Source organism: Cibotium barometz, chromosome 9, assembly GCF_041138505.1.
Source record: "Cibotium barometz isolate CiBa-2024 chromosome 9, ASM4113850v1, whole genome shotgun sequence".
NCBI classification, from domain to species: domain Eukaryota; kingdom Viridiplantae; phylum Streptophyta; class Polypodiopsida; order Cyatheales; family Cibotiaceae; genus Cibotium; species Cibotium barometz.
The window spans coordinates 42,860,868-42,932,956 of NC_141054.1; the positions used below are offsets into that span (position 1 = coordinate 42,860,868).

Genomic DNA, 72,089 nt, shown 5'->3' on the forward strand with positions numbered 1-72,089 from the left:
CATAAAGAATGGCCCTAGGGCTATTATACCATCCATGGTGTGCTTTAGAATGGCCCTTAGGCCATTTTCCACTCGCCTTGTGTCAACTACCTAGAATGGCCCTTAGGCCATTTTCCACTCGCCTTGTGTCGACTACCTAGGGCCATTCTTTCAATCTGCATTCAAAATACATCAAGGTTGTCCATAGAAGAATGACCCTAGGCCCATTCTTGTAAGCATAATGTGATTCAAAGAACGGCCCTAGGGATAATCTAACGTACATTGTGAGAAATGTCGTAGGGCCATTCTCCACTCCCTTCTATGAACTACTATTGGTGAACTTTAGAATGGCTTTAGGGCCATTCTACCATCCATGGACAATCTTGTTGTATTTTTCATCCATGGTGTGCTTGAGAGAATGACCCTAGGATCATTCAACCATCCATGGGGTGCTCGAAAGAATGACCCTAGGTCCATTCTACCATCCATGGTGTGCTTCATAGAATGGCCCTAGGGATAATCTCCACTCCCTTTTGTCAACTCCCTAGGGCAAATCTCTACACGTGCATTAAAAATACTTCTAGATTGTCTACGTAAGAATGGCCCTAGGGATATCCTTGTAAGCACAATGTTCTTGAAAGAACAGCCCTAGTGCCATTCTAAAGAACATTGTGAAATGTCCTAGGGCCATTATCCACTCCCTTCTTGTCTCAACTAGTAGTGAACTTTAGAATGGCCCTTAGACCATTATACCATCCATGGACAATCTTGTTGTATTTTGCATTTATGGTGTGCTTAAATAATAGCCATAGGTATGTTCTACCATCCATGGTGTGCTTTATAATGACCCTACATTCTATCAAGATTGTCCATGAAAGAATGGTCATAGGGCCATTCTTGTAAGTGCAATGTTCTTGAAAGAATGCCCCCCGGGCCATTCTAAAGCACACCATCCATGATGTGCTTAACAATGGCCCTAGGTCTGTTCTCTACTCCCTTGTGTCAACTCCCTAGGGCAAATCTCAACATATGCATGCAAAATATATCAGGATTGCCAATGCAAGAATGTCCCTATGGCCATCCTTGTAAGCACAATGTGATTTAAATAAAATGAACCTAGTGCCATTCTAAAGCTCATTTTGAGAATGGTCCTAGGGCCATTCTCCACTCCCTTGTGTCAACTACTACTAGTGAATTTTAGAATGGTCATATGGCCAATCTATAATCCATGGACAATCTTGTTGTATTTTGCATCCATGGTGTGCATAAATGCCCCTAGGGCCATTATACCATCCATGGTGTGATTAAAAATGGCTCTAGGGCCATTCTCCAATCTCTTGCATATCAGCTACCTAGAGCTATTCTTTCAATATGCATTCAAAATACATCAAACTCGTCCATGGAAGAATGACCCTAGGGAAACTCTTGGAAGCACAATGTGATTGAAAGAATGGCCCTAGGACTAATGTAAAGCACACCATTCATGGTGTGATTTAGAATGGCCCTAGGACCATTATCCCGTCCCTTGTGAAAAATCTATACATATGAATGCAAAATACATCAAGATTCTCAATGGAAGAATGGCCCTAGGGCCATCGTTATAAGCACAATGTGCCTGAAAGAATGGCCCTAGGGCCATCATTGCAAGCACAATGTGCCTGAAAGAATGACCCTATTTCCATTCTAAAACACATTGTCAAATTAGTCCTAGGGCCATTCTCAACTCCCTTGTGTCATCTACTAGTGAATTTTAAAAAGAGCCTAGGATTGATTTTCCATCCACCATGGACAATCATGTTGTATCTTGAATCAATGGTTAGTGTTGAGATACCGAGCTCAACTAGTGCTACGGCAGACATTGATGACCCGCCTAGGTGATAGCTTCAACACTTATTTCACTGGCACGGTTGGTGCTATTATGGTTGATATGTTGCCACTAGATGACGGACTGTATGACAACCACTTTGGAGTACTAGAGTTATGGCATAGTTATAGTGCTAGCTCATATAGTCAGATTCACACTATAGACTGACTACTTTGCATGTTGTTTTAGGAGAGTATTTTTCCTTTATGTATGTACTCTTATCTTTTAGTTATATGTTTGTAGAGAAGAGAAGAAAAAAGAAGAAAATTTAGCCATCCATCTCTCTTATGTCTTGCACTCTCTTGTGTGTCTGTGTGTGTCTGTGTGTGTTTGCTCTTGCAAGAAACTCAAGCTCTCTCTGTCTCCCCCACATTCTCTTTATGGTATCAAAGCTCCAGCTTGTGTGAGAGCTAAGGAGGCCAGCAAGAGTAAATAACAAGCTATCCAAGGAAGTAGTACATGGCTAAAAGCATCATCATCTCTTTCCCTTCTTGGTTTAGGTACAACACCCCTTGGTAGCTCCGAGAGCTATACATCTCTGATTGAGGCGTTATCTTTGCAAGTTTGGAAGTTCCTATTGTGTTGTATTTTGCGACCAGAATCGCATTTTGGATGTGTCTCGGTCTCCGTCCAGTCACTGCAAGGCATTTTTGATAGTTTGAGAAGTTCTGGTTGAGAATTGTCTCTGGTCAAAATTTGGTTATTGTAGTGTAGCAGTGCATTTTAGGAGTGTAGACAATGTTTGCACATGTATTGTTGACATTGGGTGTATGTACATGTACTTTGGTCAGATATGGTGACCTACAGGTTGTGTTAAAGTACTGCTGCACAGTAGTCAAAGAAGACACTGTTGTGTCAGAGGTTCTGTGCTGAAGTACCGTTGTGCAGTACTCACAGAAGATAATGTTGTGTTACAGGTTGCATACAAAAATTGTATGTTGCAGTTTTGTGATTGTTGCAGGAAAACATGTCTGGTGACGTGAGGTCCCTATCCCCACCGTGCAACGAATTCAGTGGTGCTAGCAGCAGAAGTAGCACTTCTTATGCGGGGCAGGGTCCCACACTCGGGGCCTTGCCCACGGATATCCGGACAAGAGACTAATCCATCAGTTCTTCCAAAACCGAACCCGGAAAAAAACTTCCCTTGCCCGGAAAGCACAGGCAATTCCTCTAGGATAACTTTTCTCTAACGTAGTCAAAAGCCTTAACTAACTGAATTGATGTGACCGAACCCGTAAGTCCCATAGTAAGATCAGCGAAAAGATTGTACTTGGATCATAGAGACCAACGCTTTTTTTCTCATTGAGAGGCATAGCCCTTGATTCTTTTCTATATAACAATCTTTGTCCAGGATTTACTTCATCTATCGAACTAGAACAAAATTGAGTCTCAATTTAGGGATCCATCAGTATTCATCATCTGGATAGTATTAATGCTTATAATTTCAAGTCTTTGATTTACTCGTATATACAGCCAATAAAGAGCTGCAGTTATACCCTCGATGTATACGGGTAGTCACGGTCCTTGGAATTATAAGGTAAATACCATCATGTCTAGGCCTTAAGCAAGTCAGGGATTCCATACAATTGCGGTACTTCCATCTGAAGACCCAATTACCAATCTAGGAATTTCAGTTTGAATATCAAATTGTATGAATTTTATCACACAATTACAACCTTTTACTGCTTCTTTATAAATTTTTAACATTTTTGGCTTCTCGGTTGATCCTCATTAGCCAATTCGCTCTGATACCAGCTGTGAGGTCCCTATCCCCACGGCGCAATGAATTCAAGGGTGCCAACGGAAGTAGCACTTCTTGCACGGGGCAGGGTCCCACACTCGGGGCCTCGTCCACACGGATATCCGCACAAGAGTCTAATCCATCGGTTCTTCCAAAACCGAACCTGAAAAAAAACTTCCCTTGCCCAGAAAGCAGGGGCGATTCCTCTAGGATAACTTTTCTCTAACGTAGTCAAAAGCCTTAACTAACTGAACTGATCTGACTGAACCCATAAGTCCCATAGTCAGATCAGGGAAAAGATTGTACTTGGATCATAGAGACCAACACTTTTTTCCTCATTGAGAGGCACAGCCATTGATTCTTTTCCTCCATAGAACAATTTTTGTCCGGGATTTACTTCATTTATCAAAACAGAATAGAATTGAGTCTCAATTTAGGGATCCATTAGTCCAGCCTTACTCCATCCAGTCCCATGGGTTAGCCAGCCGCCCAACCACTGTAGTGATGGGATCCAATTAGGAATTTGGTTAGGTTTTATCTTGGGTACCAGGGAAACAGTTCCGAGGCCTCTTAGCAAGAGACTCATGCAAACTTAAAACTGGTCACACTACTTACACACCCAATATGAAATTGTCTTTTTTCATAGAATCAGTATCTTCTAAAAAACAATCTTTTAATGAAACCATTGTGTTATTGATCGTAATCGTCAAAATCTCCGGTTGAATCCTTATTTCCAATCATTCCTTCATCGGTGTACCTATGGCATCATTGGCAACCAGAACGTTCACCACCTATCCACTCATGGGCCTTTTCGATAGTTCCTAGCTTATAGTAACCGACAATATATTCACCTGTCCACTTAGGGGCCTTTTTGATAGTTCCTAGCTCATAGTAACCGGCAATATATTCACATATCAAAATAGAATCTCTGTTGAAGATCGGCAAGATCAATCAAGGGATCCATATAAAAGAGCCATGGACTCATCCGTTGAGGACCAGCAAGGTCTCGGGGGGGTCACTAACATGTAAAAGTGTCTATCACGTGCAATCAACATAAGGCATTATTTATTAGGATGGACTCACAGAATTTTATTTACAGAGGGAGGCTGATTTCTCCTAGGCATTCTATTTACAGAAGAGTATTTTATATTTATATATGCTGTCAATCACCTAGAATGACACAAGTAGAATGTAGGAAGAGTGGCATAGATGATAAAGGTAAAAATTTTAGCATGCCAAATGTTGTGAATTCAAATCCTTGAGGCCCACCCTCAATAAAAGCTCAGCTTCTTCTTATTTTTAATTTTAACGTGAGCTTCTTATTTGGCCTTGTTTTTGAATCATTGGGTCTTTTAATGGGCGATTCCATCTCGTCAGGCCATCGCTTCTTCATTATCATCATTGACCCCATTTTCTGAAGGGAAGGTAAAGTTGGTGCGGCATGAGCGGCCACTTTCTCTGAGTTTCTCTCCGCCGCTTGCCGCATGTTTCAAGCGGCGCCACCACAAGGCGTCGCTGTTGTTGGCACAGTATAGCGCAGGATAGGTCTCGGTTTCCATAGAGGAGGAAGCAGAGGGCGGCAGTTGGGTGCCTGTGATCCCTTTGGCCGCACTTCCCAGAGGGGAGCGGAGGCTTGTATGGCAGGACGGCGAGGACGTGCTTCTTATGTGGTACAAGAACGAGGTCATCGCCATCAAGAACAGCTCGCCCCCGCTGAAGGTGCCTACAGCGAAGGCTTTGTCAATGCCAAGCTGACACAGGTGCATATTTTGTAGGTCTTTGCTCTGTCAATGCCAAACTCACATAGGTGAAGCCTCTCTAATACTCAATATGAGGCTTCTTATAAGAAAATAAGATTAGGCTGAGGTTTCAATGCCAAACTCACACAGGTGCACATGGTAGTTATTTTGATTTAGCCTTTTCTCTTCCTTAAATATGCTGTAAGAAAATATTAAGATTAGGCTAAGGTTTCATGTAAATTTCAAAGCCTCTCTAATACTCAATATGAGGCTCCTTGTAAGGAAATAAGATTAGGCTGAGGTTTCATGTAATTTTCAAAGCCTCTCTACTAATACTCAATATGATATAAGGCTTCTTTCAAGCTGTTATGAAGAAGAATCAATTTTTATTAATTTTTATTAGATGTAGCTTTAACTAATATGTATATTATGCTGTTTTGGGCTTTTTTCATCTACTAATCCTGCTAATCATGAATCACAGGAGTTAACCTTGTGGGCTTATTAAAGTGGCATTGGAAGTGAAGTGGATTGAATATATTGCTAATCCTCAGAGATTCTTCTATTTTCTTGTAAGTTTATTTTCCTTGTACAATGCAATGCCATTTCTTTTTAGATTTATAAGTAAGCATAGTGTGGGTTTTCAAAGGATGGGAGCTACTTGTTTGTAGGAGAGTGATAGATGTCTACATATAACCAAAAAAGCATAGCTCATTAGATAGTCCTGTGATAAGAAGTGTTTTTGAACTTTGCTATGGGGTTCACCTTTGCTTAGATAAAATCCATTTTAGAGAGGGTGTGAGATTTTGGTGACATGTGAGCTCATATGACATGGAGTAGGTTGGTAAGTGCCTACATGCATGCCTAGTTTCTTCTCTAATGATTCTTTAGAGAGTCAATTCTTAATAAAGCTTTACAAGTTCTCTAATGATTCTTTAGAGAGTCAATTCTAAAATAAAGCTTTACAAGTCTTCTTATGTCAAGAAGCTTCTACCTACAAAATGCACTTTGATGAGGGGTTGTGGAAGGTTCATGGAGAGAGGGAAATGTATTTCCATGTGGTGAGAGAGAAAATCATAGAAGCTCAAAATTATTCAAATATTCTTTCTCAGTGTATGATTGGAGTATGAATAATATTTGATAGGGACAATGTTAGAATGTATGTCCTTGCAAGATGATCATAATGATATCTCTTCTTTTGCTATGATAAATTGGTTTTATGCATGGACCAAGTAATCCTCTTATTTGATCAATTTTTGTGCTATGTAGGTATTAAGTGCGATCTTATTTGAATACACTTTGGGCGCCATGGGATCTTCCTACAAGATTCAAGTGATCAACGATGATAATGAGGAGCAACTAGGATTTGTGAGGGTGAGACAAGATACACTTAGGCCCACTTTTTCTCAAGCTGGAGAAGAGATAATTTGAGGGTGATGAGATTTTGTGTGGAGTCTTTGAGTTCATAGATGATGATAAGTATATCTGGAACAAGAGACAAGAAGAGCATTGGACACTAGATGATAGACTTCTAGTCCGGATCAAGAGGAGTGCCACTAATGTAGAAGGGACATCTTCTCCGAGTAAGAGACAATGCATTCAAGCAAACGTTGAAGAAAATCATGATACTCAAAGCAACCCATGTTCAAGGATTTCTAGTACATTATTGAGCGCAAGTGTTCTAGAGCATTGGCAACAAGAATGCGATAGAACAAGATCAAAGCTGAAAGTAATGAATATCCCAAGGGATGATAGGTTTGAGTTGCATACAGAAGACTTTGATGGGTAGCCCCGTGTACGAATATGGTGTCATGAATGTGGTTCTTTATATGGAAAAGTCTCGGTAGAAGGGAAAAAAGGTGCTTATAATTGCTTCGCTAACTTCATGAGGACCCACATATTGGAGAGCAAAAAACATGAGAAGAATTACATGGCTTTTCGTGGGCTTCGAAAAGAAGCTATGGACCATGGAGTCACTGAGCATGAAGAGGGTGATAGACAAGTCATAGAGGCTTCAATAGAGAAATTGCATTCTTATATGGCAACAAATGAAGGTATTACTGTTAAGTTCTGTTCATAAGTTCAATATGTCTTTAGAATAGAGTTTCAATTTTATAACTTTTTTTAATCATGTCTTGTGTGTACATAGGCTAGGATTTTGAGGTCGTAGAAGTGACACTACATGATTTGAAAGACAAGAGCTTTGTTCGAGTGAGATGAAAGTACGATGATGCATGGTTGCCCTTATGTCCTCCAAAATCTGATTTGCATACAGTTCTTACCGAGCACACAAAGTCCAATACCCATAACAAGGCAGTTGCAAAAGAGAAGGAAAGGTCCAAGCCATTGTTCATGGGATTACGCGGGCATCCTTGAAAGGAGAAGAAACACGATCCAAAGCAAATATCACTTAGTAATTTTGTGGTTTCTTCAAAAATTGCAAGCTCAACTACTATGGGTGGCTCCTCTTCTCTCAATAACCATGAAGAAGGTGAAACTTCTTTAACAAGTCTAAATTTATTATGTTGGGGTTTGTGGAATCATGAGATTAAAGTGAACAACAAGAATGTTTGCATAAAGCCCTTGTTGGATGACAATGTGCTGGTAAGTTTTGGTTTACAGAGCCTTATAGTAAGGCATGATGGAACTTCTACCTTTCACATAGATCGATGCTTTCGTCACATTAGTTGTCTACGTGCTTCTAGTAATGGACAACCATTTGAAGCCTTTTCATTTAGCCACTGCAAAGGGATATCAAAGCTCCATGATTTTAGGATGAGATTGTACAGAGAGAAGACTGTCGATAAGAAGAGAGGCAATAGGGGAGCTGATGGTGGAAGAAGATTAGATTTTCTCACTAGAACAGAGCTTAGACAAACAGCTATAATGGCCAAAAAACATGCAAGAGATCTCACTGTCGAACTATGGTGGGCCAAATCTCAAATTGCAGTGCTTTCAGTGAGGATACGAACTTTAAGAGAAGCAAGCATGGAGTCTCTTAACCGAAAGGATTTACAGAGATTTTGTAGCAATATAGTAGAATCCCATAGACTAGGAAAGTTTGGTGGTAAACCTGCCTCTTATGGGACTTCTTACAGGATGTAGCTACAAATTTATTGAGGTCAAATAGAGGACGAAGATACAGTGAAAACACCAAGGCTATGTTTGAGGTTGCAAAGATGTGGGGTGGACCAAGGTTGCACGATTTCCTAAGTGTCAATCTTAACGGCCCTTCATTGTCAACTACAAAGAGAGGGCAAAGACTTGCCACACAGTTTATCTCAGGCATACATGGCTATGTTTTTGATGCAATCGCTGAAATTTATCAGAAGGAGAAAGAAAAACACGGGATTGCATCACAGATTCCCTTCATCTTAGTGGAAGATGAGACTGCCATAAAAAAGCGTATCAGGTAAACATAACAAACTCTAAGTTTCTGTTTTGACTTGCACAAGGCTTACAATCATCAGCTCATGCATCTCCTATACATTGTTCTTTTGGTTGTAGGTGGAATCCGAAGGATGATACGCTTGTTGGATTTGATGGGCTCAAATTAGGGAACCATGAGTGTTGCATGACTGCTTGCACGATCAAAGTTGGAGAAGGAAAGGAAGGTTATAATGTGATTGTTGATGCATTTGAGACTCGTATCATTGGTGGTTACGCAAGAGTTTTTGTTGCAAATTCGTTGCATGAAGCGTTACCATGCTTGGTTATGGCAGCCCACTGTACTTGCAATCGCTTTGATGCATGTTTTGTACAGAGACAATGGACTGAAATTTTGAGCTTATGGGATGAAAAGCTTAAGGCTACAGTGGGTCCAATTATTGGGCATGCCTCAGATGGAGATAGCCGTCGAAGAAAGTTGATGCTTGCTGATTATGTTGACAAGAAGGGCGTGAGATATGGAATTGGATGGGATGGATGGGTTCTTTCAGCCAAAGTGTCAAATGGGGATGTCTCAGGCATACATGATCAAGACTTTGTACACAATGGAAAGAAGCTAGTCAATGTTCTCGATAAACCAAAGCGTCAATTGGCTCTTGGTGATGTTTGGGTGACTTTGAACCATGTTATCATTGTGTATGATTCTTTTTCTGTTGACAAGCACATGCTTAGAGAAGGAGACATTAGACGAGATGATCGGCAAAATTGGGCTGCAACTCAAAGAATATGTAGTAGACAAGTACAATGGTGTTTGGGAGAGCTTTCAAATAATGGGTTGCAGAGAAAAGAGTGGAGTATGCCAAGGACACAAGCCTATCTTGAAGTTGCTGGAGACTACATTGATATTTTCTTGTCTCCGCACTTGAGCTTGTTAGAGAGAGTTCATTTAGCAGCCAAAGTGGCTTTCTTCTTCCAAATTTGGAGATCTTGGATTGTACAGCACAACACATATACTCTAAGCACCAACTTTATCACCAAGGAGGCATTCTTGGATGTGCAAATCTCATGCCACTTTGTAGTGTTGTTAATCAAATATTTCAGAGATTTTCACCCAGGCTTGAAGTGTCCTTTACATCTCACCGGTACAGATGTAGCTGAAATCTTCTTTAGTAAAATTGGGAGCATGGTTGGGCAAGAGCGCACTTATGACTTGATGGACATGCTGCACAGTATTGGGATTTTGAATAGGATAGCACATTTCGAATGCAAGGAAGAGGGTTTGTCATTTACAAGAGCTCACAAGAAGCAAGAGCATGTATGGAGGGAGTTAAATCTCAAAGAGGATGTGCAGGAAGCCAATCTAGGTGACTATGATTGTGTTTCTACCAATGAGATGATCATTAGTGCCTTACAGAGGGGATTACATAGTGCTCAACAGATTTATGAACGCCTACATATGAAGCCAAAAGGTACACAAGACATGAGATGGTGGTCGCAACCCTGGTTCGATGGATTTTTTGATGCCTATGCAAACTCAGATTTCCAAGACTCTCATACAGATGAAGAGGCTCCTACAACAGATCAAGAAGCAGATGAGGATGAGGATGTCTCTATTAGTGAGATATGACATGCCGTGGATTTTGTTTTGGATGAAAAAGAAGAAGTTAGCCCGGTTGTAGAGTTTGAGAACAAGTTAATTTTCAAGTCCACATCGGTAAGTCAATTGAATGGCAATCCCACATTGTCAAAAGATAGGCTGACAAGGGTTCGACAAGGAGTGTACTACTCTAAGGAAGAAAAATGTCATAAAGGGACAAATGAAAATTTGTTTGGCATTGGTTGCGATTGTGCGGTATACTTCCAAGAAGAGAACACCAATGGGAAGATCACGCGGTCATGCAAGCCAAGCTCCTCAAAAAGTAAGAAGAAAACAAAAAGCGTATGGTACTTAGGTCGAGTTCAAAAGATGAGAAGAAAGGTTGGTGGTGCATATGTGGAGTACAAGAGGGTTGTTGTAAGATCAGGGTGTCCAGTTTTATCCAGTTTATGCTGGACTGGGACAATGCTTGGAGAGCAAATTTTGGGGGGCAAGGTACTTAAAATGAGATCAAGCAAATAATAGAAAATACGCTTGTCCTTAAATTAACCCAATATAACTTAAATTAATATAAATTAGTCTAATTAATCAAAATTAATCAAAAATATGATGAAATGATAAACAAATGATCTTTCCATACTTAGAGTGATCCAATTTATTTTTCCATAGATGCACCATTACAAGTACACTAGTCCCTATAGGTTTTAGTTGATTCACATAAAAATGTAATTTTACTAGTTAGATTATTAATATTTGCAGGCCTTCTGATAGTCTGGAAGAATCTTGAAAAAGAGATCATTAAAAATCCAACCATTGGATTTGTAATTTTTACTAACCACCACATTCTACTAATGTCTCAGTATCTACCCACTCTTTTGATCTATAAGATTGAGGATTTTAAGTGGTAGCTATTGTGGGTACAAAAAGTGGCGTATATTATAACACTTTGAAGACCTTGAAATATTTAAAGAAAATAGACAAATATCTTAAAATTTTCTCGAAAAATCAAGTTAAGCTCCATATTATGTGAAGATCTAAGGTACAAAGTGGAAATCTCATATGAGTTTATATGTAAAAGATATTAGCATTTTATGGAATCAGTTCAAATTTGGGACAGGATGTATACATTGACTTTGTACCTAAGAAAATGAGGACTTTTGACTATCTAATGCTTAATCAAACTATGCAACTATATTTCCAACTTTGAATATGATGTTCCAACAAAAGAACTTGAAACAAAATTCCTTCATTTACTAGGAGAGATTAGCCACTAAAGGTAAACAAATGCTTGTTTTTTTACTGTCTACAGGGTGCCTGAGTGGACAAAACTGGGCACCCTGATCTTGCAACCACCCAAGAGAGGGTTCAGCCTCTCTGATAGGCCTTCAGGAGTGGAGGTTCAACTAGGATGGTATCAAAAAGCAAAAGGAACCAGATGCTTTACATATGATTTGATTGACCTTGAAATGATAAATATAGAAAGCGTCATTGCTCTAGCAAATCTCACATATGATTGTAACAAGAATAAGTACGAACTTGACGAAAACGGTTGGAAGGTTTTCACTGAGTTTGTGAAGGACCATTAGGAGCATTTAGCAGGTACATCATGTCTTCTTTACTAAATCCTACTATGTAAAAGCAAAAGAGTTTGTGTTTTTTAGCTACATTTACAACATATTTCTTGTTTGATGTAACCTGTTGGTCTCTTATGGTTTTTTTGCAGGAACATAACTTTTTGTTGTTACATGGCTGTCTAAACCAAGATTAGAGTTTTTTGATGAGGTTTTGTGCAAACTACAAAGTTGGATTGAATATTAAGTTTTTGATATATGCATCAGCGTGTGGATTGTAGCGAAAACTACCTTAAACATGAGAAGTGAAGGTGCTTAAGGCATTGGCATTATCAATGCTAGAAACACATTTTGTATCTACGTTTTGTAGCTACATTCAGTTAATAGGTTGTAGCTACATTTTGTATCTACGTTTTGTAGCTACATTCAGTTAATAGGTTGTAGAAAAACGTTTTGTATATACATTTTTTGTAGCTATCCTTTCGATCTCATAATTTAGTACGGTAGAAGAGAAAGTAGTGTCGATGAGGTTTATGTCCAAAATCTGAAATGGACTGTAACAGAGTATTTTTGAACAACCTTTTTGTGTATCTACCTTATGGAGTTAAATGTATCTTGTCTCACCTACGTTGTTTATGTATCTACCTTTGTGGACTACAAATGAAGTTGGATGTATCATGTCTCATCTATGTTGTTTATGTATCTCACCTCTGTTGGCAATGCTCTCGTAGACATGTATGCCAAGTGCGGTCATGTATGCCAAGTGCGGTCATGTTTCAAAGGCGCGACAAGTGTTCAACCGGCTACCTTCTCTGGATGTTGTCTCTTGGAGGGCACGGATTGCAGGATATGCACAAGAGGGTCATGCCGAGCAAGCATTTGACTGTTCTGAAGAGATGCAACCTTCCAAATGAAATGACCTTCACATGCATGTTGAAAGCATGAGCCACAATCGGACTAGTTGACAAGCATGTGCATCTAGACATTGTGCCATGATCAAGCAACTGACAAGTGAAAACAAATCCATGACGAGATTTCAAGGCAGGGGTTGCTGCAAAACAACATTGTGCTCTGCAATCTAGTGGATATGTATGCCAAATGCGGTGCGCGATTACTCTTTGGCAGGCTACCTTCTTGGAATGTTATCTCTTGGAGTGCACTGGTTTCAAGATATGTACAAGAAAGTCATGCGGAGCAAGCAAAAACAAATCCAGGGCGAGAAAGTAGTGTCGATGAGTTTTATGTCCAAAATCTGAAATGGATTGTAACAGAGTATTTTTGAACCACCTTTTTGTGTATCTACCTTATGGAGTTAAATGTATCTTGTCTCACCTACGTTGTTTCACCTACGTTGTTTATGTATCTACCTTTGTGGACTACAAATGAAGTTGGATGTATCGTGTCTCATCTATGTTGTTTATGTATCTCACCTCTGTTGGCAATGCTCTCATAGACATGTATGCCAAGTGTGGTCATGTTTCAAAGGTGCGACAAGTGTTCAACCGGCTACCTTCTCTGGATGTTGTCTCTTGGAGGGCACGGATTGCAGGATATGCACAAGAGGGTCATGCCAAGCAAGCACTTGACTGTTCTGAAGAGATGCAACCTTCCAAATGAAATGACCTTCACATGCATGTTGAAAGCATGAGCCACAATCGGACCAGTTGATAAGCATGTGCATCCAGACATTGTGCCATGATCAAGCAATTGACAAGTGAAAACAAATCCATGATGAGATTTCAAGGAAGGGCTTGCTGCAGAATGACATTGTGCTCTGCAATCTAGTGGACATGTATGCCAAATGCGGTGCGCGATTACTGTTTGCAGGCTGCCTTCTTGGAATGTTATCTCTTGGAGTGCACTGGTTGCAAGATATGTACAAGAAGGTCATGCGGAGCAAGCAAAAACAAATCTAGGGCGAGAAATGTGCAACTGCCATGGAGAGAAGTTCTCCTGTTTGTCTCCTCTATGTGTGTGCTTCTCACAAAAGAGGTGTTATTCTTGATCTAGGAGAAGCTAAGCAGCTCGGCAGTAGCTTCAGTGCATCTCAACTACAAAAGTCAGGATGACATTCTTGACGATCCCTCATGCAGAAACAGTACCTCTACAGAGACCCTACCCACTTCACCATCCCTACTACTCTAGCCAAAGTGTGGGAATCGTGCACAAGGCCTACTCTTATCACAATTGGACTCAGATTTTTTAAAGCAGAGATCAGTTCACATCGATGAGCCAGTGCAAATATGCATATGCCTGTACATTGAAAGAAGAGAGGGTTGGGCAAAGGCCTCCTTTCTCTTGTGCCCGACTAATGTTGCTCATCAATAGTAGAAAGAACATCGCCACACTTCTCTCTGAGCCACACATCAATAGTAGAAAGGTGCCCACGAAAGGGACAAATATGGTCAGGGTGCACTCTGTGACGCATCAATGCTCTGAGAATAAGGGTTTTCAGCAAGCTCAGCTAGCGTTTGTGGAGATGTGGTTGCTAAGCTGCAGTCATAACCTGGCTACTATTGAATATTCGACATTTTAGTACATTGCGCAAGGGCTGGGTGATTTGCACCCGTACATTCTAGGGTTAAGAAAGGGGATCATGATTCCCCTTGTTGTGGGGTGGGCTGGGCCAGTCAGTGGAGCCTTGCACACTATCTTGAAAGCATGTGCCATGATCAAAGACAAGGGGAACCAAATCCATGATGAGATTGCAAGGCCTATGCAACTGCAGAGGAGAGAGAGACGTTGAGCTAGCAACGGCTTTGAGGTAACAACTCTGAAACTCTCTTCACAAAAATTTTGAACTTCGTATTTTTTTTCTCTATCCCTTTCTCCTGCTGCTTTTCTTCGATCTCATCAGGGTCATAAGTGCTACATCTTCCACCACCTAAGGTCTGCACCACATCCTTGGTCTCCACAAAAAACTGCACATCCTTGGTCTTCTTGTTCCCAATCATGATAAAATTATGCAAGTGAAAGTGCAGCAGGGTAATCATTTCCTTCTCTACAGGTTGAAAAAAAGCATGCTTGATGTTCCTGTACGTAACATCAACTTTCTCGTCAGCTATCATGGTTGAATACCTAAAACCATTGGTGTGTGCCTCTAATGTACCACTCAACTTGCGCCCCTTGCCTAATCCATAAATCTGATAGTCTTATAGGTTTTGCTTTCATAAGTTATAGTTTTTCTTGTGTCACTAGCATGGCCCTCTCTACCTTCTCTGATTCCCTCAAAGCAACTTGGCGACGCAACGTCTTAATCAGCTGGACTACTTGGTTAGTGTGTCTCACATCACTGGATCGGAAGGAAACTTCCTTCCAGTAAATTGCACCGAGTAACTTCTGTGATGCCAAGTCAATTGGTAGAATAACCAGCACCAGGCACATTGAAAATCATTCGAATGAAGGAGTGGCCTCCATCCTATTGGCTGGTAACACTCTTTACAGTAGCTATGTGAAAGGGATCCATTAAACCATAAATTGGCAGCAAAATTGACTTGTTCTTTTGATCTATCTGAATCATTAGTTCTTTTGAGAAAGGAATATCATCTAGATTCCGATAGGCCACTAAATCTCCAGTGGTCCCTGACCACACCCTGCTCGTCTCCTTGGCCCAGACCCCCAGAAGCCAGCAGCCTCCTAACAGTCTCTTCATTCTTTTGTTGAGCAAGCTCCGCTTGATGCTGCTTGCACACCTCTTCCTTTGTCATTTGTTGATTGTCAGGGTGCAAAGTTGCTTTCAAAAATTGGGCATTAGCTCCATTACTCGATGGCAGATTTAGCTTTGATTTTGGCTTCTCCTGCTCCTCCTCTTTCTCATCTTTGAAAGAAGACACAATATCATCGTAAGATTTTGAACAATTTGAAGTTGCACTCTCAAGACCTTTCTCTTTTATGACTATAGTATCTGTCAGCAGGCAAAAAAAAGTTCTGTCTTGGGGTCCTATGAGCTCTATGTCTGTAAATTTTGCATTTTTAAACTAACATTGAATACCATAGCTGCCTTTAGAATCCTATCATTCTTGGAATTCAGGCTTAGGCCAGATTCCCTGAATTCAATGCCAATACCTGTGCTGCCAGAGATTTTAGTTAATGGGGCAAGAACTCCCGCCCTTCCCTTTCCATAACATATAATGCTGCTTTGTAAGTAGATGAAGCAGGATTTCCACATTTTAAAGCATTCATGGCAGCTTTGTGGGCTTTCTGAAGTGCCTTCTAAGCCTTTGATTGAACTGGGTCTCCATCAATCAAATATGTTCTTGCAACATTTGCACAATAACTATTGTATTTCGCACCAATAGCACAAATAATGACACCCAATGTGTAAGATTCCTCCCCAGCCTTTGAAGTATACAGGCAGGGATTTCATATTCATGTGATCACAGCCTTTTTTCTTGTGATCACAGCTATTGTTCACAAATCTCAATGTTCACAAAATTCACAGTTCTCAAATCCTAGAGGGTGGGATGACCTGGTAACCCACAATTGGCCCACCGGGCTACAAGTCTGGACCGCCGGGCCCGCCGGGCGCGCAGAAGCCCGTCGGGCCCGCCTCCCGACCCGGCGGGCTATATTGTAGTATAAAAGGGTGGTCCAGGGGGTCACTGTTCACAGAATCTTCCTTGTACTTGGTGTCAGTGGTGCTAGTGTGATCAATTTGAGGTAATTTTTAAGTTGAAAGTGTTGGTGTCATTTAATTTTTTGCATACGCTTAAGTTTAACGTTGTTTGTGATGCATGTGCATGTGTCGTTAAATGTTAAGAGGCCCGCTGCAGATGGCCGAGCGATTGGCTAGGTCTGCTGATGTGCACTCTTAATATTTAACTTATGTAGAAGTTTTCGTTGTGGCACGGTATCTGCAAATGGTCGGTTTACTGACTAGGTTTGCAGTTACCAAGTTACAATGCGGCTTTGTTTTTGTTAAATGCTTTGAGAGCCCGCTGCAGATGGCCGGTTTACTGGCTAGGTCTGCTGATGTGCGCTCGTAGCATTTGACATGTGTGATGCTTTGCTACTTAGTACGGTATCTGCAGATGGTCGGTTTACTGACTAGGTCTGCTGACACCAAGCTATGTGGTGAAGTTTGTTTTTGTTATTTGGTTTGATAGTCATCTGCAGATGGTCGGTATACTGACTAGGTCTGCTGACGATGTGTCAAAGCATTTAACTTGTGCCATAGTTTTCATCTTAATGCGATATCTGCAGATGGTCGGTATACTGACTAGGTCTACTGACGTCAAGTTAAGTCGTAAACTTGTGTTTTGTGTTTTTTTTTGACGATGAATGTGATTATTTAGTTTGCATGACATGAGTCATAAGTGTGTTGGATGTAGAAATCTCTTAGTTAGCTTACAAATAGCATTTTTTGTGGTTATAAATGTTGCAACTATTTGTCAATTATATTGTGCAGATTGATGGCGACGCTTGCACTTACTCCTGAAATCAAGAAATCAATTCGTATCAAACTCGTTACCTTCATTAGTTGCTTGTCACCTAATCACATCGAGGGTATTGTGTCTGATAGGAATCGATTTGAGCAAATATTAGGTGAGGTTGTCCGCGCAGTGAAAAATATCCATGTGAGTGCTGATGGAGCAGCCATCAAGCATTTTGTTACTAGCATTGTGGGCAACATGCCTAGATGCGCTGTTGACCTAGGTGACGACAGACCAGCGGAAACAAATGAATCCAAGCTGGAGCACTTCCACACAAAATGGAAGGTAGAGAAAGAGAGGTCCAAGCGTGCAAAGGCCATAGACACCCAAGCTATCCTGAGCAAGAGAGCTCGCAAAGAGCTGGACCGGCCTGCTGATGAACAAGAAGATTTATCATCTGGTGCACGTGAGGTCTCTAAAGGCACCCACTTGCAGCGCACAAAGCATAATACTAACTGCAGCATGACAATTGGGTTGCCTGCAGAGGCCATCATCACAGAAAAGAAGATGGGCTCTGGATCGTACGGCGTTGTACATAAATGCCATATTCAAGGTGTCTCCTGGTTTCCAGAAGGCATTTCTTATTGTGCAAAGCAATTCCTTGGTAGTCGAAGGGCTCAATTGAAGTCTTTTGCTCAGGAGGCTTCAATCGACCTAACCCACAGGGGCATAGTGCGCGCCATTGGGCACACAAGGAAGGAGCCATGGATACTGCTCTTCCCCCTCTTTAATGGGGGAAGTCTTGGAGATATAATGGAGTGTGTTCCGCCTCCTAAGGGGACCCTCAGTTCCATGCTTGCTGCAGGCAAAGGCAACAGATACAAGAAAAAACAAGTGGCTCCTCATGAAATGGAGCGATACAAGTCTTTTATTTTTCATGCTCCCGAGCTTATCTGTGCCCTTGTGAATACCATGGCCTTTGCACATGCTGAAGGGATCATCCACAATGATTGCCACCCCTGGAATATAATGATAGATTTCACCAAAGAAGGGGTGCCACGGGTAGGCATCATTGACTGGGGTCTTGCATTGAGGGATGGGATTGAGTTCAAACCCACAAATATCGCCAACAAAGCAGAGCACGATCAACGTCCCTGGAGAGCCCCTGAGCTCGCAGATGTAAGGTCCCCTTGTCCATGGAGCAATGCATCAGATGTCTTCTGCTTGGCTTGGGTGATTGAAAAGTTTACATTATTTTGTGCTGAGTTTGCAGAAATGACCAAAGTGCCGTGGGTGGGTAAAACTGCCATCCACACAAATTTGATTAAGGAATGGACGGCTGCCTATATGACGCCATCAAAGGAAGATAGGAAGACCATGGCAGATTTTGAGGAGCAATTGAAGAATTTGGAAGTGTCACCTGCTGCATGCTTACGTCCACTATCTGAGATGACACCACACTTATTTTAAAGCCTCTTGTAAATGATATGTTTTGGTTGGCTATCTATTCCATGACCTGCCTTTAATCGACTGACACTATTTTGGTCCCAATTGTTAAATATTATTTTGATCCCAATTCTCTCTCTCTCTCTCTCTCTCTCTCTCTCTCTCTCTCTCTCTCTCTCTCTCAGTATTTGAAAATAACAAGTTTGCAGTAAATAAACATTGATTTTATAAACTTATACCTAACATCTGAAAATAACTTTAAAGCTATTCCTAAATTAACATTGATTCTATAAACTTAAAGTGTATACATACTTTTTCTCAGATGGCTGATAATAATGAAGCCGCAAAGAAGGCATTTGAACGCTTAAAGCAAATCTCGGGCACTGGCACTGTGAATGATGCGGCACGTATTGCCGGACGCACCTCCAAATGGGCACCGGCCCATGGATTACAGTATGCCCAAGTAAATAAGAATGTGTCCAAAGAGATGGTCAAGAGCATCTGGCCTGATGTCTCCAATGATGCCATAAAAAAAGGGCGCTTGAAGCTAACACAATGTAGTGTTCCTTTAATTATCGAGCATGCGGAGCGCATTTTTGTGGATGTCATGGCCCAACCCATGCATCACGGTGACTGTCCCCTCTGGTTTGCTAAAATGCTATATGCACAATTTGTGCAGAATTCAGTTGTAGACTTTAGCTCTCAACCTCCTCATCTACATGTGGAAGACATTCGGAGTGAGTCAATCACTATGCCTCGAGATGAGTTGCAACTGGCCATTCTTGGAGCCTCAATGGAAGTTCATCACACGGTTGATGAGCTTCAAACTCAAATCAACCAAATTAGAGGCACCCAAGGCCCTCAACAGACGGAAGCAGCACCAGAGCGCGGGCAAGCACCTGAAAGTTCAAGCGCTAGAGATATACTAAGAGAGAACAAGCTCTTGAAGAGACGCATAACGCAAATGGAGGAGCAAGGCCATGCAAACTCTCCTATGACGGCATTTGAACACCCGAATAGTTTGGAGCAACCACCTCTACATGGGCACGAAAGTGGCGGACCATGCCCTATTTGTTATAGTTTCTTTCACTCATGGTCTGGCCACTACACTGTCCCATGTGGGCACATGTACCACTTGACCTGTCTTTTGCAACACATGGTCAACAGTACTACGTGTGCTTTGTGCGGCAAAGAATTTCACAAAAATTTGTATATATGTTTTAAATTGGGTGCCGACTATGATCGGTTGACCAATGCACGACACATGGACGAGTTAGAGCCGCATTTAAACTTATCTCTCTCTTAAATGCAACCCTGGAATTTAACAAGATTCGGCAACTTTGTTCAAAAGATTTCCAATGCTCTCTCTCTATCTCTCTCTCTCTCTCTCTCTCTCGCACACACACAAACACATGCACACAGATTACTTTGGAGTGTGTCAAAACTAACATGATTTCGTATTCTAAGTTTAACATGACATGACTAAAAACCATACTCTCTAAATTGACACTAACATGTTTGATATCCAGTTGTTGCAAGACAGATTACTTTGGAGTGTCTCAAAACTAACATGATTTCGTATTCTAAGTTTAACATGACATGACTAAAAACCATACTCTCTAAATTGATCACCAACATGTTTGATATCCAGTTGTTGCAAGACGGATTACATTGGAGTGTGTCAAAACTAACATGATTTCGTATTCTAAGTTTAACATGACATGACTAAAAACCATTCTCTCTAAATTGACACTAACATGTTTGATATCCAGTTGTTGCAAGACGGATTACTTTGGAGTGTCTCAAAACTAACATGATTTCGTATTCTAAGTTTAACATGACATGACTAAAAACCATACTCTCTAAATTGATCACCAACATGTTTGATATCCAGTTGTTGCAAGACGGATTACATTGGAGTGTGTCAAAACTAACATGATTTCGTATTCTAAGTTTAACATGACATGACTAAAAACCATTCTCTCTAAAATGTTCACCAACATGTTTGATATCCAGTTGTTGCAAGACGGATTACATTGGAGTGTATCAAAACTAACATGATTTCGTATTCTAAGTTTAACATGACATGACTAAAAACCATTCTCTCTAAAATGTTCACCAACATGTTTGATATCCAGTTGTTGCAAGACGGATTACATTGGAGTGTGTCAAAACTAACATGATTTCGTATTCTAAGTTTAACATGACATGACTAAAAACCATTCTCTCTAAAATGTTCACCAACATGTTTGATATCCAGTTGTTGCAAGACGGATTACATTGGAGTGTGTCAAAACTAACATGATTACATCAAACGTGAGGAGCGTCTGCGGGTGGCTCTACTAACACCAAAATCGGGTTGCAAGTTTTCTTCTATCTCTTCAATAAAGCACAAGTTATCGCTCGTATGTGGGACATTAGGCTCTACATCTCCATTCTCTTCTGCATCATACTCATCCTGAGTAATGTCATATGTCCACTTAGGCATCTCTTCGTTGTAATCATCTGACTCAATTGACTTCACCAATTTATCATTACAATACATATACACCAACTTCTCAGCTCTATCACTCAATAAACGATTTCTGCTAATAGAATGCACATACTTGTAACTGCTCCAATTACGTTCAGAACTAGAATTTGAAGCACATTGCGCAAGCACTCTCACAGCTAAGCGTCGCAAAGTTGGAACACTTCCCCCATTCAACATCCACCATTTCCAAGCAGGCTGTTCCTTAGCAAGATTTTGCACAAACTCCAAGGCAAATCTACCTTCTTTCAATTTATACTTGGTTAGCTCAATTACCGCTGTTGCTTGCTCATATGGATCTTCATAAAATTGCTCCACAACATCATAGAAATCATCGATTACCTCCTCATCTAGGGCATTCACGTCCATATGCCAGTATTCTGGGTCAAGACAATATGCAACACTATGCAATGGACTATGTGCTCCTACCCACCGAGCGCTTACATACTTGGCCAAGATATTTCTCCTTGCTCTGGTGAATGGAGGACTCCAATGCTTGACAACAGTTTTAGTGGGCTCCTCTGGGTTTGCGAGGCTTTCTTGAATGGACCACCACGCCATCCAAACCTTCCCGATATTTGGCAATCTAGAATCCAACTGGCGCAAAGCAAGCATAACTGGCATCATAACATGATAACAATCTGCTGCTTCCTCCCATAAACTACGATCCGATATCAAAGATCGCATGTACCTCACCTTTTCTTTAACCTTTTCGGACTGGTCAGCCTCCCACTCAGAGAAGCCAGCACACACAAAGGTTTCCATGACTGCATTCCTATTTCTTAGGAGAGATTGAAGCATATAAAAATTAGTGCAAAATCTGGTTTCACAAGGCAACTTTAGCATAGTTTCCATGCGTTGACGATACATATCTAAAACACGTTGCCGTTTGAGCACAAATTTGACAATCTTACTTGCACTATCGATAATCTCCTTGAACCACTCTGTATCAGCATTTTTGTACCAATCTTGTAACACCAAGTTAAGGCTATGAGTGTTACAACCAAATGTATAGATATTGGAAAATCGAGATTCCAACATACGACCTGCTGCTCGACAATTAGCTGCATTATCCATAATCACTTGAAGCACATTTTCAGACCCAACTTGGTCGATAGCATCACCAATGATATCGGCGATAAATTGACCAGATTTAATTTCCCCGGAGCTATCAACAGCTTTGATAAAGCATTCCCCACGAGGACATACCAACATTACATTTATCAATGGACGTCTTTGGGCATTCGACCAACCATCACTGACAATTGTGCATCCAGACTGATTTGTGGTGTCAATTATGAGTCTTTGAACGCTTTCCCGTGTGTTGTCATAGCACTTGTCAAGTAATTGATTTCGCATGTGGTGATAAGTTGGTGGACAAAACCCAGGTCCATATTCTCCAATCTTCTTCCAAGCCATCTTCCATGAATCTTTCGTGACCATAGACAATGAAGAACCAGTAAAGAAGATCGCTTTCGCTAAAGCAAGTTGAGCATCCTCTAAAGCAGTGGCACGAAAGCTGTCAACTAGATTAGTTTGTCTGGTATGAGACATACCCACCTGAAACTCAGGAGATGCATCCATCGGTATTGAGACATCTGGACCTTGGGTGTCATTTTGGCAAGTAGTATGTGTTGGAGTCACTCCTTGGTTGGAGATCCCTCCACTTGATGCTGCCAAATTCGGCGATTGGTGATTTCTTGCACAGAGATTGGGCCTCTTGTTTTGTGATGCTTGTTTACTTATCAAAGCTCTAAGGCACTTTGCAGCATCATCAGCTCCTGCACCCTTGCATTTACCTCCGGGATTTTTTGTGCTAGTGCCAAGCAAATGCTCCCTTATTCTGGGAGCACCCCCAGATTTTACCAAGCCACAAAAATTACACTTCCATTCGACAAATCTAGAAAGATTGGAAGCAAATTGCCATTCAGGTCCCAGTGATTTTCCTCCGCTCCTCCTCTTGCCACTTTGAGATGCAACATTCAAAGTTTGTGCTGTCATATCTCGTTGCAAGGAAACTCCACTAGTTTCTAATGGTCTGTTGCTTCGTTGGGTTGATGTGCCGCAATTAGAAGCAACCATTGTAACACCTAAACAACAATCATGCAAGATTTGAGATCCAAAACAGCCTGAGTAAAACTAAAATATGCAATTATAAAGTCTAAAACCCACTTCTTGCCAATGCAACCGAACGTTTGGTGAGATGCATTTGAGGCAATCCATCCCTAAATAGAGATGATGTCCCGAACATCTCACCACCTATATCCTCCTCTAGAGAAGCTCCTACCCAGACCAAATGGCACTCGAGTAGACCACCCAAGAGGAGGTATTGCTAGTCGACCTAAAGAAACCAAACGTTTGGTGAGATGCATTTGAGACAATCCATCCCTAAATAGAGATGATGTCCCGAACATCTCACCACCTATATCCTCCTCTAGAGAAGCTTCTACCCAGACCAAATGGCACTCGAGTAGACCACCCAAGAGGAGGTATTGCTAGTCGACCTAAAGAAACCAAACGTTTGGTGAGATGCATTTGAGGCAATCCATCCCTAGATAGAGATGATGTCCCGAACATCTCACCACCTATACCCTCCTCTAGGGAAGCTCCTACCCAGACCAATTGGCACTCGAGTAGACCACCCAAGAGGAGACATTGCTAGTCCACGTAACAAATACGATAAACCATTTACAATCAAAATCTTATAAAATACAAAATATAATTAACAAGCTTCAAACAAAAATCCAGAATATTTATACTCACCTCTTGTGTCTTTTAGCCTGAGGTGAGCCACCCAAGTGCTTTGGTAAAGCACATTTGGAAGTGAGGGGAAACCCTTTATATAGGTCCCTCCAAAACAGCCAAGTTTTTGGCGCAAAAAAAAAGGCCCCGGGGCCCGCCGGGCTAGATAAGTAACCCGCCGGGCCAAGCTAGTAGCCCGCCGGGAAAACCGGGATAGCAAGTTTCTCCCGGTTGTGTGAATATCTATGATATTAACAAGTGTGTGAGAGTGTTATTAACTAGTGTTATTACCACTTCGCGGTTAACGTGATCACGTGAATGAAATCCCTGTATACAGGAGTAAGAATCTCCCTTTTGATCTTATAATTATTCCCTCTCTAAAATAAAAGAAAGATTCTGTTTTAAAAAAAAAGGAAGATCCTTTCCCTAGAATACTTCTCAGGAGTCCCAACTATTTTAAGGATTCAGAACAATGAGTTCAGAAGTGAAAATCGGTGTTTTGGATACCACGATTTTGGTTTTCATTCGAGTACGGCCCAAAAAGAAGTTCTTTATCTCTTGGGGAGTATAAGAAGTTATCCCCCAGATATTGTGAACCTTATCTGAATTCAATGAAAGTAGGTGACTTAGCCTACAAGCTTCTTTTATCTCCTCATCTCAAAGTTCTTAATGCCTTCTATAGAAAAATGTGCCAAACCCAAATCATGGAAAGACGGTAAAACTTCAGTGGCAAGTTACCGTTGGCTTCTAGGTTACGCTAGCTCCTTCCTTTATATAAGTGGTAACTTTTACTTGTCGCTCACAGTAATCTTACTTCCATCGATCTCCCTTCTTCTTAATCTCCTTCATAGCTTGGCAACAGGAATTAGTTTTATCCATGATGATTTCTCACCTTCAAGACGCAAGCGAGTCTGTGAAGAAAGATTTTATAGAACAGTATGAGCGCTCACTTTTCCCTCACTTGGGAACTTCTGTAGCTCAGACCAAATGGCGGACCTATCAAAACATAACTAGGGTAACACCCTGAGGTCAGCAGCACTTTCGTACCAATGCCGGCTTGGCCATGGTTATTGAAGCTTTGGGTTTGGGTCCCCGATACTACTGCGTCATGAGATCAAGACATCTTGGGTTTTCTGAGCGGGTCTTCTTACTGGCGTGTTTTCTTCCTCATGAGAAGATATGCCTTTACTCTATTTTTGGCTTACCTCTCAGAGGTCCTTTTGTTAGATCACCTCATACCACTGAGATAGGTGCGGCAATAACCAACAGAATTATTCCCATAGATGAGTTACCTTATACATGCGCAGCTTGTGAGTGCTGCTTTTGTGATCATATGATGGACGGGCTTATGGAAGTGTAAAGAGTTCTTCTATCTTTACTGTATATGTTCCAAGAATGAATAAAGTTTAAATCTTGTTCTTGTCTTGAATCTTACTCTCTTTGAGACTTTTCTTGGTGGTTAATCTTTATTCGTGCATCTTGCGAAATTATCCCAAGTTGCGAGATGAGGACATCTCGCGTTCTTTAAGTGGGGTAGAATGTAAGATTCCTCCCCCAACCCCCTTTTAATGTAAGATTCTTCCCCCAACCCCCTTTTGATGTCTAGTATCTTCCCCTGTAATCAATCCCTCTTCAGAAATATAAAGACCTTGTTTCTAACTGTTTTAACCTAGAGAGAGAAAATATTCTAGAGAGAGAATATTCAGATTTTTAATATTTTTGAATAGAAAATTATCTCATCTTATTAAAATAAGTTCCCCTGAAACAGAAATTCAAAAAGAACTTTCCAATGTGCAATTAGAATTTATTGGAAATGGGTATAAAGGACCTTAGCCTAAGGGTCTAGATTTTCAGAAATTTTTGGATTATGGTCCAATTAAGGTTCCTATGGGCCAATAGCATCAATCCATGTGTAGAGAGGAGATAAATCCAATTTGTAAAAGAAGATACCCAAAAATGAGTAAATGCTCACATAAGATGAAGAGTTGAAAATGTACAAGGTTTATTAGTAAAAAACTATGACCAATATTAAAAATATGAGATATTTTGGGTATCCAAAAATGAGTAAATGCTCACATAAGATGAAGAGTTGAAAATGTACAAGGTTTATTAGTAAAAAACTATGAGCAATATTAAAAATATGAGATATTTTGGGTATAATGATTCCATTTTGACACATATGTAAGGAAGGGGAGTTCTTTAAAGGAGGTGCATATTTCACATGCTTGAATGAGTTTTAAACTCATAAAAATTGAGATATTTCATCTCTCCTCTCTCCTCATTCAAGTCTAGTTCCAAAAAGTTAGCTTAACTGACCTAAAAATGGTCAAAAAGTGACCAAACTGACTTGGAAAATTCTAGAATCAGTTTGTTTGGTTAGGAGCTCAATTTTTCCTATAAATAGAAGCCTCCCCTTGTTGAAAAAAATATACTGTTTATGCATCGTTACTCTACTCCACCTAAGCCAAGAACTGTGAATTCATTAATAATTCACTAGTTTTTGGAGCTTCCCTCTTTCTTCAATCCCCATTAGTGGCTCCATCAACATACTTAACCAATTGATTGGTTGGGGGCCTCTACCGTGAACAAAGAATCAAGCAAATTGTAAGGTAATTAGTGAATTTTGATCATTTTCTATAATTTCTCAATGTTTCTCTCTTCTCAACCCCTCTCAAGCTTGAGAAGCTTAGTTGGAATGGTTTTTGAATGCTATTCAAGTTAATTGATGAATGTTAGTGAAGAGTTACATAATTTGATGAATGCTATTGAAGTTAATTGATTAATGATAGTTAAGAATTACATAAATTTTCATTTATGCTTAATTCTAATGGTTTTTATGTAATTTCTCTCTCTCACTCAAGAAATGGTCATACTCATGATCCATTCTCAATCCAAATGAAGCTTTTCATAAAGCTTTTCCTTAATCCAAGATTAAGCTATGCTTGAGGCCAAATTAATGGCTTTTTTCTATGCTTTTAGTTTATGTATATTGATGATTCAATCCATTATGGATTGATGATCCAATTAGAGACCATTCTAATTATTTCCTTAATGATAAGCTTTATCCCTTAGAAAAATTGAGATTTATCAGTCATAGCAGCGGAGCTATGGCAAAATTTTTATAAAAATTACGCATAAAATAATTTCATTCAAAGCATAAAAAGAGGACTTCCTACCATATTCTAGGAATTATCATCCTAGATTAATTGAAAGAATTTCATTGTAATCATGGAGAAATTAAATTTTTATATTATGCATAAAGGATAAGTTTTTATATCAAAAGTGTTACTTTTATCACAATTGAATTTCATGCATAGAGGTATGCATAAAAGTTGATTATTTTATTATAAAAGTGTTACTTATATCACAATTGAATTTCATGCATAGAAGTATGCATAAGAGTTGATTATTTTATTATAAAAGTGTTACTTTTATCATATTTGGATTTCATGCATAGAAGTATGCATAAAAGATATTCTTTTTATACTAAAAGTGTGATTTTCATCATAAAGGGATTTTATGCATAACTTAGATGCATAAGAGAAATTCTTTTATTCTAAAAGTGTAATTCCTACCAAATTGAATTTATGCATAGGAAGATGCATAAAAGATTGATTCAAAAGTGTCATTCTCATCTAAATTGAATTCATGCATAGGAAGATGCATAAAAGATTGAATTTTAATTCAAAAGTGTCATTTTCATTTAAAATGAATTTATGCATAGGAAGATGCATAAAAGATTGATTTTTACTTCGAAAGTATTAATCTCCTTAAATGAAATTTATGCATAAATAAATGTGTAAAGAAATCTTATATCAAATATAAGAATTCTCAGGTATTCTATAAATAGAAATGAGATGTGATAGGATGTGATAAGAGGTGTATAAGATATGATAAGAGGTGATGAGATGCTTATGAAATAAGTTAGGAGGTGATAAGATGAATTAAGATGTGTATGGGATGAGGTAAGAAGTGTATGTGATAGGATAAGATGTATATGGGTTGTGATAGGGCGAGAATGGATGTGATGTAAAAGATTAGATGTGAAGGCATATGGGGTTATATGAATGGGAATGTGGAAATGGATGTATGTATGTGGATGTGTGGATGTGGAGATGGGAGTGTGGATGTATGAATGTGAAAATGGATGTATGCATGAAGATGTATATGCATAGACGTGAATATGGATGTAGATGTATGCATGAAGATGTATATGCATAGATGTGAATGTGGATGTAGATGTGGATGTATAGATGTGAATGGGAATGTGGATGTGGATGTATGTGAATGTGGATGTAGATGTGGATGCATAGATGTGAATGTGGAATGTGGATGTGGATGTATGTATGTATGTGGATGTAGATGTGGATGTATAGATGTGAATGGGAATGTGGATGTGGATGTATGTGAATGTGGATGTAGATGTGGATGTATAGATGTGAATGTGGAATGTGGATGTGGATGTATGTATGTATGTGGATGTAGATGTGGATGTATAGATGTGAATGGGAATGTGGATGTGGATGTATGTATGTATGTGGATGTGGATGTATGAATGAGGACGTGATAGTGGATGTATGCATGTGGGTGTGGATGTATGGATGTGGATATGGATGTGTATGTATGAATGTGGATACGGGATGTGGATGTATAAATGAGGATGTGAAAATGGAGGTAAGCATGTAGATGTGGATGTATGGATGTGAATGTGGATGTGGATGTGGATTTATGGATGTGGATATGGATGTGAATATATGATATGTGATGTGAAGGAATCTGAAGTGAAGAGATGGAAAATAGTGTGATTGGATGAGTACATATATAAATGGAATGTGGAATAAGTAATGTGGATTAATGAGGGATAATGTGGAAAAATGAGAGTTAATATAGAAACTGTATTTGTAAACTGTTGTAAATGCTGTTTTATGTCAAGAATGCTGGGGAAGCATTTTGACCGTCTTGTGATTAAGGTCGTGGAGACCTAACTGTTAAAGTTGCAACTACTGACGGAGAGTCAATGGAGGACGTCTCGCGTAGCAAGGTCGGCTGAGGTCTTGACTAGCCTCGGCTCGATTAAAAATGGTGAGCTTCCGGTACGGTGGATGAGACGTACATCCACATCCACATTTAAATGAATTTTGTGTAAAATGATTTTCCTGAATACATATCATTTAACTTTATGAGGAAAATCACACTTTTAGTATAAAAAGAATATCTTCCGATGTGATCTTCCTGAATACATATATGAGAAGCTAGTGGAAGGAAATCTGAAGAACTCAGACAAAAATAAAAAGTACATGAATGCGGGGCCCATGCTCATCACAAGGATAGCCTACCATGCCCTCGAGATGGTAGATGAACTTCCGCCGGCACTTGCTCAAGTGGAGCTCATTCAGCAGGTAAATCATCAGGTGAAAACGGTCAAAGGGCTTGCTCCACCCCCAATTATAAAAAGGTCTACAAGAGGGCCTGACCCAAAAGAGCAATCTCCAAAAATTGACCCAAAAGAGCAATCTTCAGAGACCAGTGAGAAGAAAGAATCAGAGGAAGTACCCTCTGAATATGTTGAGTCGTCAGATGAAGAGGAAGCGGATCCCAAAGGCAAAAAGAAAGCGGAGAGCAATATCCCTAAAACTCCAACTCAATAGGGATACGAAGCAGCAGCACAGAGAGCGGAATTGCGAACAAAAAGACTTCAATAGCCAAGTTCCGACGTGTGCATACCTTTCACTGCTTGTGGTGGTGCGGACTTCAGACTTGCGTGGCCATGACACCCGTTTGTGATTTCATGTAACCCCAAGCGCTATGTGTTTCAGGTTGAGACGCCATCCACAGATGCAACGACCCCTTCTGTCAGCACCTCTTGACGTCGCGCCAAGCACATGGGGAGGAGTTCATGATGCACCGAACGGCCAGGGGAACGCCTGATCGGGAGGGAGGGAGGGAGAAAGGCAGAGCGAGGGCAAGGGAGGCAGAGCGGGAGGGAGGGAGGGAGGGAGCAGGAGCGAGGGAGGGAGAGCGGGAGGCAGAGAGGGGGAGGCAAAGCAGGAGCGAGCGAGGGCGAGGGAGGCAAAGCAGGAGCGAGCGAGGGAGGGAGCGGGAGGTAGAGCGGGAGCGAGGGAGGTAGAGCAGGAGCGAGGGAGAGCGAGCGAGCGAGGTAGAGGGAGAGCAAGGTAGAGCGAGAGGGAGAGCGAGGTAGAGCGAGGGAGAGCGAGGTAGAGCGAGAGGGATAGCGAGAGGGAGATAGGGAGAGCGAGCGAGGTAGAGCAGGAGCGAGGGAGAGCAAGAGGGAGAGTGGGAGGCAGAGCGAGATAGCGAGAGGCAGAGCGAGATAGCGAGAGAGAGCGGGAGGCCAAAAGTTGATGATTGAAAACGAAAGGCCAAAATATTTGAAGATTGAAAACGAAAGGCCAAAATACCCCTTTCGTCGACGAAAGGGGTATTTTGGCCTTTCATTTTCATGAGGAAAAAGGGGCCTTTCGTCGACGAAAGGGGTATTTTGGCCTTTCATTTTCTTAAGAAAATTTAAAGGCCCCTTTTTTCTCATGAAAATGAAAGGCCAAAATACCCCTTTAGTCGACGAAAGGGGTATTTTGGCTTTTCATTTTCACGAGCCCTTAAGAAAATAAATGGCCAATAGACCCCTTTCGTCGACGAAAGGGGTCTATTGGCCATTTATTTTCATGAGAGCCTAGAGTAGAGAGAGACACGAGGGCGCGGGAAAGGGGGGCGGCGTGCGGGTGGGTCGCGAGTCACGAGGGCGAGGGCGGCGTGCCGCAGAGCTCGAGAGGCGGCGATGGCCGATCCAATCCATAATTCATCCAAGGGCTCTCATGAAAATGAATGGCCAATAGACCCCTTTCGTCGACGAGACAGGGGTCTATTGGCTTTAATTTTAGACACCTTTCGTTGTCGTTTTTATTATTTTAAATCATTACAATCAATGCGTTTATTTTATTCACCATGACGGGACGACATACTGGCTATAGAAATGCTACCAAACTATGATGTTAATATGAACCATGACTTATAATGATTATCATACGAATTCGATTGCTAATGAGAATGCAGCAATGATGAGTGATCATTTTAATTAAACATCATTACTGTGTGAGGTTGATAATTTTTCATAATTGTGAGGTTGATAATTTTACTGTGTGAGGTCGACATATAATTAAATATCTTTTTGATTAATATTCAATTAATGATAGAGGCCAATAGACCCCTTTTGGAGAGAATAATTAAATATAGAGGCCAATAGACCCCTTTCGTCAACGAAAGGGGTCTATTAACCTCTATATTTAATTAATGGTTCATGAAAGATAGAGGCCCATAGACCCCTTTCGTCGACGAAAGGTGTCTATTGGCCTCTACCTTTCATTAATAATTGATGAAAGATAGAGTCCAATAGACCCCTTTAATCGATGAAACAGTCTTTCGGCATATTTTTAACATCATAATTTATATTCAAAAGGTTAGAGATGTGCTAACCAACCATTTCTTGTTCGCCACAATTATAATTTATATCTATCTATCAACTTTAAAATACTTATATCAAATTGTCGGAATGAATATGTAGCAATAATGAAATGTCATTGCTAGCGAGAATGGCTTGCAATAACTCCCATACATGTCAAAGAAAGGTTGGGGATTAAAAGGTCTAAGACTCCATGGTATTATAGTATTGTTGTTACCAAATGATGGCTAAAATTTACATCATGGTTCAGTACCATTGTCACACTTGTGCCGACTTTCACAAGACCTATCTTACAAAGTTGTGAGTATAAACAATGGGCAGTGTGTGCAAAGCATTTGTGAGCATTTTTTCTTGCGGCAGACTCTTGTTTCAAATGAGTTCTTGAAACGAACACTCTGCTCTTGATCTCACCCTTTGGACTTCATCTCATTGAGTTGCAGAGCTCAACCATTCCGTTCTTATGGAATCTGTCACAATTCAGAATGAGGATAGATCTTTGCATATGTTTGTTCGCACTTCCATATGTAGAGGAGTGTTGTCAGAGATGGTGCTTGCTAGCCATTTTCAATTCACACTTGGGTCCATATCTGTCCATCAGCACTTTGGTGATAATGGGTCTGATTTGACAATGGAGCTTCAATACGAAGTCCATGACAATGGATACAAAATGTTTCACCTTGATGCGCAGTTTGGTGATATTTTCACCGTGAAGGGAGAAAGATTCAAGCTTGATGACAATGAACTTTAGAAGACTCTAGTGCACGAAAACAAAAAAGATTTCTACTCTGTTTGCAACAAAAATGATGAGGCAAGGAAACATGATTCAGCTAGCAACATTGAGAATGACAAACAACATAGTGTCATTGAGATTATTATGCAACTACCTATAAAGAACAGATTGCGTGAGGCCTATGAGAAGGTTGGAATGCACGTCACTGTGGATGAGTTGCCTTCTACTTATGATGGTGATGTTTTCTTTGAGCTACCAGCTACTTCAATGAAACATCGCACAAAAGGTACGAAGTCAAAATTTGATGGTCATGTTTGGAGTGATCCTATTACAACAAATATAGTATTTCCTGGTGTGGTTCGTAGAAAGGAATGTGGAGGTCACCTCTGTTGTATAAATGCAACTTGTGGTTATAAAAAAAGAATTGGGATAGAGAATGAGACACAATGGGATGGGAGATTGATTAGAGTGGCCCCAGCAAATGTGTCAATTGAATCATATGGCTCCTTATCATGTATACATTGTGGTCGTCCACCAATTTGCTTGGAGAGATGTTACTGTGAAATGTTACTCTGCATGCCAGAATGTAGAGATGGTGTGAATCTTACTCGTGCAGTCATACACCATGGCCATCATAATCATCCCGTTGGAGATGGTTTGACTAGAAGAACAAAGGATGCCATTAAAACCAAAGTTTCTGAAATGGTGAGGGCTGGTGGTGCTGTATGCCCTAAAGGGATACAAAATATAATTGTCCAAGACATTATTCTGGAAACTTTATTGTCTAAAAATGTGCAAGATGGGATTAAGATGTCGGATGTTGAGCTACAAGATTTGCTAAAACAATGTGAACCTTTGCTCGACAAAAGAAGGTAATTACCATAACATTTGTTATTGCATTGGTTTATTAAATTATGTTATCACAATGAATATTGATCAACTTTATGTCTGTGTATAGATTATCAAGATGGATTGAGGAGGGTCGACGTGACTCTCGCTAGATGGAATTTTATACTTGAAAAGACATTGTAGATATAATTATTTCCAAAGTATAGTGTTTCCTGGACAATTGCAATATAGTTCATTCAGCAGGTGTCATGTATTTAAAATGTCTACCCAAGGTTTTGGTTCAGGGGTTGATTTGGTAAATAAAATGAGACCTGGAGGAGAACTGGATCATTGTTGGGTGTTGTTTGACTTTGTGAAGCGAATGAAAGATTGGACTACCATGGCTTGCCATGTGTATAATCCTTTTATCCAAGAGTTGCAAACAATTGCAACTTGTGACTTCAAGGTGGAAGATACTGACGCACAAATTCTATTTTGGGATACTCTCAACAAAGTAATGGTTTCAGAAGGGTTTGACAATGCTGAATTCAAAGGGTTCATGGCAGATGAGGCCCAAGCCAACTGGAGAGCTATACGTGCCACTTTCAATGGTGGCCCTGACAATATAATGGAAGGGAAAGAGCGTTCTTGCCTTTTCCATTGGGAGCAAAGTCTTCATTCCCATGCAAAGGCATGTATAAAAGTTGGCAGCCAAGAGGAATTTAAAATCCGATGTAGACGTTGGAAGGATTCCTCTACAAAGCAAGCTTCAGAAGTCGAAATGAGAAGCCTAAGGGCATGGTGGAATGCAGGCCATGCAAGTGATTCAGACTTGCCACGGCTTGAAACTTTGTTTGCATGGTGGCATGCTAGGATTTCCCATTGGGGCCACTACATTATAGAGGTTGGTTTTGTATTTCTCTTGAATTTTTTTTATCATGTTAATAATGTAATTTTGCCATTACAATATCTCTGTAGAGTATGTTAGATAACGAGAAGTACTTGATACCTCGAACAAATCTAGCAGAGTCTATTCATGGTAGTTGGAGGGCTGGATTGAACCATGTCAAATATGTTGGTCTCTACAATGCCTCTATTAGTGACCTCTCAAATGCAATTTTACAAAGCGCTAGATACACATCTTTTTTGAAGGTCCAGTTTATCGGAAGTGGGCCGAGTCTGGAGACCTTAAAAAAAAGATCTTCAAAATCTCTGATTGACATTAGTGCCAAAACAGTTGTTGATCTAGCAAGTGATGTTGCAAAGGAAATGGGTGTTGCATCTGAAGTATGTTTTAATGATGGAGATGACAAGACTGTGCGAAGGAAAAGGCCAAAGTCAATGCCTTCAAATATATGTGAGGATGATAGTCACCGCCCTGAGTACAGTTATGCAAATAAGAAAAGATACTCCATGTCTTCAAAATCTAGTACTAAATTTGCAACAGAGAGTTTTGAGGATGATGATTCCAAGAGTACAAGAATATGAAGTGCATGATGCAAATTGGGCATTACGAAGAGTTCCTGTAACAAGCCAAGTCCGTTGCCAGGCTTGGCTTGGACAAGGAGTAAAATTTAACAAGCTTGTCAATATAAAGGATCGTGAAAATCGACGTAGAGTTGTTGCACCATCATTCTTTGGGAGGATTCAAACACCAATTGGAGTACGCTCCCAAATGATTTGGTTTTGTGGAAATGATGTAACCCACACGTGGAAGCCATCAACTAGCATTACAGGTATTCCAGGACCATCACCAGGAAGGTGGAAGGTTCAATCAGGAACATCCTTGACAAGTGTAGAGATTGCCAGGTTGACAAGCTCGGGGTTTGTCATATTAGGAGTGTCAACTCTGATGGTGGGTGCAAGTTGTGCTTCACCAATTCAAGCCCATGATGAAACAATAGTATTGCATGAAGATCGACCTCGGCGTCGAGATGGCAAAGCAATCAGATGGCGAAACAAAATCTCCAAAGAAATGGAAGATAGAATTCAGAGGTCATTGGTCATGAAATGCATTGTTAAGGACGCAACAGTCGTGAAGGCCATGGAGCATGCTGAGTTCATTGTTTCTACAGAAGGATCAATGCAAAAAGGTATTGAATACAAGATTGACATTTCTCCATTTCCTTCTTGCAATTGTGAAGACTTCATTGGACGATTCCGTAAATTGGATGCCTATATTCCATGCAAACATATTTATTACATCTTCCTTTCATACCTTGGATTGGATAGCAGAAATAATATGTTTGTTCACCAAGCCACCTTGAGTAAAAAAGAGATATTCCAGGCATTGTCCCGCATGCCTTGAGGTTTAGTTTTTGGAGACTGTACTTTCATGATGGTCAACAAAAAATGGAAGGGCTATTATAATAATCCTTTTTCCATAAGGTTTTTGAACCACAAAAATGGTATTTTTTTGAAGACTGAACCTTCATGATGTTGAATACAAAATGAAAAGATATCTATAATAATCCTTTTTTCCATGAAGATTTTGAACTACAAGAACAATGTTTTTGGAGCCTTTTGCATTTCTCCTTGTGTAAATTTTTGGTTTGTTTCTCTACTTGTTGATAATTGTGGCAAGACGCTTTGTAGGAAACTCATTTGAAATAACATGAACTCAACACATCTAGTAGCAAAATACCAAACTATGAGTGTAAAATATTGACTTTAAATTTGGCTATATTTGTTACATTTCCTTTTGTACCTTGGATTGGATATAAGAAATCCTTTTTTCCATGAGTAATTTGAACCACAAGGATAGTGTGCTAATTATTCTCCACTTGATAATTGTGGTAGGACATTTTGAAGGATGATTTTACATCACAAAAGTTTGAACATGTCTTCTATGTGATAAATCATGTCTTCATTTTCATTTGCATAGGTAGAAAACTTATTTGAAATAATGTGAGCATGTATTGGAATATACAACAAATAGCAAAATAGAAAATATTGTGAGTGTATTTGACTTAAAATTGGGCTATATTATTTACATATTAACTTATATGGATAGAAAAGATAATATTTTTGGTCACCAAGCTAACTTGAGTACAAAAGAGATCTTCACAGCATTATCTTGCATGCCTCAAGGCCTGGTTTTTGCAGATTGCAAACCTTCATGATGTTGAACAAAATTTGAAAGGACTATTATAATAATACTTTTTGCAGATTGCACACCTTCATGATGGGACGCCTTGTAGGATGATTTTACAATCACAAAACTGGTTGTTGTGGTTTATTAGTTTACAAGGATAACCACTTCTTTTTATTGAGCAATATGGACCCTTCATTTACAAAACGGTTTCATAATCATGGCCTCATTTCATGAACTTCAAGAGTTAGAAAACTTGTTTAGTCAGAAATGAGGATATCCATTTCTTTTCTTAAGTAATATGACCCCTTTATTCACAAAAGGGGTCCATACACTTGGATTGTTTTCATAAACTTTGACACAAAAAAACTACATTCTGATCCAATTTGCTCAAATGCTCAAATGGTTTTGCTCAAAAATTAGAAATTCCCGTGGTGTGACTAGTTTTAAGTTTGCAAGAATCTCCACCTAGGGGGCCTGGGAACTCTTTCACTAGTACACGGGACAAAACCTAACCAAATTCCTAATTGGATCCCATCACTACAGTGGTTGGGCAGTTGGTTAACCCATGGGACAGGCTGGACTGATGGATCCCTAAATTGACACTCAATTCTGTTTTGGTTCGATAGATGAAGTAAATCCCGAACAAAAATTGTTCTATGGAAAAGAATCAACGGCTGTGCCTCTCAATGAGGAAAAAAGCGTTGGTCTATATGATCCAAGTACAATCTTTTCCGAATCTGACTATGGGACTTATGGGTTCTACGTTGTTAGAGAAAAGTTATCCTAGAGGAATCACCCGTGCGGTTCGATTCTTGAAGAACCGATGGATTAGTCTCTTGTCCAGATATCCGTGGTGGGCGAGGCCCCGAGTGTGGGACCCTGTCCCGTGCAAGAAGTGCTACTTCCATTGCTAGCACCCCTGAATTCATTGCACGGTGGGGATAGGGACCTCATAGCTGGTATCAGAGCGAATTGGCTAATGAGGATCAATCGAGAAGCCAAAAATGTCAAAAATTTATGAAGAAGTAGTAAAAGGTTGTAATTGTGTGATAAAATTCATACAATTTTATATTCAAACTAAAATTCATAAATTGGTAATTGGGTCTTCAGATGGAAGTACCTCAATTGTACGAAATCCCTGACTTGCTTGAGGCCTAGACATGATGGTATTTACCTTATAGTTCCAAGGACCGTGACTACCTGTATATACCGAGGGTATAACTGCAGCTCTTTACTGGCAGTATATACGAGTAAATCTAAGACTTGAAATTATAAGCATTAATACTATCCAGATGATGAATTCGAATGTGGTTGATATGATTTTAAATTTTGGTTAAGAACTGATGAGTTGATTTGGATTCTGATTGAAAATTGAAGATTCCTCAATTTTGGTTGAAATGTAATAATCTAAACAAAACCACAATGAGGATGAATGGGACAAGTCCCTCTGATAATGTTCATAGTAGCTGGAATGACGTTAATGACTTCAGCAAATCACTATGAGATTAGTGGATTGTGCTGGCGGATTGTTGCTATTAACACTTGACCCAGTGGATCAAGTTAAGGGATGTCAAATTAAAAATATGTATAATTGAAAATTTCCATGAAGGACTGTTCAAATAGAAATTTCGGTCAGAGCACAGGCGGGGGGGGTGGCGCGAGTGAGCACAGGCGAGGGGGGGCGAAAGAACACAGGCAGGGGGGGCTAGTGCGAATGAATACTGGCGGGGGGACACAGGCGGCAGAGAGCAGAAGCGGGGGGGTGCTAAAGAGCAGAGGCAGGGGATAGGTGAGGGCAGATAGGAGGCGGGGAAGGGGTGAGCGTACAGGCTACAGCGCGAGCAGGGGGGAGCAGAAGCTTCCACTTGGATTAATACTATTAGCCCATAGGAACCTTAATTCGACCATAATCCAAAAATTTCTGAAAATCTCGACCCTTAGGCTAAGGTCTTTAATACACATTTTTAATTGATTCCTAATGCACATTAGAGAATTTGTTCTGAATTTCTATTTGAGAAAATTATATTTTAGATATTATGAGAATTTTATATCCAAAAATATCTCAATATTAAATTACCTCTCTCTAGAATTTTTCCTCTCTAGGCAAAAATAAGAAAAAATAATATTTTCTTGCATTCAGAAATAGGGAATGATTCCAGGGGATCGAGGTAAAAGCTTATTTATTATTCAGGATGAGGAGGAATCTTACATCCTCTCCCACTTGAAAAAGGTGAGATGTCCTCATCTCGCAAAGTGGGGGTAATCTTTTACCAACTCTTCTTCTTTCTCCCAGGTGGCATCTTCTAGAGGGAAGAACTTCCACTTGACTAAAAACTCTCTGAGGACTCTGCTCCTGAGAACCTTCTCCCAAACGTCAAGGATTTCTTCAGGTTGGAGTACCATCTAGCTTTGAGTCGGAGAAAGCAATTGTTCATCATCAAGCATGTGACTCGGGTTGGGTATATATTTCTTAAGCAAACTGACATGGAATACATTATGTACCTTGAGATGGGGAGGCAGAAGAAGTTTATAAGCTAGATCTCCTACTTTCTTTATAACAGCATACGGTCCACAGTATCTGGGAGAGAGTTTCTTGTACTTCTCTAAAGATGAGGAACTTCTTTTGGGTCGTACTTGAATGAAAACTATATCTGATTCTTCAAACACTCTCTCTGATCTCTTTTTATTTGTATACTGCTTTTACCTATCCTGGGCTACTTTAATATCCTTACGGATTGATTGCATTTGCTGGTCCATGTCATCAAGCATTTGTCTGGACATCTCAACTTTGATCAATGGGTTGGACCAAGTCAATGGTGTAAGGCAATCTTGTCCATACAGAGCTTTGAAAGTGCTCATCCCAATGCTTCGATGATAAGAAGCATTGTAAGCAAATTCAACCAGGTGCAAATGGCTTAACCAGTTCTTGGGTTTCCTACCACAGCATGATCGAAGGATATCTTCTATTACTTGATTCACTCTTTGAGTCTGGCCATCTGTTTTGGGGTGATAGGGTGTACTGAGATCCAAGAAAGTTCCTACTGCTTCGAAGAATGCAGTCTAGAATTTTGATGTGAACTTGGGATCTCTGTCACTTACTATCCTCATGGGTAAGCCATGCAATCTGAAGATCTCTTTGAGGAAAACTTTGGCAACATCTATTGCAATGTATGTTTCTTTCACTGGAATCAGATGGGCAACTTTGGTTAGTCTGTCAACTACCACAAAAATGGAGTTGTAACCTGATTGCACTGAAGGTAGTCCAGTGACAAAATCCATACTCATACATTCCCACTTCATTTGTGGAATGTCTAGGGGCTTCAGTTTTCCTGGCATCTTGACTCTCTGCCTTAACTCTCTGACACATTAAGCATTGTCACACATGATCAAGTACTTCCTTTTTGAGTCCTGGCCAAAAGAAGCTTTTCTTCATAGACATATAGGTTTTTATAAACCCTCGATGTCCAGCTATCACGCTATCATGGGATTCTCTCAGAATCCTTCCCTTTATTCCCTCATCATTGGGAATGCATAGTTGATTATTATAATACATACATCCTTCATTCAATTTGTACCCAAGAACTCGACTCATTTCCTGACGAGTCTTGCTTTCTTGCATGAGAAGGGTAGCAATAGGGGCAAAGAATTTGTCCTACATGATTCTCTCCCTTGCTTCACTGATCAATGGATTTGACACCAATGTAATTGCAAGCAAGGAGTCTTTTCTGCTAAGCGCATCTGCTACCACATTTTCTTTCCCTGGCCGATACTTGATTTCAAAATCGAATTCTTGCAGGGTCTACATCCATCTCCTTTGACGTATGTTGAGATCCCTTTGGGTGAAGATCCACTTAAGACTTTGATGATCTGTCATCAAGGTGAACCTCTGTCCCAAAAGATAACGTCTCCACAACTTCAGAGCATAAACTACTGAGAGTAACTCCAACTCATGGACGGCATAATTTCTCTCATGTGTTCTGAGCTTTCTGGATTCATACGCCACTGCATGACCTTCTTGCATATAAGAGCACCGCCCAAGGCGAAACCACTGGCATCAGTAACTACCTCAAAAGGTTTGGTAAAATCTAGCAATTTAAGGACAGGGTTGGTTTACTAAGGCTGTCTTCAGCTTATAAAAGACACTCTAACACATAGCAGTCCATTGAAATAGGGTATTCTTCTTGAGAAGGTTAGTTAAAGGGGATGCTATTTGAGCATATCTAGGTATAAAGATTCTATATCATCCGATTAATCCTAGGAATCCGCTGACTTCTTATACCGTCTTGGGTTCCAGCCACTCTACTACGACTGCTTGGATCTTTTTGGGATCAAGAGAAATCCCACCTTTAGACACTATGAATCCCAAATATTCCGCCTGGTCAACAAAGAAAGAACACTTGCTCTTTTTTGCAAAGAGTTGGTGCTTCCTTAGGATTTCCAGGACCTTGCGCACATGATCTTCATGATCTGTAGCATTCTTTGAGTATACCAAGATGTCATCAAACAAGACAAAAACAAAATCATCCAAGTATTCTCTGAGAATATCTTGCATAAGACGATTAAACATCGCCAACAAGGAATTAGTCAATCCAAACGGCATGACTGTGAATTCATAATTCCCATAGCGAGTGTTAAATGTTGTCTTTGGGATATCCCGTTCTTTGATTTTGATCTGGTAGTACGCGGATTTGAGATCTATCTTTGTGAACATTTGGGTTCCACTTAACCGATCCAGAAGTTCATCGATCCTAGGGATATGATACTTATTCTTAATTGTTAATTGATTCAATCCTCTGTAGTCAATACTACAGACTCTTAACGTTCCATATTTCTTCTTCTGAAAGAGAACAGGTGCACCCCAAGGTGAAACACTAGGTCTGACGAATCCCTGCTCCAAAAGTTGTCTTAACTATTCTTTAAGTTCTATGGCTTCAGGGACTGGCATTTTGTATGCATTCTGGGCTACTGGCTGAGCTCCCGAGGTTAAGTCGATCTCATGATCTACTTCACAAGTCGGAGGCATCTCAGTCAACTCTTCTGGGAACACATACTCACTTAACCACTCTGGTTCTTTAGCCTTGTATTTTATGTATATCGGATTTATCTTAACGACATAAACAGCTTGCCTCTTTTTGAGCCCTTTTAACAATTTAGAAGTGCAGCACTGGGGATCCGAAAATTCCAGTTCCTTGAACTTTATTCCCGTGAAGGTCAAAGAAAGAAATAATTCCATTGTGATAATGAATGTCAACCTGATTCTTATGGAGCCAATCCATTCCATGGATTCCATCATAGATTCCCAAGGGTAGGACTTTGAACTGGCAATCTGTTACATTCCCATCTAGACTAAACTGAATAGGGTCTGTCTCAAGGTGTGTGAAAAGAATCTTTCCACTGGCCAATTCCACTTGCATAGGTTTCCCAGATTTTTAATTTAGGACTAACTTACAAAGACATCCTCGGGAAATAAAATAATGAGTATTGCTTGAATCAATCAAAAGCTTGAATTGCTTACCTTGGTACTCTGTTGGAGTTCGCTCGGAGGACTGAGAATTGACGATTCTGCCCCCTAATGCTCAATTGCGGCATAGATATGTCCTTTTTCTTCCTCCACTTCCTCAGCTATAGTGATGGCGTTAGCTTCTACAGTCTGAGGTGGAACTCTCTCTCTCTTTGGTTTCCCCAATTCTGGGAGGGAGTTCGGAGACTACTTTGCATGGAGGCTACAGGCTAAGCTGGCACCCTTCTGGGGTTACCTTGATTTTTGCACGGGGGACCTTGATTGGACTGATACGAAGGAGTCTGTCTCTGAACTCTGGGACCTAGCTTCCTTGGCCCATAGAAGGAGATGGGAAATCTTTGAGCTGGTGGCCAATCCCCTGACAACCGAAACACCTGTTCTCACTTCAAAGCTCTTCTCTCTGCATTCTTGAAAGAGCCGAAGTTAGAAAGAGCTTTGAGGAAAAGGTCTTCCTTCATTCCTGAAACTTCCTGTCTCCAAATTCTGGTTGGGACCTGGCAGAAGGTTAGAAGAACTTCTCGGTGTTTGGAATCTCTTAAAGGATGAGGGAGCTAGCTTTGGCGAGACTTTAACGATAAAGGCATTGGTAAAGTCCTTTGCCATCCTTATAACAGCTTCAGCCATGGAAACTGGCTTGGCGTTCTTGACCAGGGTGTCCAAAGGTTCGTTCATTTCTCGAATGAACTTGGCATGAGTTGCTCTTCGTCTAGCAGTGCTGAGTACTTGAGGAGATGAGCAAATGCCTGGTGATATTTTTCAATAGTTTTGTTCCCCTAGTTTAACTCTAAGAATGCATTCATCTTGGTTTCTAAAAATCCGAGGGGACAAAATCTCTTCCTTAGATAAGCTTTGAGATCATTCAAGGACTGGGTGTTCCTATCTAGCTGGTTGGTGTCGCAATGGTTTCTCCATGCCACCCTGGCTGTTTCCACAATCTTTAGCCTTGCACGAGCCATTTTTCTTCTCTCGTTGTGATCGGTGACATCACAATATTCCTCCATGGCCTCGACCCACTTCTCCATAGCCTCACCCAAGTTCTCCCCTTCACCCTTGAAGGGACCTGACTGAGTTCTGTGAAGGGCTTTGCAAACATCGGGGTCAAGCTCTTATCAGTGTGAGAGGATCTGGCTGTCGGCCGCCATGATTTTGCTTGCCTCATGGGTCTGCCAAAAAAATGATACATTATTAAATTGTTTTATTTGATTTTGTCAACAAGATCCTAAGACTTAAGAGGTTTGGAAAATAATTACTTAAACAAGATAAACGATCTTATTGGAGATCTATGACATATGTCCGCCGAGTAACAGATCTTGCTTCTTCAATTTGTCATACAATAAACAATCTCTTATATAATAGGGGAATTTTCCACAAAACATTTCTTTATTTATATATAAAGGTTGCAATATGTACATAGAGCATCTCGGCTCTAGAAAGTCAAAACCTCCGCAGGAAATGCATAAGATGGCGATACTTGGGCTACAAACATGCCTCGATACAAATGTTCCCTCACTGCCAAAGGAGCTACTATCTTACTGCTTGGGATAAAACATCTACTAAGAAGTCTATAGATATGGTAGGAAAGTCTGAAATCTTGAGTGGGGTGATATAGAATAACACCATGAATCATTTAAACCTCAACAGAACCATGGCCAACGAGATATTCTCCCTCAGGAGCATCATGCGCTGGTTATAGGAGGCGTGGACATATTGCTCTGCATGCCACTTGTGCTACCGTCTCTCTGTTGGATCTAGGAAATATAAATCCTTGAAATGGCTTGCGATTCTGGCTCGGCTCATTCGAGTCGTAGTGGAAGAGATGATATGCTCAAAGAAGGTGAAGGCAATCATATCCTGTGACTGGGTGAGATCGGAAATACCGGATAAGCGTGGAACTTCCATCTATAAAACCAAATTCTTTGGTTAAAAATATTCATTCATGAAGCTTAAGGAATGAAAATACAATATGTAAATGCTCTTTTTGAGTTTTTATTATATATTTTCTGATAAGAATTTGTTTTTCCTTATTAGCTTTTCACAAGGCTCTGATACCAGCTGTGAGAAACCCCACCCCCTTGCGTTGGCGGCAGAAGCAGTGTCAGCCTCTCGCATGAGGCAGGGATCCTCACTCAGGGCCTCGCTCCCACGGATGTCTAGACAAGAGACTAGCCTGGTGGTTCCTCTAAAACCGAACCCAAAGAAACTTCCCTTGCCCGGAAGGCACGTGCAATTCCGCCAAGAAAATCATCTTAACGGGAGAATTGATCTAAGGAGTCAAAGTCTTAGCTAACCAAACTGATCTGATGGAACCCGAAAGTCACATGGTCAGATCAAGGAAGAGACTCATTTTATTCTCCCTTTTGTGAGGCACAACCGCCCCACTGATTCGCTGCTGCCATAGAACAAGGGTCTTCCTAGGACTTAATCTAATTAACGTAATTTAATCGTAACTATTTATGTCGCAGGAATCTCTCGATCCGAACCATGGGTTAGCCAACTTTCCAACCACTGTATTGGTGGGATTCCTTTATAAAACTTTGGTTATGTTTTGCCCGGGTACCAAGGAAAAGAGTTCCGAGGCCCCCTAGACGGCTCTCCAACAAGCAAAATTTAAGATAGGCATACCACTTACACACCTAATATGAAATTGCCATTATAACAGATTCGGCTATCTTTAAAACAATCTTTTAATGAAATCATAGTATTACTGATCATAATCCTCCAAAATATTAAGTCCGTTGTTTTACAAAGATTTATCATCTAGACTCTCTTGAAGACTAGCTGGTCAACCAACGAGATCCAATATCAAAATTCAATTCACAAAAGTAATTCCTTCTAGTTCATTCATATTTTCCTCGACGTATGCATGGGTGTCCTAGCAACCGTGAGCCCGTGCATCACCTCGTCAGAACCCTCTAGGATCCTACTTAGGTGTCCTAGCACTTCACTCAGGGATCGCTTCGTCGGTCCTCGCCCAGCATACCGAAAAAGCGTACCATTTTAACCATACCGAGGGGATGGTCAAGACCTCAGTAGGCTTTCCCACGAGCGACGTCCCTCGATGACTCCCCGCCAACTGTTGTAAATGATTCTCTCCTTAGTTAATCACGTACCAAATTCTTCCTCCAGCATTTTTGGCATAAAATAGACCTTAAAAAAAACAGAGGTTCTATGCAAGTAGTATTCTCGGTTTGAGTTTGATTCCACAAAACCCTTTTTCCATAATCCAGATTTTCTTAATGAGAATCTTTGATCTCACATCAGGGTAATCTACCCATCATTTGACTGAATTTCCAACTTGATTCTTGGTGATTTCGGGTAAGGAAAAACTACTCTACTTCAACAGTAATCTATTCTTGTGTCAAGATTTGGAATTGGTCTCTCGAGGTTTTTGCTTGATTCAGATTCGAGAGATGGGCAAGTAATTTACAGGCCACCATTCTCATAGTCGTGATTCCTAAGGATTTTCTTCAGATAAAAATCTACTAAACTTCTAACCGTAAGGAAAATTCTAACTTTATGAATTTCATTCCTTCCTAACCACAGTAGATTAAGAAATAGTTCTAAACGAGAATATCAGGATTTAAAAAAAATACTCTTCTTCCACTAATCCAATTTTGGGTGTATATATCAATTTGGTGATTTATCCACATAAATGTCTAAGAATATTCTTTCCACCAATTTAATTATCAACTTTAATACACCCTAATTTTCTAGGTGGAATTATGGTGAAAATTTCTCTTTTATTATCAAAATTAATTTAAACCTTTTTCTACTTAAAATACCATGAAAATTCCTCTTTTTAATTAAATACAAATATCCATTTTTTTAATATGCCCGAAATTCCTCTTTTTGCATTTAAATGATTGAATTCCAAATGTCATGGGAATTTCTCTTATTTCATTTTAAAAATTCTTATGCATAAAAAAATTTATCAAAAATTTCTCTTTTTAAATTAAATAAAAATATCCATTATTTTGAATATGCCAAAAATTCCTCTTTTTGAATTGAAATGATTGAATTCCGAATGTCATGGGAATTCCTCTTTTATCATTTAAAAATTCTAAAGCATAAAATAATTTATCACAAATTTCTCTTTTTTTATAATTAAATAATTATGCATAAATATAAAAAAGTATTCTTTCCTAAATATGGTCAAAATCATTCTTTTTGCTTTAAATTTCTAAAACTACAATATGGTAGGAGTTCCCATTTTAGTATATGCATAAAAATAAGATATGTATTTTTTTCAAAAAAATTTACCATAGCTTCGCTGCTATTTCATTGATAATTTTTAAATTTACTAAAATAATAAAAGCTTGTAATGAGAATATGATAGAAGTTTTACTTTTAAGCTGAAATTTAAACTATGAATTTAAATCAAAATTTTAATCATAATTATAAACATAGTTATGATTATCCTACTAGATTAAGTTAATTTCAACATTCCTCTTTTCCCAATTTGTTAGGATAATCCATTTCTCATTTAGAATGAGTTAAAGTAGTTTTTTTAACTACTCATAAACAATAAAAAAGAACTAACCATTATTTTAATAGCACAAAATCATGAAAATATCATTTTCTTAATCTCTAGCCCATCAAGCCTAGAGTTTAGTTTTGAAGTAAGAGATTATCTTTGAGAAACATTATTTTGGTAAAGAATTAGCCATAGAGATGACTATTCTTTTTGAGAGAGAGATTTACTTAAAGAAAGCATTATAAATAAGCAAAAAGATTAAATTTCTCTTAATTAAACATTAAGACTCTTAGGGAAAGCTTGATTTGAATTAAAACAATCATTTAGAAAGCTTCTCAAGCTTGAGAGGGGTTGAGAAGAAGAAAGTCATTGAGAAAAACTGGAAAAAAATCATAAAATCATTCTTACCTCTAAGATTGTCTTGATTTTTTCCTTAGGAGTGAAGTCCCCAACCAATCAATTGGTTATCAAGAGGAGAAGAGAACTCCAAGAGTTATTGAAGAGAGAGATAAGCTCCAAGCTCCCCAAAAGTAGAGGAAAATTAAGGGATAATAGAAAATATGATTATTTTAATATATTACTGGCATGGTATAACTCAAAGATGAGAATACAAAGGAATGAGGGTCTATTTATAGGTGAGGGAGGCCACTAACGAAGTCCAATTGAGTTCTATAATTTCCCAGCTTCAGTTTGACTCAATTTGGACAAGATTTAGACCAGTTTGGCTCAATTTGGACAAGATTTAGACCAGTTTGGCTCCCTTTTTGATGCAGTTTGGTCCAGGAGAGAGGAGAGAGAAAAATATCTAATTTTTTGGATTAAAAAACTCAAGTAATCATGAAGAAAAAGGTGCCTTCTTGATGTGGCATTCCCTCCTTACTGAGGTGTCAAAATTGCATCATTTCCTCTAAATATCTCATTGTTTTACTAATATCTCTTAATTTTTAACTAATAAACCTTGTACTCAGTCAACTCTTCATCTTATGTGAGCATTTACTCATTTTTGGGTATTTTCTTTTATTATTTGGATTTATCTCGTCCCAACACTTGGATTAATCCTATTGGCCCATAGGAACCTTAATTGGACCATAATCCAAAAATTTCTGAAAATCTGGACCCTTAGGCTAAGGTCTTTAATACACATTTTTAATTGATTCCTAATGCATATTAGTGAGTTTATTTTGAGTTTCTATTTCAGGGAATTATATTTCAGACATTAGGAGAATTTTTATATCTAAAAATATCTCAATATTGAATTACCTCTCTCTAGGCAAAAACAAGGAAAAACAATATTTTCTTGCATTTCTGAAATAGGAAATGATTACAAGGGATTGAGGCAAAAGCTTATTCATTATTCAAGCTAAGGAAGATTCTTACAATATTATTGAATTTTGCATCCATGGTGTGCTTGAAACAATGACCTTAGGAACATTCTACCATCCATGGTGTGCTTGGTAGAATGACCCTAGGGCTAATCTCCACTCCCTTCTGTCAACTCCCTAGGGAAAATATCTAAATGTGAATACAAAATACTTCTAGATTGTCTACATAAGAATGGCCGTAGGGCCATCCTTATAAGCACAATGTGATTGAAAGAATGGCCCTAGTGCCATTCTAAAGCACATTGTGAGAAATGTCCTAGGGCCATTCTCCACTCCCTTGTATCAAGTACTATTGGTAAACTTTCGAATGGCCTTAGGGCCATTCTACCATCCATAGACAATCTTGTTGTATTTTGCATCCATGGTGTGCTTGAAAGAATGAATCTAGGGCCATTGTACCATCCATGGTGTGCTTAGTAGAGTAGCCCTAGGGCTAATCTTCACTCCCTTGTGTCAACTCCCTATTGAAAATCTCTACATGTGCATTCAAAATAATTCTAGATTGTCTACGTAAGAATGGCCCTAGAGCCATCCTTATAGGCACAATGTGTTTGAGAGAATGGCCCTAGTGACATTCTAAAGAACATTGTGTCCTAGTGCCACTCTAAAGAAAATTGTTAGAAATGTCCTAGGGCCATTCTCCACTCCCTTATATCAACTACTAGTGAACATTGTGAAATGTCCTAGGGCCATTCTCCACTCCCTTATATCAACTAGTAGTGAACATTGTGAAAAATATCCTCCGTCCATTATACTATCCATGGACAATGTTGTTATATTTTGAATTTATGGCATGCTTAAATAATATCGGTATGGACGTTCTACCATACATGGTGTGCTTTAGAATGACCCTATGTTCTATCAACATTGTCCATGGAAGAATGGTCATAGGGCCATTCTTGTAAGCACAATGTGCTTGAAATAATGGCCCTAAGGCCATTCTAAAGCACACCATCCATGGTGTGCTTAAGAATGGCCCTAGGGCCATTATCTACTCCTTTTCTCAACTCCCTAGGCAAAATCTCCTCATATGCATGCAAAATATATCAAGATTAACCATGTAAGAATATCCTTACGACCATTCGTGTAAGCACAATGTACTTTTAAAAAAATGGCCATCGTGCAATTCTAAAGCACATGTTAAGAATGGCCCTAGGGCCATTCTCCACTCTCTTTTGTCAACTACTACTAGTGAATTTTAGAATGGTCTTATGGCCAATTTATAATTCATGGACAATCTTGTTGTATTTTGCATCCATTATGTGCATAAAGAATGGCCCTAGGGCTATTATACCATCCATGGTGTGCTTTAGAATGGCCCTTAGGCCATTTTCCACTCGCCTTGTGTCAACTACCTAGAATGGCCCTTAGGCCATTTTCCACTCGCCTTGTGTCGACTACCTAGGGCCATTCTTTCAATCTGCATTCAAAATACATCAAGGTTGTCCATAGAAGAATGACCCTAGGCCCATTCTTGTAAGCATAATGTGATTCAAAGAACGGCCCTAGGGATAATCTAACGTACATTGTGAGAAATGTCGTAGGGCCATTCTCCACTCCCTTCTATGAACTACTATTGGTGAACTTTAGAATGGCTTTAGGGCCATTCTACCATCCATGGACAATCTTGTTGTATTTTTCATCCATGGTGTGCTTGAGAGAATGACCCTAGGATCATTCAACCATCCATGGGGTGCTCGAAAGAATGACCCTAGGTCCATTCTACCATCCATGGTGTGCTTCATAGAATGGCCCTAGGGATAATCTCCACTCCCTTTTGTCAACTCCCTAGGGCAAATCTCTACACGTGCATTAAAAATACTTCTAGATTGTCTACGTAAGAATGGCCCTAGGGATATCCTTGTAAGCACAATGTTCTTGAAAGAACAGCCCTAGTGCCATTCTAAAGAACATTGTGAAATGTCCTAGGGCCATTATCCACTCCCTTCTTGTCTCAACTAGTAGTGAACTTTAGAATGGCCCTTAGACCATTATACCATCCATGGACAATCTTGTTGTATTTTGCATTTATGGTGTGCTTAAATAATAGCCATAGGTATGTTCTACCATCCATGGTGTGCTTTATAATGACCCTACATTCTATCAAGATTGTCCATGAAAGAATGGTCATAGGGCCATCCTTGTAAGTGCAATGTTCTTGAAAGAATGCCCCCCGGGCCATTCTAAAGCACACCATCCATGATGTGCTTAACAATGGCCCTAGGTCTGTTCTCTACTCCCTTGTGTCAACTCCCTAGGGCAAATCTCAACATATGCATGCAAAATATATCAGGATTGCCAATGCAAGAATGTCCCTATGGCCATCCTTGTAAGCACAATGTGATTTAAATAAAATGAACCTAGTGCCATTCTAAAGCTCATTTTGAGAATGGTCCTAGGGCCATTCTCCACTCCCTTGTGTCAACTACTACTAGTGAATTTTAGAATGGTCATATGGCCAATCTATAATCCATGGACAATCTTGTTGTATTTTGCATCCATGGTGTGCATAAATGCCCCTAGGGCCATTATACCATCCATGGTGTGATTAAAAATGGCTCTAGGGCCATTCTCCAATCTCTTGCATATCAGCTACCTAGAGCTATTCTTTCAATATGCATTCAAAATACATCAAACTCGTCCATGGAAGAATGACCCTAGGGAAACTCTTGGAAGCACAATGTGATTGAAAGAATGGCCCTAGGACTAATGTAAAGCACACCATTCATGGTGTGATTTAGAATGGCCCTAGGACCATTATCCCGTCCCTTGTGAAAAATCTATACATATGAATGCAAAATACATCAAGATTCTCAATGGAAGAATGGCCCTAGGGCCATCGTTATAAGCACAATGTGCCTGAAAGAATGGCCCTAGGGCCATCATTGCAAGCACAATGTGCCTGAAAGAATGACCCTATTTCCATTCTAAAACACATTGTCAAATTAGTCCTAGGGCCATTCTCAACTCCCTTGTGTCATCTACTAGTGAATTTTAAAAAGAGCCTAGGATTGATTTTCCATCCACCATGGACAATCATGTTGTATCTTGAATCAATGGTTAGTGTTGAGATACCGAGCTCAACTAGTGCTACGGCAGACATTGATGACCCGCCTAGGTGATAGCTTCAACACTTATTTCACTGGCACGGTTGGTGCTATTATGGTTGATATGTTGCCACTAGATGACGGACTGTATGACAACCACTTTGGAGTACTAGAGTTATGGCATAGTTATAGTGCTAGCTCATATAGTCAGATTCACACTATAGACTGACTACTTTGCATGTTGTTTTAGGAGAGTATTTTTCCTTTATGTATGTACTCTTATCTTTTAGTTATATGTTTGTAGAGAAGAGAAGAAAAAAGAAGAAAATTTAGCCATCCATCTCTCTTATGTCTTGCACTCTCTTGTGTGTCTGTGTGTGTCTGTGTGTGTTTGCTCTTGCAAGAAACTCAAGCTCTCTCTGTCTCCCCCACATTCTCTTTATGGTATCAAAGCTCCAGCTTGTGTGAGAGCTAAGGAGGCCAGCAAGAGTAAATAACAAGCTATCCAAGGAAGTAGTACATGGCTAAAAGCATCATCATCTCTTTCCCTTCTTGGTTTAGGTACAACACCCCTTGGTAGCTCCGAGAGCTATACATCTCTGATTGAGGCGTTATCTTTGCAAGTTTGGAAGTTCCTATTGTGTTGTATTTTGCGACCAGAATCGCATTTTGGATGTGTCTCGGTCTCCGTCCAGTCACTGCAAGGCATTTTTGATAGTTTGAGAAGTTCTGGTTGAGAATTGTCTCTGGTCAAAATTTGGTTATTGTAGTGTAGCAGTGCATTTTAGGAGTGTAGACAATGTTTGCACATGTATTGTTGACATTGGGTGTATGTACATGTACTTTGGTCAGATATGGTGACCTACAGGTTGTGTTAAAGTACTGCTGCACAGTAGTCAAAGAAGACACTGTTGTGTCAGAGGTTCTGTGCTGAAGTACCGTTGTGCAGTACTCACAGAAGATAATGTTGTGTTACAGGTTGCATACAAAAATTGTATGTTGCAGTTTTGTGATTGTTGCAGGAAAACATGTCTGGTGACGTGAGGTCCCTATCCCCACCGTGCAACGAATTCAGTGGTGCTAGCAGCAGAAGTAGCACTTCTTATGCGGGGCAGGGTCCCACACTCGGGGCCTTGCCCACGGATATCCGGACAAGAGACTAATCCATCAGTTCTTCCAAAACCGAACCCGGAAAAAAACTTCCCTTGCCTGGAAAGCACAGGCAATTCCTCTAGGATAACTTTTCTCTAACGTAGTCAAAAGCCTTAACTAACTGAATTGATGTGACCGAACCCGTAAGTCCCATAGTAAGATCAGCGAAAAGATTGTACTTGGATCATAGAGACCAACGCTTTTTTTCTCATTGAGAGGCATAGCCCTTGATTCTTTTCTATATAACAATCTTTGTCCAGGATTTACTTCATCTATTGAACTAGAACAAAATTGAGTCTCAATTTAGGGATCCATCAGTATTCATCATCTGGATAGTATTAATGCTTATAATTTCAAGTCTTTGATTTACTCGTATATACAGCCAATAAAGAGCTGCAGTTATACCCTCGATGTATACGGGTAGTCACGGTCCTTGGAATTATAAGGTAAATACCATCATGTCTAGGCCTTAAGCAAGTCAGGGATTCCATACAATTGCGGTACTTCCATCTGAAGACCCAATTACCAATCTAGGAATTTCAGTTTGAATATCAAATTGTATGAATTTTATCACACAATTACAACCTTTTACTGCTTCTTTATAAATTTTTAACATTTTTGGCTTCTCGGTTGATCCTCATTAGCCAATTCGCTCTGATACCAGCTGTGAGGTCCCTATCCCCACGGCGCAATGAATTCAAGGGTGCCAACGGAAGTAGCACTTCTTGCACGGGGCAGGGTCCCACACTCGGGGCCTCGTCCACACGGATATCCGCACAAGAGTCTAATCCATCGGTTCTTCCAAAACCGAACCTGAAAAAAAACTTCCCTTGCCCAGAAAGCAGGGGCGATTCCTCTAGGATAACTTTTCTCTAACGTAGTCAAAAGCCTTAACTAACTGAACTGATCTGACTGAACCCATAAGTCCCATAGTCAGATCAGGGAAAAGATTGTACTTGGATCATAGAGACCAACACTTTTTTCCTCATTGAGAGGCACAGCCATTGATTCTTTTCCTCCATAGAACAATTTTTGTCCGGGATTTACTTCATTTATCAAAACAGAATAGAATTGAGTCTCAATTTAGGGATCCATTAGTCCAGCCTTACTCCATCCAGTCCCATGGGTTAGCCAGCCGCCCAACCACTGTAGTGATGGGATCCAATTAGGAATTTGGTTAGGTTTTATCTTGGGTACCAGGGAAACAGTTCCGAGGCCTCTTAGCAAGAGACTCATGCAAACTTAAAACTGGTCACACTACTTACACACCCAATATGAAATTGTCTTTTTTCATAGAATCAGTATCTTCTAAAAAACAATCTTTTAATGAAACCATTGTGTTATTGATCGTAATCGTCAAAATCTCCGGTTGAATCCTTATTTCCAATCATTCCTTCATCGGTGTACCTATGGCATCATTGGCAACCAGAACGTTCACCACCTATCCACTCATGGGCCTTTTCGATAGTTCCTAGCTTATAGTAACCGACAATATATTCACCTGTCCACTTAGGGGCCTTTTTGATAGTTCCTAGCTCATAGTAACCGGCAATATATTCACATATCAAAATAGAATCTCTGTTGAAGATCGGCAAGATCAATCAAGGGATCCATATAAAAGAGCCATGGACTCATCCGTTGAGGACCAGCAAGGTCTCGAGGGGGTCACTAACATGTAAAAGTGTCTATCACGTGCAATCAACATAAGGCATTATTTATTAGGATGGACTCACAGAATTTTATTTACAGAGGGAGGCTGATTTCTCCTAGGCATTCTATTTACAGAAGAGTATTTTATATTTATATATGCTGTCAATCACCTAGAATGACACAAGTAGAATGTAGGAAGAGTGGCATAGATGATAAAGGTAAAAATTTTAGCATGCCAAATGTTGTGAATTCAAATCCTTGAGGCCCACGCTCAATAAAAGCTCAGCTTCTTCTTATTTTTAATTTTAACGTGAGCTTCTTATTTGGCCTTGTTTTTGAATCATTGGGTCTTTTAATGGGCGATTCCATCTCGTCAGGCCATCGCTTCTTCATTATCATCATTGACCCCATTTTCTGAAGGGAAGGTAAAGTTGGTGCGGCATGAGCGGCCACTTTCTCTGAGTTTCTCTCCGCCGCTTGCCGCATGTTTCAAGCGGCGCCACCACAAGGCGTCGCTGTTGTTGGCACAGTATAGCGCAGGATAGGTCTCGGTTTCCATAGAGGAGGAAGCAGAGGGCGGCAGTTGGGTGCCTGTGATCCCTTTGGCCGCACTTCCCAGAGGGGAGCGGAGGCTTGTATGGCAGGACGGCGAGGACGTGCTTCTTATGTGGTACAAGAACGAGGTCATCGCCATCAAGAACAGCTCGCCCCCGCTGAAGGTGCCTACAGCGAAGGCTTTGTCAATGCCAAGCTGACACAGGTGCATATTTTGTAGGTCTTTGTTCTGTCAATGCCAAACTCACATAGGTGAAGCCTCTCTAATACTCAATATGAGGCTTCTTATAAGAAAATAAGATTAGGCTGAGGTTTCAATGCCAAACTCACACAGGTGCACATGGTAGTTATTTTGATTTAGCCTTTTCTCTTCCTTAAATATGCTGTAAGAAAATATTAAGATTAGGCTAAGGTTTCATGTAAATTTCAAAGCCTCTCTAATACTCAATATGAGGCTCCTTGTAAGGAAATAAGATTAGGCTGAGGTTTCATGTAATTTTCAAAGCCTCTCTACTAATACTCAATATGATATGAGGCTTCTTTCAAGCTGTTATGAAGAAGAATCAATTTTTATTAATTTTTATTAGATGTAGCTTTAACTAATATGTATATTATGCTGTTTTGGGCTTTTTTCATCTACTAATCCTGCTAATCATGAATCACAGGAGTTAACCTTGTGGGCTTATTAAAGTGGCATTGGAAGTGAAGTGGATTGAATATATTGCTAATCCTCAGAGATTCTTCTATTTTCTTGTAAGTTTATTTTCCTTGTACAATGCAATGCCATTTCTTTTTAGATTTATAAGTAAGCATAGTGTGGGTTTTCAAAGGATGGGAGCTACTTGTTTGTAGGAGAGTGATAGATGTCTACATATAACCAAAAAAGCATAGCTCATTAGATAGTCCTGTGATAAGAAGTGTTTTTGAACTTTGCTATGGGGTTCACCTTTGCTTAGATAAAATCCATTTTAGAGAGGGTGTGAGATTTTGGTGACATGTGAGCTCATATGACATGGAGTAGGTTGGTAAGTGCCTACATGCATGCCTAGTTTCTTCTCTAATGATTCTTTAGAGAGTCAATTCTTAATAAAGCTTTACAAGTTCTCTAATGATTCTTTAGAGAGTCAATTCTAAAATAAAGCTTTACAAGTCTTCTTATGTCAAGAAGCTTCTACCTACAAAATGCACTTTGATGAGGGGTTGTGGAAGGTTCATGGAGAGAGGGAAATGTATTTCCATGTGGTGAGAGAGAAAATCATAGAAGCTCAAAATTATTCAAATATTCTTTCTCAGTGTATGATTGGAGTATGAATAATATTTGATAGGGACAATGTTAGAATGTATGTCCTTGCAAGATGATCATAATGATATCTCTTCTTTTGCTATGATAAATTGGTTTTATGCATGGACCAAGTAATCCTCTTATTTGATCAATTTTTGTGCTATGTAGGTATTAAGTGCGATCTTATTTGAATACACTTTGGGCGCCATGGGATCTTCCTACAAGATTCAAGTGATCAACGATGATAATGAGGAGCAACTAGGATTTGTGAGGGTGAGACAAGATACACTTAGGCCCACTTTTTCTCAAGCTGGAGAAGAGATAATTTGAGGGTGATGAGATTTTGTGTGGAGTCTTTGAGTTCATAGATGATGATAAGTATATCTGGAACAAGAGACAAGAAGAGCATTGGACACTAGATGATAGACTTCTAGTCCGGATCAAGAGGAGTGCCACTAATGTAGAAGGGACATCTTCTCCGAGTAAGAGACAATGCATTCAAGCAAACGTTGAAGAAAATCATGATACTCAAAGCAACCCATGTTCAAGGATTTCTAGTACATTATTGAGCGCAAGTGTTCTAGAGCATTGGCAACAAGAATGCGATAGAACAAGATCAAAGCTGAAAGTAATGAATATCCCAAGGGATGATAGGTTTGAGTTGCATACAGAAGACTTTGATGGGTAGCCCCGTGTACGAATATGGTGTCATGAATGTGGTTCTTTATATGGAAAAGTCTCGGTAGAAGGGAAAAAAGGTGCTTATAATTGCTTCGCTAACTTCATGAGGACCCACATATTGGAGAGCAAAAAACATGAGAAGAATTACATGGCTTTTCGTGGGCTTCGAAAAGAAGCTATGGACCATGGAGTCACTGAGCATGAAGAGGGTGATAGACAAGTCATAGAGGCTTCAATAGAGAAATTGCATTCTTATATGGCAACAAATGAAGGTATTACTGTTAAGTTCTGTTCATAAGTTCAATATGTCTTTAGAATAGAGTTTCAATTTTATAACTTTTTTTAATCATGTCTTGTGTGTACATAGGCTAGGATTTTGAGGTCGTAGAAGTGACACTACATGATTTGAAAGACAAGAGCTTTGTTCGAGTGAGATGAAAGTACGATGATGCATGGTTGCCCTTATGTCCTCCAAAATCTGATTTGCATACAGTTCTTACCGAGCACACAAAGTCCAATACCCATAACAAGGCAGTTGCAAAAGAGAAGGAAAGGTCCAAGCCATTGTTCATGGGATTACGCGGGCATCCTTGAAAGGAGAAGAAACACGATCCAAAGCAAATATCACTTAGTAATTTTGTGGTTTCTTCAAAAATTGCAAGCTCAACTACTATGGGTGGCTCCTCTTCTCTCAATAACCATGAAGAAGGTGAAACTTCTTTTACAAGTCTAAATTTATTATGTTGGGGTTTGTGGAATCATGAGATTAAAGTGAACAACAAGAATGTTTGCATAAAGCCCTTGTTGGATGACAATGTGCTGGTAAGTTTTGGTTTACAGAGCCTTATAGTAAGGCATGATGGAACTTCTACCTTTCACATAGATCGATGCTTTCGTCACATTAGTTGTCTACGTGCTTCTAGTAATGGACAACCATTTGAAGCCTTTTCATTTAGCCACTGCAAAGGGATATCAAAGCTCCATGATTTTAGGATGAGATTGTACAGAGAGAAGACTGTCGATAAGAAGAGAGGCAATAGGGGAGCTGATGGTGGAAGAAGATTAGATTTTCTCACTAGAACAGAGCTTAGACAAACAGCTATAATGGCCAAAAAACATGCAAGAGATCTCACTGTCGAACTATGGTGGGCCAAATCTCAAATTGCAGTGCTTTCAGTGAGGATACGAACTTTAAGAGAAGCAAGCATGGAGTCTCTTAACCGAAAGGATTTACAGAGATTTTGTAGCAATATAGTAGAATCCCATAGACTAGGAAAGTTTGGTGGTAAACCTGCCTCTTATGGGACTTCTTACAGGATGTAGCTACAAATTTATTGAGGTCAAATAGAGGACGAAGATACAGTGAAAACACCAAGGCTATGTTTGAGGTTGCAAAGATGTGGGGTGGACCAAGGTTGCACGATTTCCTAAGTGTCAATCTTAACGGCCCTTCATTGTCAACTACAAAGAGAGGGCAAAGACTTGCCACACAGTTTATCTCAGGCATACATGGCTATGTTTTTGATGCAATCGCTGAAATTTATCAGAAGGAGAAAGAAAAACACGGGATTGCATCACAGATTCCCTTCATCTTAGTGGAAGATGAGACTGCCATAAAAAAGCGTATCAGGTAAACATAACAAACTCTAAGTTTCTGTTTTGACTTGCACAAGGCTTACAATCATCAGCTCATGCATCTCCTATACATTGTTCTTTTGGTTGTAGGTGGAATCCGAAGGATGATACGCTTGTTGGATTTGATGGGCTCAAATTAGGGAACCATGAGTGTTGCATGACTGCTTGCACGATCAAAGTTGGAGAAGGAAAGGAAGGTTATAATGTGATTGTTGATGCATTTGAGACTCGTATCATTGGTGGTTACGCAAGAGTTTTTGTTGCAAATTCGTTGCATGAAGCGTTACCATGCTTGGTTATGGCAGCCCACTGTACTTGCAATCGCTTTGATGCATGTTTTGTACAGAGACAATGGACTGAAATTTTGAGCTTATGGGATGAAAAGCTTAAGGCTACAGTGGGTCCAATTATTGGGCATGCCTCAGATGGAGATAGCCGTCGAAGAAAGTTGATGCTTGCTGATTATGTTGACAAGAAGGGCGTGAGATATGGAATTGGATGGGATGGATGGGTTCTTTCAGCCAAAGTGTCAAATGGGGATGTCTCAGGCATACATGATCAAGACTTTGTACACAATGGAAAGAAGCTAGTCAATGTTCTCGATAAACCAAAGCGTCAATTGGCTCTTGGTGATGTTTGGGTGACTTTGAACCATGTTATCATTGTGTATGATTCTTTTTCTGTTGACAAGCACATGCTTAGAGAAGGAGACATTAGACGAGATGATCGGCAAAATTGGGCTGCAACTCAAAGAATATGTAGTAGACAAGTACAATGGTGTTTGGGAGAGCTTTCAAATAATGGGTTGCAGAGAAAAGAGTGGAGTATGCCAAGGACACAAGCCTATCTTGAAGTTGCTGGAGACTACATTGATATTTTCTTGTCTCCGCACTTGAGCTTGTTAGAGAGAGTTCATTTAGCAGCCAAAGTGGCTTTCTTCTTCCAAATTTGGAGATCTTGGATTGTACAGCACAACACATATACTCTAAGCACCAACTTTATCACCAAGGAGGCATTCTTGGATGTGCAAATCTCATGCCACTTTGTAGTGTTGTTAATCAAATATTTCAGAGATTTTCACCCAGGCTTGAAGTGTCCTTTACATCTCACCGGTACAGATGTAGCTGAAATCTTCTTTAGTAAAATTGGGAGCATGGTTGGGCAAGAGCGCACTTATGACTTGATGGACATGCTGCACAGTATTGGGATTTTGAATAGGATAGCACATTTCGAATGCAAGGAAGAGGGTTTGTCATTTACAAGAGCTCACAAGAAGCAAGAGCATGTATGGAGGGAGTTAAATCTCAAAGAGGATGTGCAGGAAGCCAATCTAGGTGACTATGATTGTGTTTCTACCAATGAGATGATCATTAGTGCCTTACAGAGGGGATTACATAGTGCTCAACAGATTTATGAACGCCTACATATGAAGCCAAAAGGTACACAAGACATGAGATGGTGGTCGCAACCCTGGTTCGATGGATTTTTTGATGCCTATGCAAACTCAGATTTCCAAGACTCTCATACAGATGAAGAGGCTCCTACAACAGATCAAGAAGCAGATGAGGATGAGGATGTCTCTATTAGTGAGATATGACATGCCGTGGATTTTGTTTTGGATGAAAAAGAAGAAGTTAGCCCGGTTGTAGAGTTTGAGAACAAGTTAATTTTCAAGTCCACATCGGTAAGTCAATTGAATGGCAATCCCACATTGTCAAAAGATAGGCTGACAAGGGTTCGACAAGGAGTGTACTACTCTAAGGAAGAAAAATGTCATAAAGGGACAAATGAAAATTTGTTTGGCATTGGTTGCGATTGTGCGGTATACTTCCAAGAAGAGAACACCAATGGGAAGATCACGCGGTCATGCAAGCCAAGCTCCTCAAAAAGTAAGAAGAAAACAAAAAGCGTATGGTACTTAGGTCGAGTTCAAAAGATGAGAAGAAAGGTTGGTGGTGCATATGTGGAGTACAAGAGGGTTGTTGTAAGATCAGGGTGTCCAGTTTTATCCAGTTTATGCTGGACTGGGACAATGCTTGGAGAGCAAATTTTGGGGGGCAAGGTACTTAAAATGAGATCAAGCAAATAATAGAAAATACGCTTGTCCTTAAATTAACCCAATATAACTTAAATTAATATAAATTAGTCTAATTAATCAAAATTAATCAAAAATATGATGAAATGATAAACAAATGATCTTTCCATACTTAGAGTGATCCAATTTATTTTTCCATAGATGCACCATTACAAGTACACTAGTCCCTATAGGTTTTAGTTGATTCACATAAAAATGTAATTTTACTAGTTAGATTATTAATATTTGCAGGCCTTCTGATAGTCTGGAAGAATCTTGAAAAAGAGATCATTAAAAATCCAACCATTGGATTTGTAATTTTTACTAACCACCACATTCTACTAATGTCTCAGTATCTACCCACTCTTTTGATCTATAAGATTGAGGATTTTAAGTGGTAGCTATTGTGGGTACAAAAAGTGGCGTATATTATAACACTTTGAAGACCTTGAAATATTTAAAGAAAATAGACAAATATCTTAAAATTTTCTCGAAAAATCAAGTTAAGCTCCATATTATGTGAAGATCTAAGGTACAAAGTGGAAATCTCATATGAGTTTATATGTAAAAGATATTAGCATTTTATGGAATCAGTTCAAATTTGGGACAGGATGTATACATTGACTTTGTACCTAAGAAAATGAGGACTTTTGACTATCTAATGCTTAATCAAACTATGCAACTATATTTCCAACTTTGAATATGATGTTCCAACAAAAGAACTTGAAACAAAATTCCTTCATTTACTAGGAGAGATTAGCCACTAAAGGTAAACAAATGCTTGTTTTTTTACTGTCTACAGGGTGCCTGAGTGGACAAAACTGGGCACCCTGATCTTGCAACCACCCAAGAGAGGGTTCAGCCTCTCTGATAGGCCTTCAGGAGTGGAGGTTCAACTAGGATGGTATCAAAAAGCAAAAGGAACCAGATGCTTTACATATGATTTGATTGACCTTGAAATGATAAATATAGAAAGCGTCATTGCTCTAGCAAATCTCACATATGATTGTAACAAGAATAAGTACGAACTTGACGAAAACGGTTGGAAGGTTTTCACTGAGTTTGTGAAGGACCATTAGGAGCATTTAGCAGGTACATCATGTCTTCTTTACTAAATCCTACTATGTAAAAGCAAAAGAGTTTGTGTTTTTTAGCTACATTTACAACATATTTCTTGTTTGATGTAACCTGTTGGTCTCTTATGGTTTTTTTGCAGGAACATAACTTTTTGTTGTTACATGGCTGTCTAAACCAAGATTAGAGTTTTTTGATGAGGTTTTGTGCAAACTACAAAGTTGGATTGAATATTAAGTTTTTGATATATGCATCAGCGTGTGGATTGTAGCGAAAACTACCTTAAACATGAGAAGTGAAGGTGCTTAAGGCATTGGCATTATCAATGCTAGAAACACATTTTGTATCTACGTTTTGTAGCTACATTCAGTTAATAGGTTGTAGCTACATTTTGTATCTACGTTTTGTAGCTACATTCAGTTAATAGGTTGTAGAAAAACGTTTTGTATATACATTTTTTGTAGCTATCCTTTCGATCTCATAATTTAGTACGGTAGAAGAGAAAGTAGTGTCGATGAGGTTTATGTCCAAAATCTGAAATGGACTGTAACAGAGTATTTTTGAACAACCTTTTTGTGTATCTACCTTATGGAGTTAAATGTATCTTGTCTCACCTACGTTGTTTATGTATCTACCTTTGTGGACTACAAATGAAGTTGGATGTATCATGTCTCATCTATGTTGTTTATGTATCTCACCTCTGTTGGCAATGCTCTCGTAGACATGTATGCCAAGTGCGGTCATGTATGCCAAGTGCGGTCATGTTTCAAAGGCGCGACAAGTGTTCAACCGGCTACCTTCTCTGGATGTTGTCTCTTGGAGGGCACGGATTGCAGGATATGCACAAGAGGGTCATGCCGAGCAAGCATTTGACTGTTCTGAAGAGATGCAACCTTCCAAATGAAATGACCTTCACATGCATGTTGAAAGCATGAGCCACAATCGGACTAGTTGACAAGCATGTGCATCTAGACATTGTGCCATGATCAAGCAACTGACAAGTGAAAACAAATCCATGACGAGATTTCAAGGCAGGGGTTGCTGCAAAACAACATTGTGCTCTGCAATCTAGTGGATATGTATGCCAAATGCGGTGCGCGATTACTCTTTGGCAGGCTACCTTCTTGGAATGTTATCTCTTGGAGTGCACTGGTTTCAAGATATGTACAAGAAAGTCATGCGGAGCAAGCAAAAACAAATCCAGGGCGAGAAAGTAGTGTCGATGAGTTTTATGTCCAAAATCTGAAATGGATTGTAACAGAGTATTTTTGAACCACCTTTTTGTGTATCTACCTTATGGAGTTAAATGTATCTTGTCTCACCTACGTTGTTTCACCTACGTTGTTTATGTATCTACCTTTGTGGACTACAAATGAAGTTGGATGTATCGTGTCTCATCTATGTTGTTTATGTATCTCACCTCTGTTGGCAATGCTCTCATAGACATGTATGCCAAGTGTGGTCATGTTTCAAAGGTGCGACAAGTGTTCAACCGGCTACCTTCTCTGGATGTTGTCTCTTGGAGGGCACGGATTGCAGGATATGCACAAGAGGGTCATGCCAAGCAAGCACTTGACTGTTCTGAAGAGATGCAACCTTCCAAATGAAATGACCTTCACATGCATGTTGAAAGCATGAGCCACAATCGGACCAGTTGATAAGCATGTGCATCCAGACATTGTGCCATGATCAAGCAATTGACAAGTGAAAACAAATCCATGATGAGATTTCAAGGAAGGGCTTGCTGCAGAATGACATTGTGCTCTGCAATCTAGTGGACATGTATGCCAAATGCGGTGCGCGATTACTGTTTGCAGGCTGCCTTCTTGGAATGTTATCTCTTGGAGTGCACTGGTTGCAAGATATGTACAAGAAGGTCATGCGGAGCAAGCAAAAACAAATCTAGGGCGAGAAATGTGCAACTGCCATGGAGAGAAGTTCTCCTGTTTGTCTCCTCTATGTGTGTGCTTCTCACAAAAGAGGTGTTATTCTTGATCTAGGAGAAGCTAAGCAGCTCGGCAGTAGCTTCAGTGCATCTCAACTACAAAAGTCAGGATGACATTCTTGACGATCCCTCATGCAGAAACAGTACCTCTACAGAGACCCTACCCACTTCACCATCCCTACTACTCTAGCCAAAGTGTGGGAATCGTGCACAAGGCCTACTCTTATCACAATTGGACTCAGATTTTTTAAAGCAGAGATCAGTTCACATCGATGAGCCAGTGCAAATATGCATATGCCTGTACATTGAAAGAAGAGAGGGTTGGGCAAAGGCCTCCTTTCTCTTGTGCCCGACTAATGTTGCTCATCAATAGTAGAAAGAACATCGCCACACTTCTCTCTGAGCCACACATCAATAGTAGAAAGGTGCCCACGAAAGGGACAAATATGGTCAGGGTGCACTCTGTGACGCATCAATGCTCTGAGAATAAGGGTTTTCAGCAAGCTCAGCTAGCGTTTGTGGAGATGTGGTTGCTAAGCTGCAGTCATAACCTGGCTACTATTGAATATTCGACATTTTAGTACATTGCGCAAGGGCTGGGTGATTTGCACCCGTACATTCTAGGGTTAAGAAAGGGGATCATGATTCCCCTTGTTGTGGGGTGGGCTGGGCCAGTCAGTGGAGCCTTGCACACTATCTTGAAAGCATGTGCCATGATCAAAGACAAGGGGAACCAAATCCATGATGAGATTGCAAGGCCTATGCAATTGCAGAGGAGAGAGAGACGTTGAGCTAGCAACGGCTTTGAGGTAACAACTCTGAAACTCTCTTCACAAAAATTTTGAACTTCGTATTTTTTTTCTCTATCCCTTTCTCCTGCTGCTTTTCTTCGATCTCATCAGGGTCATAAGTGCTACATCTTCCACCACCTAAGGTCTGCACCACATCCTTCGTCTCCACAAAAAACTGCACATCCTTGGTCTTCTTGTTCCCAATCATGATAAAATTATGCAAGTGAAAGTGCAGCAGGGTAATCATTTCCTTCTCTACAGGTTGAAAAAAAGCATGCTTGATGTTCCTGTACGTAACATCAACTTTCTCGTCAGCTATCATGGTTGAATACCTAAAACCATTGGTGTGTGCCTCTAATGTACCACTCAACTTGCGCCCCTTGCCTAATCCATAAATCTGATAGTCTTATAGGTTTTGCTTTCATAAGTTATAGTTTTTCTTGTGTCACTAGCGTGGCCCTCTCTACCTTCTCTGATTCCCTCAAAGCAACTTGGCGACGCAACGTCTTAATCAGCTGGACTACTTGGTTAGTGTGTCTCACATCACTGGATCGGAAGGAAACTTCCTTCCAGTAAATTGCACCGAGTAACTTCTGTGATGCCAAGTCAATTGGTAGAATAACCAGCACCAGGCACATTGAAAATCATTCGAATGAAGGAGTGGCCTCCATCCTATTGGCTGGTAACACTCTTTACAGTAGCTATGTGAAAGGGATCCATTAAACCATAAATTGGCAGCAAAATTGACTTGTTCTTTTGATCTATCTGAATCATTAGTTCTTTTGAGAAAGGAATATCATCTAGATTCCGATAGGCCACTAAATCTCCAGTGGTCCCTGACCACACCCTGCTCGTCTCCTTGGCCCAGACCCCCAGAAGCCAGCAGCCTCCTAACAGTCTCTTCATTCTTTTGTTGAGCAAGCTCCGCTTGATGCTGCTTGCACACCTCTTCCTTTGTCATCTGTTGATTGTCAGGGTGCAAAGTTGCTTTCAAAAATTGGGCATTAGCTCCATTACTCGATGGCAGATTTAGCTTTGATTTTGGCTTCTCCTGCTCCTCCTCTTTCTCATCTTTGAAAGAAGACACAATATCATCGTAAGATTTTGAACAATTTGAAGTTGCACTCTCAAGACCTTTCTCTTTTATGACTATAGTATCTGTCAGCAGGCAAAAAAAAGTTCTGTCTTGGGGTCCTATGAGCTCTATGTCTGTAAATTTTGCATTTTTAAACTAACATTGAATACCATAGCTGCCTTTAGAATCCTATCATTCTTGGAATTCAGGCTTAGGCCAGATTCCCTGAATTCAATGCCAATACCTGTGCTGCCAGAGATTTTAGTTAATGGGGCAAGAACTCCCGCCCTTCCCTTTCCATAACATATAATGCTGCTTTGTAAGTAGATGAAGCAGGATTTCCACATTTTAAAGCATTCATGGCAGCTTTGTGGGCTTTCTGAAGTGCCTTCTAAGCCTTTGATTGAACTGGGTCTCCATCAATCAAATATGTTCTTGCAACATTTGCACAATAACTATTGTATTTCGCACCAATAGCACAAATAATGACACCCAATGTGTAAGATTCCTCCCCAGCCTTTGAAGTATACAGGCAGGGATTTCATATTCATGTGATCACAGCCTTTTTTCTTGTGATCACAGCTATTGTTCACAAATCTCAATGTTCACAAAATTCACAGTTCTCAAATCCTAGAGGGTGGGATGACCTGGTAACCCACAATTGGCCCGCCGGGCTACAAGTCTGGACCGCCGGGCCCGCCGGGCGCGCAGAAGCCCGTCGGGCCCGCCTCCCGACCCGACGGGCTATATTGTAGTATAAAAGGGTGGTCCAGGGGGTCACTGTTCACAGAATCTTCCTTGTACTTGGTGTCAGTGGTGCTAGTGTGATCAATTTGAGGTAATTTTTAAGTTGAAAGTGTTGGTGTCATTTAATTTTTTGCATACGCTTAAGTTTAACGTTGTTTGTGATGCATGTGCATGTGTCGTTAAATGTTAAGAGGCCCGCTGCAGATGGCCGAGCGATTGGCTAGGTCTGCTGATGTGCACTCTTAATATTTAACTTATGTAGAAGTTTTCGTTGTGGCACGGTATCTGCAAATGGTCGGTTTACTGACTAGGTTTGCAGTTACCAAGTTACAATGCGGCTTTGTTTTTGTTAAATGCTTTGAGAGCCCGCTGCAGATGGCCGGTTTACTGGCTAGGTCTGCTGATGTGCGCTCGTAGCATTTGACATGTGTGATGCTTTGCTACTTAGTACGGTATCTGCAGATGGTCGGTTTACTGACTAGGTCTGCTGACACCAAGCTATGTGGTGAAGTTTGTTTTTGTTATTTGGTTTGATAGTCATCTGCAGATGGTCGGTATACTGACTAGGTCTGCTGACGATGTGTCAAAGCATTTAACTTGTGCCATAGTTTTCATCTTAATGCGATATCTGCAGATGGTCGGTATACTGACTAGGTCTACTGACGTCAAGTTAAGTCGTAAACTTGTGTTTTGTGTTTTTTTTTGACGATGAATGTGATTATTTAGTTTGCATGACATGAGTCATAAGTGTGTTGGATGTAGAAATCTCTTAGTTAGCTTACAAATAGCATTTTTTGTGGTTATAAATGTTGCAACTATTTGTCAATTATATTGTGCAGATTGATGGCGACGCTTGCACTTACTCCTGAAATCAAGAAATCAATTCGTATCAAACTCGTTACCTTCATTAGTTGCTTGTCACCTAATCACATCGAGGGTATTGTGTCTGATAGGAATCGATTTGAGCAAATATTAGGTGAGGTTGTCCGCGCAGTGAAAAATATCCATGTGAGTGCTGATGGAGCAGCCATCAAGCATTTTGTTACTAGCATTGTGGGCAACATGCCTAGATGCGCTGTTGACCTAGGTGACGACAGACCAGCGGAAACAAATGAATCCAAGCTGGAGCACTTCCACACAAAATGGAAGGTAGAGAAAGAGAGGTCCAAGCGTGCAAAGGCCATAGACACCCAAGCTATCCTGAGCAAGAGAGCTCGCAAAGAGCTGGACCGGCCTGCTGATGAACAAGAAGATTTATCATCTGGTGCACGTGAGGTCTCTAAAGGCACCCACTTGCAGCGCACAAAGCATAATACTAACTGCAGCATGACAATTGGGTTGCCTGCAGAGGCCATCATCACAGAAAAGAAGATGGGCTCTGGATCGTACGGCGTTGTACATAAATGCCATATTCAAGGTGTCTCCTGGTTTCCAGAAGGCATTTCTTATTGTGCAAAGCAATTCCTTGGTAGTCGAAGGGCTCAATTGAAGTCTTTTGCTCAGGAGGCTTCAATCGACCTAACCCACAGGGGCATAGTGCGCGCCATTGGGCACACAAGGAAGGAGCCATGGATACTGCTCTTCCCCCTCTTTAATGGGGGAAGTCTTGGAGATATAATGGAGTGTGTTCCGCCTCCTAAGGGGACCCTCAGTTCCATGCTTGCTGCAGGCAAAGGCAACAGATACAAGAAAAAACAAGTGGCTCCTCATGAAATGGAGCGATACAAGTCTTTTATTTTTCATGCTCCCGAGCTTATCTGTGCCCTTGTGAATACCATGGCCTTTGCACATGCTGAAGGGATCATCCACAATGATTGCCACCCCTGGAATATAATGATAGATTTCACCAAAGAAGGGGTGCCACGGGTAGGCATCATTGACTGGGGTCTTGCATTGAGGGATGGGATTGAGTTCAAACCCACAAATATCGCCAACAAAGCAGAGCACGATCAACGCCCCTGGAGAGCCCCTGAGCTCGCAGATGTAAGGTCCCCTTGTCCATGGAGCAATGCATCAGATGTCTTCTGCTTGGCTTGGGTGATTGAAAAGTTTACATTATTTTGTGCTGAGTTTGCAGAAATGACCAAAGTGCCGTGGGTGGGTAAAACTGCCATCCACACAAATTTGATTAAGGAATGGACGGCTGCCTATATGACGCCATCAAAGGAAGATAGGAAGACCATGGCAGATTTTGAGGAGCAATTGAAGAATTTGGAAGTGTCACCTGCTGCATGCTTACGTCCACTATCTGAGATGACACCACACTTATTTTAAAGCCTCTTGTAAATGATATGTTTTGGTTGGCTATCTATTCCATGACCTGCCTTTAATCGACTGACACTATTTTGGTCCCAATTGTTAAATATTATTTTGATCCCAATTCTCTCTCTCTCTCTCTCTCTCTCTCTCTCTCAGTATTTGAAAATAACAAGTTTGCAGTAAATAAACATTGATTTTATAAACTTATACCTAACATCTGAAAATAACTTTAAAGCTATTCCTAAATTAACATTGATTCTATAAACTTAAAGTGTATACATACTTTTTCTCAGATGGCTGATAATAATGAAGCCGCAAAGAAGGCATTTGAACGCTTAAAGCAAATCTCGGGCACTGGCACTGTGAATGATGCGGCACGTATTGCCGGACGCACCTCCAAATGGGCACCGGCCCATGGATTACAGTATGCCCAAGTAAATAAGAATGTGTCCAAAGAGATGGTCAAGAGCATCTGGCCTGACGTCTCCAATGATGCCATAAAAAAAGGGCGCTTGAAGCTAACACAATGTAGTGTTCCTTTAATTATCGAGCATGCGGAGCGCATTTTTGTGGATGTCATGGCCCAACCCATGCATCACGGTGACTGTCCCCTCTGGTTTGCTAAAATGCTATATGCACAATTTGTGCAGAATTCAGTTGTAGACTTTAGCTCTCAACCTCCTCATCTACATGTGGAAGACATTCGGAGTGAGTCGATCACTATGCCTCGAGATGAGTTGCAACTGGCCATTCTTGGAGCCTCAATGGAAGTTCATCACACGGTTGATGAGCTTCAAACTCAAATCAACCAAATTAGAGGCACCCAAGGCCCTCAACAGACGGAAGCAGCACCAGAGCGCGGGCAAGCACCTGAAAGTTCAAGCGCTAGAGATATACTAAGAGAGAACAAGCTCTTGAAGAGACGCATAACGCAAATGGAGGAGCAAGGCCATGCAAACTCTCCTATGACGGCATTTGAACACCCGAATAGTTTGGAGCAACCACCTCTACATGGGCACGAAAGTGGCGGACCATGCCCTATTTGTTATAGTTTCTTTCACTCATGGTCTGGCCACTACACTGTCCCATGTGGGCACATGTACCACTTGACCTGTCTTTTGCAACACATGGTCAACAGTACTACGTGTGCTTTGTGCGGCAAAGAATTTCACAAAAATTTGTATATATGTTTTAAATTGGGTGCCGACTATGATCGGTTGACCAATGCACGACACATGGACGAGTTAGAGCCGCATTTAAACTTATCTCTCTCTTAAATGCAACCCTGGAATTTAACAAGATTCGGCAACTTTGTTCAAAAGATTTCCAATGCTCTCTCTCTATCTCTCTCTCTCTCTCTCTCTCTCGCACACACACAAACACATGCACACAGATTACTTTGGAGTGTGTCAAAACTAACATGATTTCGTATTCTAAGTTTAACATGACATGACTAAAAACCATACTCTCTAAATTGACACTAACATGTTTGATATCCAGTTGTTGCAAGACAGATTACTTTGGAGTGTCTCAAAACTAACATGATTTCGTATTCTAAGTTTAACATGACATGACTAAAAACCATACTCTCTAAATTGATCACCAACATGTTTGATATCCAGTTGTTGCAAGACGGATTACATTGGAGTGTGTCAAAACTAACATGATTTCGTATTCTAAGTTTAACATGACATGACTAAAAACCATTCTCTCTAAATTGACACTAACATGTTTGATATCCAGTTGTTGCAAGACGGATTACTTTGGAGTGTCTCAAAACTAACATGATTTCGTATTCTAAGTTTAACATGACATGACTAAAAACCATACTCTCTAAATTGATCACCAACATGTTTGATATCCAGTTGTTGCAAGACGGATTACATTGGAGTGTGTCAAAACTAACATGATTTCGTATTCTAAGTTTAACATGACATGACTAAAAACCATTCTCTCTAAAATGTTCACCAACATGTTTGATATCCAGTTGTTGCAAGACGGATTACATTGGAGTGTATCAAAACTAACATGATTTCGTATTCTAAGTTTAACATGACATGACTAAAAACCATTCTCTCTAAAATGTTCACCAACATGTTTGATATCCAGTTGTTGCAAGACGGATTACATTGGAGTGTGTCAAAACTAACATGATTTCGTATTCTAAGTTTAACATGACATGACTAAAAACCATTCTCTCTAAAATGTTCACCAACATGTTTGATATCCAGTTGTTGCAAGACGGATTACATTGGAGTGTGTCAAAACTAACATGATTACATCAAACGTGAGGAGCGTCTGCGGGTGGCTTTACTAACACCAAAATCGGGTTGCAAGTTTTCTTCTATCTCTTCAATAAAGCACAAGTTATCGCTCGTATGTGGGACATTAGGCTCTACATCTCCATTCTCTTCTGCATCATACTCATCCTGAGTAATGTCATATGTCCACTTAGGCATCTCTTCGTTGTAATCATCTGACTCAATTGACTTCACCAATTTATCATTACAATACATATACACCAACTTCTCAGCTCTATCACTCAATAAACGATTTCTGCTAATAGAATGCACATACTTGTAACTGCTCCAATTACGTTCAGAACTAGAATTTGAAGCACATTGCGCAAGCACTCTCACAGCTAAGCGTCGCAAAGTTGGAACACTTCCCCCATTCAACATCCACCATTTCCAAGCAGGCTGTTCCTTAGCAAGATTTTGCACAAACTCCAAGGCAAATCTACCTTCTTTCAATTTATACTTGGTTAGCTCAATTACCGCTGTTGCTTGCTCATATGGATCTTCATAAAATTGCTCCACAACATCATAGAAATCATCGATTACCTCCTCATCTAGGGCATTCACGTCCATATGCCAGTATTCTGGGTCAAGACAATATGCAACACTATGCAATGGACTATGTGCTCCTACCCACCGAGCGCTTACATACTTGGCCAAGATATTTCTCCTTGCTCTGGTGAATGGAGGACTCCAATGCTTGACAACAGTTTTAGTGGGCTCCTCTGGGTTTGCGAGGCTTTCTTGAATGGACCACCACGCCATCCAAACCTTCCCGATATTTGGCAATCTAGAATCCAACTGGCGCAAAGCAAGCATAACTGGCATCATAACATGATAACAATCTGCTGCTTCCTCCCATAAACTACGATCCGATATCAAAGATCGCATGTACCTCACCTTTTCTTTAACCTTTTCGGACTGGTCAGCCTCCCACTCAGAGAAGCCAGCACACACAAAGGTTTCCATGACTGCATTCCTATTTCTTAGGAGAGATTGAAGCATATAAAAATTAGTGCAAAATCTGGTTTCACAAGGCAACTTTAGCATAGTTTCCATGCGTTGACGATACATATCTAAAACACGTTGCCGTTTGAGCACAAATTTGACAATCTTACTTGCACTATCGATAATCTCCTTGAACCACTCTGTATCAGCATTTTTGTACCAATCTTGTAACACCAAGTTAAGGCTATGAGTGTTACAACCAAATGTATAGATATTGGAAAATCGAGATTCCAACATACGACCTGCTGCTCGACAATTAGCTGCATTATCCATAATCACTTGAAGCACATTTTCAGACCCAACTTGGTCGATAGCATCACCAATGATATCGGCGATAAATTGACCAGATTTAATTTCCCCGGAGCTATCAACAGCTTTGATAAAGCATTCCCCACGAGGACATACCAACATTACATTTATCAATGGACGTCTTTGGGCATTCGACCAACCATCACTGACAATTGTGCATCCAGACTGATTTGTGGTGTCAATTATGAGTCTTTGAACGCTTTCCCGTGTGTTGTCATAGCACTTGTCAAGTAATTGATTTCGCATGTGGTGATAAGTTGGTGGACAAAACCCAGGTCCATATTCTCCAATCTTCTTCCAAGCCATCTTCCATGAATCTTTCGTGACCATAGACAATGAAGAACCAGTAAAGAAGATCGCTTTCGCTAAAGCAAGTTGAGCATCCTCTAAAGCAGTGGCACGAAAGCTGTCAACTAGATTAGTTTGTCTGGTATGAGACATACCCACCTGAAACTCAGGAGATGCATCCATCGGTATTGAGACATCTGGACCTTGGGTGTCATTTTGGCAAGTAGTATGTGTTGGAGTCACTCCTTGGTTGGAGATCCCTCCACTTGATGCTGCCAAATTCGGCGATTGGTGATTTCTTGCACAGAGATTGGGCCTCTTGTTTTGTGATGCTTGTTTACTTATCAAAGCTCTAAGGCGCTTTGCAGCATCATCAGCTCCTGCACCCTTGCATTTACCTCCGGGATTTTTTGTGCTAGTGCCAAGCAAATGCTCCCTTATTCTGGGAGCACCCCCAGATTTTACCAAGCCACAAAAATTACACTTCCATTCGACAAATCTAGAAAGATTGGAAGCAAATTGCCATTCAGGTCCCAGTGATTTTCCTCCGCTCCTCCTCTTGCCACTTTGAGATGCAACATTCAAAGTTTGTGCTGTCATATCTCGTTGCAAGGAAACTCCACTAGTTTCTAATGGTCTGTTGCTTCGTTGGGTTGATGTGCCGCAATTAGAAGCAACCATTGTAACACCTAAACAACAATCATGCAAGATTTGAGATCCAAAACAGCCTGAGTAAAACTAAAATATGC

At 40.2% G+C, this 72,089-nt stretch overlaps 2 pseudogenes; both read right to left on the bottom strand.

The window, feature by feature from the left end:
• Nucleotides 1-14,622: 14,622 nt before the first annotated feature.
• LOC147635604 (FACT complex subunit SPT16-like) lies at nucleotides 14,623-25,030 on the bottom strand (annotated as a pseudogene).
• Nucleotides 25,031-63,358: 38,328 nt separating this feature from the next.
• The window catches only part of LOC147635605 (FACT complex subunit SPT16-like), a 10,388-nt pseudogene continuing 1,657 nt past the window's right edge, over nucleotides 63,359-72,089 (bottom strand).